Here is a 54,794-nt window from a genome sequence, read left to right on the forward strand (position 1 = left end):
TATGTGCAACTTCATTTGCACTTCTTGATAAAATGACTTTTACATAAGTCACGTCGCTCAAAATTTTCTAAAATATATATTTTGGGAGAGAGAATAATAGATAAAATCCGTCTCAATTCCAAAGAAAAAGTGAAATTTTTTACTCCCTTTGTTAACTTTCATTTCTCCATTTTTGACTTTACACGCCTCTTAAGAAATAATAAATGAAATGTATAATTTATCAATGTACTCATATTAATTGGTGCATATTTTTATTGGATTTCAAAAATGATTTAAAATGAGTATTTAATACTATGGGTAAAATAGAAAAAAAAAATTGTCTTTTCTTAAAATACTAAAAGTGACAAGTAATACTGGACAAGTAAAAGTGAACGAAGTATTAAACATAAACATTGATTACGTTTGTGCATTACCTTAAAGCTCAATCACACAAAGCAAATTTGAACTCTTTAATGCATATGAGCTCTATCTTCAGATCATTACTACCTTGACCCATATTTAAATAGAACTAACTTTTCTATTTGTCTATTTTCGATTTGCAGTTGGTGTCCAATACCACTTTAGGACCTAGCTAATCCCGAGTCCCGCTTGGAAAGCCTTACTTTGAGGATAAAGCGTTCCGTATAAAAAACGACTTCATTGTCAAGATTCGAATCAAAAACATCTGGTTAAAGATTAATTAAGAGGTACTTATCACCCCCACTATAACTTTTAACGGTCTACATACATAAAAATTATGCTACTTATACATCTAATTGTATAATGCATATATACAAGTTACGGTTACTAAGTAAGAATCTACTAAAACATGTGAAATTCTGATGAAAATTTAGCTTGTCAGAAATATTTTCGATGAATTTCCTGTTAGAAATTTCATATTTCTGATGATTTTACAATGGAAACGCCTGTCGAAAATTCGTATTTTCTTAATAATCACTCCGTATATACATATATCATATGTGTTCTCTAATTCTCTTCCCCCCCCCCCGCCCCAAGCACACCCACCACAACCATCCCCTCACCCCCACCCCCCAGCACACACACCCGGAATGATTCTTTTTGTAGGGACAGTGAAGCATATATGAATGCACCATTGCACCATCTTTTTGCCTGCATCAGTAAAGACGATAAAAGCATTTATTAAAGTTGGGACATAAAGGATGACTTATCTTAGCTAGCGTTTGGTCATAATTCCCATTTTTTTTTAAAACTTGATTTGGGTAAAGCTTTTCAAGTTTTAAAAATGTGTTTGGCCATAGTTTTTCAAAACATATTTCACTTTTTGTCATACAAAATATACATACTTGTTAATCCCAAATTATGCAGAACATGATATTTTAACAACAATTAATAATAACAGACTTACTAGCTACTACAATTCAAATCACAATACAAAGATCCATCCGTGCAGGGAAAAAAAGGAACGGTAGTAACTAGCTATTCTTTAATATAATTTTCCCACATTATACCAACAATCTTCACTTTACAGAAGAGACTGCTTTAATTGTGGAAACATGGTAGATACGACTTTAATGGAGGAACATGGTAGATAGAATTAATTAGGTCATAAATAGATAGTTTTTTTTTTTTAAATACAAAAGTTTGGCGTAGTTTTTAAAAATTTTAAAAAGGCCAAAACATAAATCTTGGTCCAAAAATAGGTTTGAGCCAGAATTTCAGAACTTGAAAATTTATTTTCAAAATTTGTCAAAATTTTGTGGCCAAATAAAGATTTGAAAACAAATCTTCAAAATATGCTCCCAAAATGTATGATCAAACGAAAGCTAATAGTCTTTAGGACCACCGCTTGCCAAAAAATCTATACCCGCTTAGTATTTACATCAAATTAATAAACATATAACGTTTATATTATCTTTATACACAATTATCACCTGATTATAATCAAATGATATATATTCTTACTTTAATTTTTAACTATTAAATTTAAATAATTTGATTTGATATATCAACCCCTCTATTATCTCAAGTACTCAACGACCACCGACCTCCCCATATGTCAATTTACTCATTTTTGTCTGTGCATTGGAGTCATTGCCAACCCCACCACTTTGCCAAACTCCCAAAAAGGTGTTTAATTAAATATTTCCACACAATTACCGAGTTGTCTTGTTCCATTTTTTTGGTTAAAGAGTTATCTTGTTCATTCATATGTATACACAGCCAAAAACAGTGAAAGTGCATTAGAAAAGGATTAAAAAAAACATAGTCTAAGTACTACAATTGTTAATTAGACGCTCCATTTCGAATGTGTACATTTACGTGAGCGGATTTAGCATGGAAAGTACGGTTCCACAAAATTTAGTAATTTTAATCCAAATTAGATATTTTGTGCTGAGAAATTTACTCAGTAAATATGTTCATACAAATTTATAATCCAAAACCTTCAAATAAAAAAAAACATAGGATTCAAATAAAAAAAACATAGGAGTAAATTTTAATTTCTAGATCCGCCTCATATTTACAAGCTAAGATTAGGATATATATCACTATATATTGTCTTGGCCTCTATTTATTTAATAATCCCTTTTGAGGCTTCTTATCTAATTCACAGAAATTGGAAGCAATTAAGCGTAACACGTGTAAGTTCATTGTTGAATACATGGCTACTAGGAATGTTTAATGTATTAAATTAATAAAGGCAAATTTCATGATGATGGTAATGAGAATTACTTTGTAAACCACTACAGCAACAACATAAAAAAACGAGACCGATCGAATATATTATTCTAATGGACTTTCATGTATTAACCTAGAGAATAGGTTAACAATTGCATTCTCATCACATGAAATTGGCACGTAGTACTTTTTGTAGCAACAAATTGATAGGTGAGTGCACATCATATATCATATATAAGACCGTACTAAAGTACATTTGTGCTGGTGGAAGGTATCGTAAGAACGGAAAGTATTAAATATTTGATGAAATAACTGAGATATGAGAATAAAGAAGACTGTATTAAGGTACAAAAAGCTATTGATCGATGATACTAGTGATTGATTTGAATATCTTATATGGCGGCATGATATGCTGGTTAATCTATGTATACCGGCTAAAAAAGTAAATAATGAATTTGGCTAGCTATTTCCGTAAAATTTCCAAACTTTGCGCATGGAAACAGACTGTTAGAGGGCGTGGTTTGCTTCATCTTGGTGTTCACTCAACAAATTGGGCCTTGATTTGGATTAGAAGTTAGAGGAAGGGGATTGTTCTTTCATTTGGGGTGGTCTTTAATTTTTGTCCTTCAAATTAGTGGTCTTTAAGTTTTGCCCTTCGCCTAATACCCCGAGGTTGTGGGTTCGAACTCCAGCTCAATAAATAAAAAATAAAAAAAACACATGGCAGAATTTTGCAAATCCGCAGCAGAATTATCCATGCAAATTCTACCTTACCTAAAGGACAAAAGTTAAAGACCACCAATTGAGGGACAAAAAAAACATAGTCTAAGTGCTACAATTGTCAATTAGACGTTGCATTTCCAATGTGTACATTTACGTGAGCGGATTTAGCATGGAAAGTACGGCTTCCACAAAATTTAGTAATTTTAATCCAAATTAGATATATTGTGCTGAGAAATTTACTCAGTAAATATGTTCATATAAATTTATAATCCAAAACCTTCAAATGAAAAAAACATAGGAGTAAATTTTGATTTCAAATCCGCCTCTACATTTACAAGCTAAGATTAGGATATATATGACTACATATGGTCTTGGCCTCTATTTTTATTTAATAATCCCTTTTGAAGCTTCTTATCTAATTCACAGAATTTGGAAGCAATTAAGCGTAACACGTGTAAGTTCATTGTTGAATACATGGCTACTAGGAATGTTTAATGTATTAAATTAATAAAGACAAATTTCATGATAATGGTAATGAGAATTACTTTGTAAACCACTACAGCAACAACATAAAAAAACGAGAACCGATCGAGTATATATATTATTCTAATGGACTTTAATGTACTAACCTCGAGAATTGGTTAACAATTGCATTCTCACCACATGAAATTGACACGTAGTACTTTTTGTAGCAACAAATTGATAGGTGAGTGCACATCATATATCGTATATAAGACCGTACTAAAGTACATTTGTGTTGGTGAAAGATATCGTACTGACGGAAAATATTAAATATTTGATGGAATAACTGAGATATGAGAATAAAGAAGATTGTATTAAGGTACAAAAAGATATTGATCGATGATATTAGAGGTTGATTCGAGTATCTTATATGGCGGCATGATATGCTGGTTAATCTATGTATACCGGCTAAAAAAAGTAAATAATGAATTTGGCTAGCTATTTCCGTAAAATTCCCAAACTTTGTGCATGGAAACAGACGGTTAGAGGGCTTGGTTTGCTCCATCTTGGTGTTCACTCAACAAATTGGGCCTTGATTTGGATCACGATTAGAAGTCAGAGGGCTTAGCTAGCTTCACGTTAGTACATTTTTTTGCGCTGAGTGACCTTCAAATGCACTGGTCTTAAATTTTTGGCCCTCAAATTGGTGGTCTTTAATTATTGGCCCTTTCGCCTAATACCATGAGGTTTGGGGTTCTAGCCCCAGCTCAGTTAAAAAAAAAAAAAAAAAGACAATTTCATAAGGCAAAGTTTTGTAGCAAAGTTAGGCCTTAAGGCAGAGTTTTGCCTTCAGGTATAAGGCCAGAGTCTTGGCATGCCTGAAGGCAAAACTTCAAACTCTGCCTGAAGGTAGCAAAACTCTACTTCAGGCAGAGAAACTCTACCCTGAAGGTAGCAAAGTTTTGTAGCAAAGTTAGGCCTTAAGGTAGAGTTTTGCCTTCAGGTATAAGGCCAGAGTCTTGGCATGCCTGAAGGCAAAACTTCAAACTCTGCCTGAAGGTAGCAAAACTCTACTTCAGGCAGAGAAACTCTACCTTGCGAATTTTTTAAAATTTTTGATTGAGCAGGGATTCGCACCCGAAACCAAGGGGTCTAGCGAAGGACAAAAATTAAATACCACCAATTTAATGGACAAAAAATAACGGCCACCCCAAAATAAGGGTATCCTGCGAATTTGCCATTCATCATATTGGACCTTATTAACCCTTTACATTGCTTATATACGCACATTATACACTTTATATGCAGTGTATAATACATTATACACACTGAGTTCACCCGCCCAAAAAGCCATATTGTCGTTGACACATCACTAGGAACCCTCACAAAAAAAAAAAAAAAAAAAAAAAGATAAGCAACAATGGCACTCGGGACCAACAGGGGGTAGTACAAGAGTATTCATCTGTTGTCTATCGATTACGCCTCTCAGCCTAAGAAGGCAGTTCAACTTGATAACCCGATAAGCTATATTGACATAATAAAACCACTCTTTCAAAGGTGGGATCAATCCCAACCTATTCCGACAAAGAAGCCAGGCTAAACACTACATTAGGACACTGCTGTTACAATCTAAATTTGCTACAATCTATAGTAGATTAAGAGAATGATTCAACTTTGCATCTTGAGCCCAACTGTAGAAAACTTTGTAGTTGAAACCATAATTCTGAAATTAAGCTATTCTAAAACATGTGAAATGATGAGTTTGCATTAAATACAAGAAGCACATAAATTTTTATTTAAAATCAGCCATGATAAAGTAATCTAGTGTACAAGTTGGTTCGGAAAGAACTTTCAAAAGCAAAGCAATCAGCTACAACCCGATTCAACGTTGATCCTAACAGAAACAGATTAGAAGATTACTTCCGTAGAGGAGATGAGAAAGCGGCTTAATTAGAGCTATAACCCTGTTATGATTTAATATCCTTTCCAGCACTTGTCTCTTCTCTTGCTTTGATGGTACAAACATCGAGGCTAATCCCGACTCTAATGCACGATTGAGCTAGTAAACATAAGGTAAGATCCTGTAAGGAACAAGTTTACGATATTCTGCCCACACGTCTTTGTACTTCTCCGCACATCTAGCTTCGTCCCTTCTCTCCCTCCATATTAGCAGAATAAGAAGATATATGGGGTAAAAGTATGGAACCACGGAGCTGCAGGCATACACGAGCGATGTGATTATTTTCACTACTAAGCAAAATGTCGTTGAAATTGAACTAGCAAGAATTCAAAATCATTACCTTATACCACAAGGCAAACTAAAAGACGACGCCAGCAACAAATCCCCAAGGTAATTACAGTGCCGTGCAATGCCCCTTCAGGAAACATAGAATGATTTAGAATTTCGAAATCTGAAGAACTGAAGAGAAATTTATGTGCCACTTTTGCTACCAATGCCATGTTATAACCAGGGTAAAAACCATCATTAATACCTGGATTGCTTGATAAAAGATCATAGGTCCTTCTCACACAAAATTTCATGCGAAATTCAGAAAACCCAATCATATGATTTCATCCTAGCACTTAGGTCTGGTTAATAGGGAAATTTTTTGAAAGCTCACTAAAACTAGTGTGACATTTATGGTATGCGCGAGGCGGTGGCTATGCAGACTAAATCTAGACCTGAAGTTGACAATATTAACAGCTTCCCTTTCACTCAATGACACTCAAACCTTTTTGCTTTACCTTTTTGGATCAATGTTTTTAGACAAAAACAAAATGTACTCCCTCGTACCGAATTTCTGAGACACAATTTGGGCTGAAGTCAAACTTTTAATATTTTGATTATGACTTTAGAATGGTAGAGTTAATATCTCGAAAACATAAGAATTAACAGCAGAATCCATTTTCACTCTTTCTAGCACCATTCGTCAAATCTTGAACTTCGAACAACAACAACATACCCAATGTAATCCCACAAGTGGGGTCTGGGGAGGGTAAGATGTACGCAGACCTTACATCTAACTTTACGGGGTAGAGATGTTGTTTACGATAGACCCTCGGCTCAAAAGAAATGTAACCGATGCAGGAAAGATCAAACTACGTTAGAAAATTGGAAGCCTTTATGATTGTTAAAATATTTATCAGTATTCTAGGGATATTATACTTAGCATTTCTTATAGTAGTAATGAACACTTATCGTCCCTGAAATAAGTTTTTCCCATCCACTATTTTACTTTTTTCTTATAGTTCTATGAGAGGATAGTAACAAGACTGAGAATGTTTTCTTTTTTTCTAATGAATAAAGGTAGTAACAAGAACGGAATGTTCGCAAATACTAAGCTATTTGTATTGAATATTGACATAGTTTATGTGCCTTTCCAACAGCGGCCACATGTTAAAAACTAAATTAACAAATACAAAGGCATTCTGTGTTCTTGAATATTAAGATGCCGAGAAGAGAGTCGAAAAAGTAAGATCAAAAGCTTACCAATAGCCAGAAGCAAGCAACTTCCCGCCAATAACTTTTGGAGGACTACCCCATATGGGTGCCTTGGGATCCTTTTTGAACATATGCTTCTGCTTGTTGGCTCCTCTGAACACCATGTACCTTTCAATCCGAAACAGGGGTCCGTGTCAAGAAACATTAGTGAAAGCAAAAAAGAAAATAGTCTGAAAGACATAACATAACAGAGCAATAATACAGATGGTGGAGAAAAATAGTATTGAGAGGGCCATTCATGCTTACCCAATAAGAAAGACAAGGCAATTGGCAATTATTGCTGCTGTTGTTAGCTCCACTTTGTTACTCAAAAGCCACCAACCCTGAAAAGGTAGAGAAATATCGTTAGATAGTAAATAGGCTAGTCTAGCTTTGCATAATATCCCACATTGAACAAGTGTAAATATCTTCAGTATAGAGTGTGTGTATAAATAGATAGAAGCGTGAGACATTGAAAACCACGCATTTCCAAACACTATTTTCCCGTGTTATATTTGTCACAAATATAATATTACCCCAAGTTGAAAGCCAGAATAAGCTTCATCTATCTCTGTTTGTTACTCTTGTATGCCATTTTCTTCAAATTACTTTGTGGCTGCCCTGAAAAGGAAAACTCCCATTCCTATATATTATTAGCCCTCTTCGCACTTCCTTGCACACACCAACGAACTTGTCTAAAATACAATCTGACACACATCAATTGTACTTGTACCCAACCACAAACTTTGTTTTTAATAATCGTTGTGTTCGGGCCAGCTTGAGCGCACCTCGGCTAATTCCCTGGGATACCTGCTTCCTCCCACCCGCAATAGGTACCGGGTAACTCTGTCCACCAAGGCTTACACGGATGGGAAGAAATCACCTAGTGTGTTTGTCTACACTGGAATTTGAACCTGAGACCTCATGGTTCTCCTTCCACTTCATTGACCACTAGGCCACACCCTTGGGTCCAAACACAAACTTATTAGATTCCTTTCCACTAACCAACCCAACCATGAAATTGACCCCATGACAATCACAATCATGCAAATTGTCACTAGACCTCATAACCTTGCTCTCATCAATTCAACCACAGAGAAGATTATATAAGATTAGACTCTGACTTCAACCTTCAAACAAGAAAAAACATACTGATAAAATAACAGAGGACAAAAACATGCCTTTTGTTCGCATAGTTCATAGTCCCTCAAAACTTTATGTTAGAAGAGAATTCAGTTACATCCTATACATTTGTGTTATTCTGACATCAAGGGGTGTCATATTTTCATTTAAGCAAGGATAGAATTGTGTGTGGCAATAAGAATTGGTTATGATTACATGCCTGAATACTGAAGGTGAACGGTATAAAGACTAGGTCACCAAAAACCAGCATGAAGCCCAACCTCTCTGCTATTATATCCCATCTGAAAAGGGAGAAACAAGATTTTACACAAGCGTATGTGCTAAAAATTTTAATGGAAGAAGCTAATAATAAGACTAAAAGAAAGAAAAAAGTAAAAGGAACAGATGAGGGCGACCACCGTCAGTATATAATAACTGGCTGACAAAACAAACATATAATTCTGCCAATTATTAGACATTTAAGGCTTAGAAAGGTCAAGCCTTGAAAATACAAATTTCGGATCAAAATTATGCTCCCAATAAACTCAGACCAACAGAGTTAATCTTACATAATGGAATTGGTACACGCTCAAGAAGCATTAAAGCCTTAACGTACAAATGAAAACCACTCACCAAAACTAAAATAGGATCATATCACAATTCAAAATCCCTATAATCGATCCTAAAATGTGAACAGTAGTAAGCCACACAGACCTTCCAGGTGTCTGTCAGTAATTTTATTGCTGTTATGGTTCAAATGTTAGCACAGCTATCAGAGGTTCTCCAGAGTCACTTCATTTAGACTAACATGTTATTGGATGTATACAAAACTCAGAGAAAATTGTTTTGGTTTTACATTAACACTTGTGGCCGGGCTATTAATCAACTACCCCCAAGACCAATGTAGAACAACCAATGCTACACTAACCCCCTTTGTTTCCACCGCTCCTGAATCTCAGACCATGACTCCAGGGACCAATCCCAGCTACCCTCCGAGGCTCTAATTCCATTTACTAGCCATTCTCTTCCAAATTAACTACCTAACCCAACTACAAGCCCGAGGCACAAATAAACCTCACAATCCTATAATTATACAACTTCCAGCATTACCTTGTTAAACCACAAAAGTGACCAACAACCATATTATCCTATTTAAGCTAATGCTTCTCATGACTAAACAACTAAACCCTCCCTTGTGCAACCATTTTCTTAGGCTGCAGGCCCTCTGCCACTTGAAGCCCGTAATTTCCTTCTCCTACTCTCTTCTACTGTTGTTGCATATTTCAAATTTTAAATCAAAGCATAATAACCACACAATAAATAAAGATGAAGAGATTGGGAGTGAAAGGAAGATGAAAATCTGGAGGGCTGACCTAAATTAATGAAGGGGAAAGAAGAAAGAAAAAGTAGTTTTTTTGTTCCACAGCAACTTTGCTATCTTGAAAAGGTAAAGGGAGAAGAAAGCTGCCAACTTACGTGGAGGTCATGAACTCTTCATAGAAGAAGTAGTCAAGGATGTACAGCTGCAATTAAATGCATAGAAAAGAAGTTACAAATATCACAAGCATATACTTAAAGCCCAAACGTGGAAGTGAACAACCAGTAACTTACCCCACAAAATAGCTGGTAGAGAATCATGGATTGGCTTAATTTGGCCTCTAGAATACATTTTGCAAGAACTGAGAGATTGATAAGTAACCATCCCATCATACCAGCTCTAACAAAGAAAAATCTACAGCAGAAAGTTCATCATTAAGCAGAGAAGTCAAAAGAATAACCAAATAGTCTTGCTAATGAAGCTGACAGTCATTAATAAAAAATTTGGCCTTTCTCAGAATTTCTTTGACTAAGAATTTAGCTATGATTGAAGGTTCCTGGAATGGAGTCCCGGCTCATCAGAAAAATCCAAGTTTTTCATGTCAAGAAATTATTATACTTAGGTAAAAAGCAAATTACTACACCTTAATCCCAAATGGTTGGGAGTCGGCCATATGAATCATTAATATCCATTTCAATTTCAATCCATTTAACCCATTTCACTCCAAAGTCTAAACAAATTAAATTCTGTAAAACAAGGTTCTCTATATCGTCTTCCACTCAGGTCGCAAGGAAAAAATCGTTTTTAGTGCTAAATTAAGTAAGGTATATAAAACTCACTATTTGCTGACATGACACCTTATGGACTGGTCATCAACATGGAAAGGATTATACAAAGTTACTAGCGGATGTATCCAACAAAAATAAACTAAATAATCAAATTATAACATCATGACAACTTTTAATTCTCGATTTAATAACTTGTCACAATGGGGAAAACAAGGTCTGAGGTATGAGCACATACTTGAGATCAATGCCCATGAATTCAGGATTTAGTTGTATCCCAAACCACCTAGTCAAGGAAATAGGATACAAGAAATATCAGGAGAGTATTCATTACAATGAAATTAAAAGAATCTCAACATAGAGCACAACATAAATATCTTGCTCCAATCTGGTGGCAAACCACAAGATAAGTAATTGATCCACTTCACTAAGAAAGGTCATATTTAGCTCAGAACCAATTATAGACATTGCAAATTTTTCCTTTTAAGTTCTCACAAGCATGGTTGGTATGACTAATTATTACCATTTCACAGGTGTTTCATTGCTCAACATTAACAAAAGTAATTGCTGATAAAAGAAGCCCAACAACAACAAACCGAGTGAAATCCCACATTGGGGTCTGGGGAAGGTAAAGTGTACACAGACCTTACCCCTACCTTGGAAGGTAGGAAGGCCGTTTCCGAAAGACCCTTGGATAAAAGAAGGCCAAGGAGAATAAAAGAGCATTACACAAAGAAACAGAAAAATTTTATATCAGATCATACGCTTTCTTGGGTACAAAGGCTGAAATACGGCACTAAATGCCTTTGAAATTAAAATTATTCACTCCCGCTCTTACTATTTTATATCAAAAAAAATCTGTAACTTGATAACAATTCAGAAACTCTCTTAAAAATACACAAGATAGATCAAAGGATGGATGGCTTTTCATCTAATAAAAAAAAAAAAAATCAAAGGATGGATGAGAAGATTAGTTCAATGAAGAATGATATTACCGTTTTATTAATGTTAAGAACTTTTTGGAATATAAACTACAGCATAGAGTCGATTGTATTACCAGTCATGGATTAGATTTCCTGAGACATGAGGTTTCAGTGATGAACTCTTTGCACGTGAGTTGCATCCAACCAAATAAAGCATGAATGTCACCTAAATATTGTTCAGCCATAGCATAAAATTAATATGTCAGAATGAAATTTGACAGGAATTTTTTGCAGAACAAGAAAGTTTGTGTCAATAAAAGCACAATCAAGAAGAAATAACTTTCTTATGGTATGACAATCTTCACTTACATAAACACTAAAGATAAATGTTGTGGACAAAAGCTCAAGTCCTCTGTCTGCTATTGCCTGCAATGCATTATGAATAAGTGATTTCATCTCTTTATGAGTAATACCAAAAACAGAAAACTTGAGAAATGCATTCCAGTAGTCCAAACATACAACACTCTGGATCTTTTCATGTTTTCAGCAACATTTGGAGATGTATCATGCGGGAGCACTTTTTTGGAGCCAAATAAAGTGCTATTTAATGGATCAATTTGCGCAATCACATCAAAAGCAGAATATACTTAACCAAGTAATTCTCTACAGTAATGAAGGTAAGTCAGATTGACAACTTCTTTTTGTACTTGACCAACTAAATCTCCAGGGATACTGAAAAAAAAAAAAACAGATTGACAACACTAGAAGATAACCAAAAAAAAAAAAAAAAGCAAAAGAAAAGTAACAATTTCAAAAAAAAGTAGGAGCAAAAACAAAAGATAGGTTTACAGCAGTTGGAGTCATAACCGTAATACTGTTGAACATATGATGTCACAAATATTTCTTATTCACTGAAATTACAAAACCAGTTCCTAAACTTAATGTTATTACAGGGAATGATGAATTCAAGGGAAAATAAATTGTTGTTCAATCTCTCAAGCTCATACGTGCTAACAACAACAACATACCCAGTATAATCCCACCAGGTGGGGTCTGGGGAGGGTAGAGTGTACGCAGACCTCACCTCTACCTTGTAAAGATAGAGAGGTTGTTTCCGGTAGACCCTCGGCTCAAGCAAAGATGAAAAGGCATCAGTACGAAAAGACAGTAAAAGCAGCGAGATAATAAGATAAACAGAATGCAAATAAACAAGCACATAACCCTAGAGATCTAAGAATAACCGGACGTAAAAAAGCTACTAGTACTCCTGGCACGGAAAAATGATCCACGCGGTAACCTTCTAATCCTCCACCCTGATACTCGACCTCCATACCCGCCTATCAAGGGTCATGTCCTCTGTAAGCTCATACGTGCTGGGAAAAGAAAATTACAATAGAATGTTTGTTCCACCTGAGTTGAGATTCTTGGGAACAATGATCATAAATCCTCACTCTCATTAATACTACACAAAGTATAGCTAGAAACTGTTCCTCACTCATCCACATCAGAAGCTTTCGCAAATGATATTTGGGTAAACAAAATTAAAACAGGGATGCAAATGAACCCAATAGCAACTAGTACAATTACACCATCTGACTAAAATGTACATCCGTTGCTACAAAAAGAAACATTTCACACTCACAGTAGGTGAAACAAGATTCGTCTGAGACCCAACTCCAAGAAGCAAAACCAACAACAGAAGTGATAACAAGCCTGAAATAGAAACAATAAAACTAACAATCTGAGCTTGACCCAGATAGAGAAACATGAAAATATACAAGGCCAGAGGTACAGTATTAAGTACGGGTTCGGACCAACCCAGTAATCTTTTGCATAGACCCTATATTTGTTTGTTTTAGGAAATCCATTAAATACGCATAAAGATTTAACTGTAAACTCATTAACTAAAACAAGCTATAGATTCGTTGGCAAGTTCATAATCCATAAACTTCAAATCCTACCACAACATATGAAAATATATGGGGGTAGAACTACAATATTAAGTAGGAGTTCAGACTAACTTTATCCCATGTTTGGTTTGGGGTATTAGCTAATCCGGCGATTATTTTATCCCACCATTTGTACCAAAATGGTGGGATTATTATTCCATATAGAAGGTGGGATAAAATAACCCCGCATATCAAGGGATCGTTTGGTTGGTGGGATAAGGGATAACAATCCCGAGATAAAAATAAAATACGAGATTATTTTATCCCGCATTTGGTTACGGGTATTAATTAGTCCCACGAACCAATTTGTACTAAAATGGTGGGATTAGTTATCCCATATAGAAGGTGGGATAGCTAATCCCGTGAGATATCCTTGTCTATCCCATCCTGGTAACCAGACTACTCCTTAGGGGTCGTTTGGTTTAAGGTATAACATGGGTTATGCCGGTACTAATTTTTATACCACGTTTGGTATAAGGTATAGATTTATCCCGGGATTATTTTATACCTTGTACCAAACGTGGTATAAAAATTAGTGCTGGAATAACTCAACTCATACCTTCTTAACCCACTTATACTGGGATTATTTTATACCATCTTTCAGATGGTATAAAATAATACCAACAGATGGTATAAATTAGTCCCGGGATTGTAATCCCGGGACTATTTTGACCTCAAACCAAACGACCACTATAGTATTAGGAAATCCATTAAATAATCATAAATACTGAATTGTGAACCCAATATCTAAAACAAGCTAGTAGATTCAATGACAAGTTTCAGAACCCATAAACTTCAAATTTTGGTTCTGCCCCTCAAATTATACAACATAATTATCTAGAAAAAAAAAAGACATGGGGTTACCATTAAATAAGCATAGATATCTAATTGTGAACCTAATAACTAAAACAAGCTACTAATAGATTAGGTGGCAAGTTCAGAACTCATAAACTTCAAATCCTGATACCGCCCATCAAAATATACACAAATGCACATTATATAGATAGAAAAAACAAAGACATATAGTTTACCATTTCAACAATAATGGAGTCGAGTTCCATCAGATAAAGTTACCCCATGAACAAGTATTAATTAGTCTCAAGAACCATTTTGTACTAAAATGGTGGGATTAGCTAATCTTCTGTGATATCCTTGTCTATCCCATCCCACTAACCAAACGATCCCTGATAGTATTAGGAAATCCACTAAACAAGCATAAAATATAAATAACTAAAATAAGCTTCTACTCCCTCCGTCCCATAATAAGTGTCACCTTAGCCAAAAAAAATTGTCCCATAATAAGTGTCACCTTATGAAACCAAGACATAAATTGACTAGTTTTTTTCAATTCTAGCCTTAGACAATGAAGTAACATCTAAATGATGATTGGAAAGAGCCGCATAGTAACTTGGCACTGTTGGATTCCCAAGTCAAAAGGTTTACTTCTTGTGCATGCTCTAATCAAAAGGTAAAAGTAATTTATTTTTATTATATAGTGGTAATTTGGTAAACTTCACATTGCATTATTAGCTTCTAATATGCGTAGTTTTAGCTAAGGTGACACTTATTATGGGACGGATGGAGTAATACATTTGGTCACAAGTTCAGAACCCATAAATTTCAAATCCTGGCTCCGCCTATAAAAATATACACCAATGCACATTATATAGGAAAAACAAAGACAAGGGGTTACCATTGCAACGATAATGAAGACGAGTTCCATCAGATAAAGTCACACCAGGAACAAGTTTTCCAGGTAGAATAGATCCAACGGTTGCTAAATAAAGAAAAAAAGATAGCAACATAGCAGCCTATATTCACCAAGAAGAACAAAATCAGCAAAAAAAAAAAAAAACTGATTGTATTGTATAGATATATTCAAGAATGAAGAAAAAAAATGCTGACCGAAGTCCATGATGGAGAGAGTGAATTGAAAAGATGATTGAGATCCATATTGTTGGTCAGATAGTGAAGTCCAATTTAGTTCAATCCACTTCAGTATGTTTAGGTGGAGATATCCGCCTACTATTTATAGTATTTAATTATGCAAAGCTAATGGGTGGAAATTCACAAATTGTGACTTGAAGGACCATGACAGAAAAATTAACAAAATATTTTAAGTTTTAGTAGGTGTTTGGCCATAGATTTCAAATGTTTTTTTTCACTTTATTTGAAATTTATGGAGTTATCGAAAACAGCCTCACTACCTAGGGTTGGGCATAAAATGCCGAAACCCGAATTACCAAACCGAACACCGAATCGAAAGTTTTGGTAATTCGGTATTTGGGAGCAATGTTTCAAAATTACGGTATTCGAGTTCGGATTCGGTATGAGATATTAATACCTTTTGGTATTCGGTAAATACCGAATTAGCTACTGAATAAAGGCGCAACCCTAGTTATAACCCATATATCTAACAAGTCCATCAATAGTCAACCAAAAGAATCCTTAGTCTCTATGAGTTATGACCGGTCGTACGACTATGAATATTTGAGTGATTCAACACAGAGTAGCAAAATAGGGGCATGTAACTAGTGCTACTGCTATGGACAGTGCTTGAATAATCCATTTAGTAGTTGGATTCTAATTTAATTTCCTAGATGTTTTTTAGTTGTGTCAATTTTTCTTGGTGTCTTTTTAGTTGTTGATCTTTCATTTTATCGTGTTTCTATTTTGAAAAACAAAAATAATTGGGGGAATTATTAATTAAATTTATAATATAGTCGACTCCAACATTAATGTTTAACCACCACCCCTACATCTTTCATCTGTATAGGAAATTCATTTCGACCAACGCGAGAGTAATTTGTTGTAGGAAGCGAAGAAAATCATTTCGTTTCCCCCAATCTCCCGTATAAGTCTCTTCTTTGTTCAATTTTTGTGACTAATTTCCTATAGCTTTACTAATTGTTGTTGCTTCTTAGACTCGAGAGTAGCAGTAATAATATAATTTTATCGAACTAATGTGATGATCATCTATTATATATGTAAATGATAAAATATGAGCGACGTATATTAGTCATCACATTCCTCGTGAATATACGACGAAGAAGAAAGGAATCGAGTGGGGTTTGTGCGCACAGGGTGGGTTGGGCGGGGGGTTAATAATTAGAAATATGGATTGGGTCGCATCAATATATATGAGTTGAGTAATTTAATTCACATTGAATTAATATCTGGACCAATCCATATTTCTAATTGTAGGGACATTTTTAAGCCATGTGACTTTTTTTTTATACAGCCCCATCTAGTCAACTATTCAACCGTGAGTTGTAGGGACATTTTTAAGCCAAAAGATAACGGTAAGAAAATTTTTAATCCAAATAAGTAGTCAGAGGGGCATTAGAATATCAAAGCCCAAACCCAAGTCTCCCGCTTATAAACCCACAAAACACAAACATACCCTAATCTCTCTCTTCCTCCATTTCCTCTCTCTCAAAACCCTAATTTCCTCACTAAAACCCTAATAGCAGCTATGGAATTTTGGGGTAAACTCTCTTATTCACACACACATTCTGTTTGATATTTCTGTCTTTGATCATTTCAATTTCAATTGCTCTTTTTTTTTTTTTTTTTTTAAATACTATGTTTGTTTTGCTGTTAATGTTTACTACTTGTGAAATCTTATTACTACTTTATCAAATAAAATTTGTGTGATTTTGTTAGCAGCAATGTTGAGGCTAGTGCAGACACATGCATTTTGTGTTTTTTTATCTCTGATTGTTCTGGTTTCACTTGCTCTTTCGTGTATTTTATGTTTGTTTTAGAGCCCGTTTGGATTGGCTTATAAGTTGCTTATAAGCTGTTTTCAGCTTTTTTGAGTGCTTGACTGACCAGCTTAAAGTCATTTTGTGCTTAAAATAAGCTCAAAAAAATAATTGGGCCCATTTGACAGCTTATAAGCCAAAAAAAAAATAAGTTAGACTACCCAACTTATTTTTTTTTGGCTTATAAGCTCTTTGCAGCTTATAGGCATAAGCCCATCCAAACAGGCTCTTAGTGTTAATGTTTTGTGTGATTTTGGTAGAAGAAATGTTGAGGTTGGTACATATATATATATACAGTGGCGGAGCCAGGATTTTCACGAAGGGGTTCAAAATATGAAAAAGTAATCATACGAAGAAGCAAAAGGGGGTTCAAATAATGATTTTAACCATGTATAAACAATGTTTTTTTCCGAACCCCCTCAGCCCTATGTAGCTCCGCCCCTATATATATATATATGCATGTTTAAGGTCTGCGTACACTCTACCCTCTCCAAACCCCACCTGTGCGATTAGACTGGTTATGTTGTTGTTGTGAGACACAGTGGCGGAGCCACACTATGCCGAGGGTGTTCATCCGAACCCCCTAGGCGGAAAAAAACACTGTTTTTACAAGGTTAAAATTATATTTGATGTATATATAGTAGACGTTGAACCCCCTTAGTCTTCTTCATATGTTTACTTTTTTATATTTTGAACCCCTTCGGCGGAAATCCTAGCTCCGCCACTGGTGAGACATATAATAACAAGATAACAAAATAAGTAGTATAAACAGTTCCTATTTAACAAATAAAAAACGATGGCTAATAATTTGTTTTTTCTTCTAGTTCCTTGCTCATTATGTATGAGTTGTTATTTCTGAACATGATATCATATACTTTCTCTTACATAACTATTTAAATATATATATGCATGTTTGTTCCTCTGCTTGCTCAATTGCTTGTGACCAATTTTACATTTGTTTTTGCTTTTTGTGATTATGTTTGTCTTATGGTTCTTTGATTTTCACCTATTACTTTGATTATATGAAATGATCGGTGTTAAAAGTGAACTCTTGATGTTGTAAAACAAAGTTTGGTACAATGAAATGAAAACCTAAGATTCAAAATTGGTGTTTCGGAGAAAGGGGTTGGCCGAGGGTGCATCGGAAACAGCCTTTCTACCTTTACAAGGTAGGGGTAAGGTCTACGTACACTTTACCCTCCCCAGACCCCACCTGGTGGGATTATACTAGGTATGTTGTTGTTTCGGAGAAAGGGGTTGTTTTATGTAGTCCACAATGGGTGGATGCATGATGATGCCAAGTTATGGTGCTGTTTTTTATTCCATCTGCAATAAGTTGGGCACGGTGTATTATTAGACTTGTTGTTTGAGCAGAGACTATTTGTTTCTTGGTACTGTAGATGCGCTTTATGAAATGTTTTTTGGATTTAAACAATTTTACACTCCTGATGTAATTGAACATGTTGTAGCAGCCTAGCAGGCTACTTCACCGTGTTTTGCAGTTACTGATGTTGTGGAAATATTTTTATATTATCAGTGTATAGTGTATTCAAGTTAAATTCTTCACCATAAGCCTCAGTTAGCATCTTTGATCCTTAACACAAAATGAGTTGTCTTTGTTTTTGGGAAGCACAGTTGAGGTATAGCCTAGTGGTAACGAAGCCTTGGTTGGGGTGAGGGCAGAGTGGAAAAGCGGTTGTGCTCTTGGTGGTGGGCTTTAAGTTTGGTTTTAGGGGGGTTGGGTGGGGTGTACCATACAATGAAAAAGTTTGTTTCCCGGGAATTCTGTTTTGGTTATATGGAGTTTTAACTATAAATCAAAATTCAATTTCCTCTTATTTGTGCGAGCATGTTCAATTTATTAGCTGTTTTGCAATTCCAGAACTTTCAGTTTCTGATTGTAATTTCTACCTGTGTTTAGGTGCTGAGGTGAAAAGTGGTGAGCCTTTAACTGTACAGCCTGGAGATGGGATGGTTTTGCATCTTTCACAGGTTTCATAATTTGCTACAACTTGATAAGCTTAGTTATTTTTAGTTGTCATTATCTTATTTTCATTGCATGCTTTTTATCTGCAGGCATCTCTAGGTGAGTTGAAGAAGGCAGAAAGTGCCTGCTTGTCCGTGAGTATTGATGGCAAGAAACTTGTTCTTGGGACACTCAACTCAGAGAAGGTGCCTCAACAGCAGTTTGACCTGGTTTTTGATAGAGACTTTGAATTATCTCACAACTTGAAAAGTGGAAGTGTCTACTTTTTTGGTTACAAGGCCACTAACCCGTTTGAGGAATATCCTTTTCATTTGTCTGTTAACTCTCTTTGTTTTATACATTTACTTTTCTTCCAATGTAAATTTTTCTGTGTATTTTGTTTCCTTGACCTAACTTCTTTGGTTCACGGAAGAGGATGATGAAGATGACGAAGATGGTAAATGCACATTTTCTTTTGTTTGGACACCTTAATTGTTCTGTTATTAGATTTTAACTGACTGATGTTCTTAACTTCTTATGTGCTCAGAGTCTGATGAGGACATCCCCCTCACTCTTGCAAACAATGGTATGGAGAATAGTGCTATTTTCCTAGATAATATGTCATTTTAATAAATGAGATTTTAATTGGCTAATATTATTGTCTGCATGGTTCACTGGCTCAGGAAAGCCTGAGGATAAGGTTAAGGAGGCAGGGAAATCAGGAAAGGCTTCTGCTTCAGGGAAGCAAAAGGTGAAGATTGTGGAACCTAGTAAAGATGATGAAGACGAGAGTTCTGATGATGAAATGTCTGAGGATGAAGATGATTCTGAGGTACAATTGTTGTTATATGTTCACGGTGTTTAAATTACTGTCATTGTCTTTTGTAGTACTACCTCCGTACCAATTTATGTGACACTTTCTTTTTTAGTAAGTCCCTATAAGAATTACACGTTTCTATATTTAGAGTAACAATTTAACTTTCAACTTCCCATTTTACTCTTAATGGGATGATTTATAGCCACACAAATATCTATTGCTTATTTTAGACCACAAGTTTCAAAAGTCTTCCTTTCATAATGAACTCTGTGGTCCGATAACTTTTAAGGTTCTTTTTCTAACATTACTTGATCAACTCTGGTGCTGTGTGGAATGGGCTGGATTTTCTAAAAGTGCTTTAATAGTGTTGAATTATATTGAATGACCGAACAGTTTTATCTCTTTATGCCCCGAAGCATACTCTGGTAAATGATGCATTGCAAAATTGAAATGCTAAACAGTTTCTTTTATCTAGTTTTCTGGCTGTGCTTTTCTATTGTTTAGGTGTAATTTATTGAATGGGACTTATGAGGATCTTATTGTGTATACATTCTTCAGACCTCTTTAAAACAGCCATCATCTATAGCATGTCATTATAACGGCCAAATTCTTTTGGAACCAATTTTTTATGTGATGTTTATATGTTCTCTATAGCAACATTTCACTCTAGCTGCCAAAGAATATCTGAACAAACGAGCCGTAATAGAGAAGTTTGATTGTATTTTCTTTGTATCTTCAGGGTGACGACGAGGATGATGATTCTGATGAGAGTGAGGAGGAAACTCCAAAGAAGGTAGCTTATAGTTTTGATCTTCCTTTCTATTTTCTGAATTTTTTGGGGAGGATGATTTACTGTCATTATTTGGTTTCATCTCTTTGTTTTAGGCTGAGCCTGCAAAAAAGAGGAAGGCAGATTCGGCTACAAAGACACCTGTCACAGATAAAAAGGCAAAATTGACAACTCCTCAAAAAACTGGTTCGTCTTGTCCTTATATTTTTTGTTAAGTACTTTTGAGAAGGTGCTAATTCTCCTTTTCGATCGGGATAACTTGACCTCTGTATTTGTAACCAAAAATAAGTAATATGCTACTTGTTATCAAATGGCTTAGTTTTGTAGCATAACTAGTAAAGTACATAGAAGTGTAGGTGCTAATCTCCTTTTCGATCGGGATAACTTGACCTCTGTATCTGTGACCAAAAATAAGTAATTTGCTAACTTGTTATCAAATGGCTCAGTTTTGTAGCATAACTAGTAAAGTACATAGAAGTGTAGGCTATCCTTTTTGACCACTACTTTTGGCTGATTGGTGCAATTTTGTGGCATAACTAGTAATCTTTATATGGGGGAGGATCATGTTTTTGACTGTTTCCTATTGGGTGATTTAGATGGCAAAAAAGGTGCTGTCCATGTAGCAACACCTCACCCCTCAAAACAAGCCAGTAAGACTCCAAAATCAGCTGGATCTCATCACTGCAAGCCTTGCAACAGGTAGTTTTAACACACCAAAAGTTGTTAGATTTGTTACAAGTGCATTTGGATTTTGGTGCATTCATGTATTGGTTTTCCTTGCAGGAGTTTTGGTTCTGAAAGTGCTCTGGAATCTCACTCAAAAGCTAAGCACAGTGCTGGAAAGTAAATAGACAAGGAGACACATGTGGGTAGACCGACCAGTCTTGTTTGGTTGTCAACCATGATCAGAAGAGAGTTTCTTAGTTTTGTTTTTTTCATATGATGTAAAGGCAAGAGTTAGGTTCGTTCAGCTACATCATATTTTGCTATGGTGAACTATTTCTGGGGTATTAGTTTAGGTCAAACGTCTATTTTGATGTTGTTAGACTGTTATGTTCGATGACATTTGGATTGATTCATAGAATGTTATTTGCCTATTGGTGTAATGCTGTATGTTCCTCAGCTTCCTTTTTATCTATTCCAGTTCCTATAATAACATCCTGTTCTCTCATGCTCTCGTTGGGAACATCTTGTATTGGTCCAGGGGCATAAGCTTTTGTTTTCACAAAAAGTTGAAAATGTTGAAGGTTACCCACAAATGATAGCACTAGCAGATTTGAGTATAGTGAGTCTTCCATATGCTCATGTTGCAGTGCACCTATATCTGAAACACTAGCGCATTGTTTTGGAAAGTGAAGCTGAATTAGCTATACCTTGAATTTTTAGGGGGACACTTGTGGGGTTGCACACTACTGGTCTAAGATAACCTCTTTTTAAGTGGTGGTTAGCTAAAGCTTCTAACAAATTTCAATCCTTTATACTACAATGTCTTTCAAGTGTTATTTGTTGGGAAATCTGAAAAAAAAAAGACGTTCTAACAGATTGATAAAGCCAAATCCAAATTAATATGATTACACTTATCATCATCCAATTCCCTTCAATGCCTAACCTATCCTGTCTAACTGGAAAGTGGAATCAAATCTGTTTTGTGGTGGAGAAGATCAAACTTCCCCTTTAAAGGATAAGAAACCATAGAGTTCATCTAAATATTATATTCGTTAAAATAATACAATACAATATATTATGAAACTATATGTAACAAGTAACAACCATCCAAGCAAGCTGTAAAATTAAGCAACAGAACAATACATCTTCAAATTGAATTGTTTGGAAATAAGGGTAGAACAATACATTCTTTTGTGAAGTCTATGGTTCATATATGATGTAAAGGCAACAGTTAGGTTCGTTCAGCTACATCATATTTTGCTATGGTGAACTATGTCTGAACTTAGGCCTAATGTCTATTTTGATGTTAGACTGTTATATTCTGTGAGGTTCAAATTTGATTTAAAGAAAGTTATTGGTATCTTGTGGTTATGTTCCTCAGCCTTTCTTTTTCATTTTTTTGCGCGGATTGTCCTTCACAGGTGTTGGTCTTTAGAAAGAAGATTTTTTGTCTCACAGTATATAATTACGTACTGTGCTCTCCTACTCTCGTTGGTGAAACATCTCGTATTGGTTCATGGATAGGCTTTTGTTTTCCCAAAGTGTTGAAAATTTTGATTTTTTTAGTTTGGGTCTTTTTTTTTTCTTTTTTTTTTAAAACCTATGATTGTTTTTTGTTCGGGTTTTTTTAAAAACTTTTTTTTAAAACCTAGATACCTTATTTATCAATAATCATATTTTTCTTTTTATCCCATCTTTTTATTTTATTTTTATTAATAACTGTACCTCGTATTATACTTTTTCTTTGTAATATTATAAGCCCGTTTTCCAGATTATTGGTGTGTGAAAATTATGAAACGATGGGAAACAAATTTATCTCAAACATCATATCCATCAAAACAAGATAGTAAAATATGATAAATTATGAAACGATAGAGTAATAATTGTCCAAACACGATGTAAAGCAACAACACAACACATCTTTACATTGAATTGTCGAAATTAATGGTAGAATTTTCAAGAGTAGAAAATAATTGGATCATAAGCACTATATTTGAAGAAGAGTAAAATTTTAACAATACAATTGCAGTGTTATTTCATATCTTTTGTTTTTTCTCACAAGTGCAATGGAATCACACTAGAAAAACGCCAAGGGGTCGTTTGGTTGGAAACAAGTTATCTCATGATAACTTATTCCGGAATTTGTTATTCCAGGATTAGTTATTTCATTCTCCCACAAGGATAAAATAACACTACAATCTCGGGATAACTAATCACGGGATTAGTTATACTGTCATTTTATCCCAACCAAACAAGGGATAAACTCATCAAAAAAAAATAATCCCGGTATTATTTATCCTTATCCCTTGTACCAAACGAGCCCTACGGGTAGAGTTGAATCTTGCTCAATTGAAGAACCCATTCAAAATAATTGACAGTGCAACTCCTCACAGAGAATTCCAAATTCTTCATGTCTCGGAATATGATGTTTTCTTGAAATACATGGATGAATTCCTCAAAAAATGAAGAAGACAAATATTCTTTTGGAACCTTGAATTTACACCCCTTTTGGCTCACGTACGCAATAAAAAATGCATTCTTGCATTTGTTTTGTAACTTCTTGGCACTTATAATCTTCTTCTTGTTCTCATTCATCAACGTCTCCTTAGACCTTTTGCGAAAACCAAAAATTGCCATTGATAAAGTAATCTTTTAACTAGTACGAAAAAAAATAAAAATAGAAGAGACTTTGTGAGTATTTGTGAAACTTTGTTAGAGAACACACAAGGTATATATAGTTTTTAATAAAAATCCTGATCATGGGAAAGTAGGATTCATAATCCTAATATAAGTAGGATTAAGTAGAGCTTATTTCCGTTATTTCCGTTAAGTCGGCTGGCAAAACCTGCTTTCCATATTTGATGTCTTCCCAAATTGCTTTTGATTGGGTTTTGACTTTTGTTAGTCTTTTTTAAAATTTAATTTATTTTTGTTTTCGCTTTTCCCATTTTAACATGGAAACAGAGTTTATTTTTGTGCACAATTATCATTTTGTAATCAAAGATGCAACTAAATCTTTGTGAAATTGATTAGGATCTGAAATGGTATGTAAGACTCAACTAGGATATGTACGTACCACATATTATAGGTATGTGTACGTCGTACAAATATCCATCTGTATAATATGTGTATATGCATATACACGTATAATATGCGTGTGTGTGAAATCCTATGTATATGCATATACTCCGCTAGTCTGCTTATACGCTAAAACCTACTTCAACTAAGTGTTGCCACTTAGAGTCGAAGTCAGGATTTCATATAGTTCTTGCTTTTAGAAAGGTGACTTCAAGTGCTAATAATTAGGTTCTAAATTTGATGTGTACATATTTAACAAATTTCTTAATACAAATTCATTAATTGAGCGGAAGTTATTGGATTCGGCCGAAAAGCTCCATTTTAGACCCATTAATAACTAAGGGTGTAATCTACAAAACATTTAAAGGAGGTTGAAAAATGAAAATGGACCCTATTAAACATGTGCTCACATGTACGGTACCTAAACTTCCAAGGTCCAAAACACGTAAAACTGATACAGGTTGATTTGAAATTCAACGGGTCGAAATGTATTGAATTAAATGAGTAAGCCATTGACTCGTTCAAAGGTTACTTGGAATGGAATGAAATGAATGGATACAATTGGTAAATAATTAACCACCTTTAAACCTGAGTTATCAATGCCAATTTAATTTTCAGCCGTAGCGGTATAGTCAAATAGTTGAGTTACACGAGGGGATAATGGTTGCACTATTAAAAAAGTAATAAATGGAAATTTTATATATAGCGCTACATTAATTTCATATGGTCTTATTCAACATAATATAAATTCCGAATCAAATCTGTTTAAAAAAAATATTTTGTCTCATGAGTATATATAATCACTCCCGAAACAAAAAGAGGAGAACAAAAAGGCATTAATAATGGCTCGTGATGAAGAAAAGAAATTAAAACCTTGTTTAGAAGGTTGTTAACTTGTCGCCTATTAAATTTTTAAATCCATCCATTTTATATGATCGCTTTGGTGTGATCATAGAAAGAAAGAATTTGTGAGTATTGAAACTTTGGAGTGCATATGATATATATACATATATAATCCTTAAGTCGGCTAGCAAGACCTACTTTCCATATTTGGTGTCTTCCCAAATCGCTTTTGACTGGATTTAGGTTTTTTCTTTTCAATCTTATTTTTAATTTTCCGTTTTAGCATGGGATAGAGGGTTCATTTTTGTGCACAATTATCATTTTGGAATAAAAGATGCAACTAAATAGCCACGTTTAAAATAGGAGTTGCAAACAATTGTATTTGGCACCACATAATTATAATAGGAATTGATAAAACTTACCACTGTGCATATAGCTTCTTTAATTTAAATCTTGACAAACAATAATATTCTTCTGTGCCACTATGTTAGCTGGGTGGTTGCTATCACTCTATCCTTAACGAACGACTTCGAGTTCGAACTCTGAGAATAAAATCGTTTTTAACATGAAACAATCGCTTTACACCGGGCCAAGCGTGGATTGTCCTGGTGTAAATTCAAATTAATCGGGTTCTAAAGCTGATACCAAACACCAACAAAAAAAAGAAGAAGATAATAATGTAGCAGAGGTAAATAATAATCAATTCACAATCAAGTTACCAGGTCAAGGGAGCTAAATTTACAAGAATTGTAATCTATTAATTAACCAGGTGAAATTTTATTCTTGATTGGTCGATGAGATTTCGATTAATTGAAAGAGTGATATTACCTATCAGTATCTTGCTATATGTTACTCATCTTTTTATGAGTTTCTACATCACCTTACTGAGTGAAGTGTTGTGTAGCTTATCTGTGGTGCTTGTTTCTTGCCTTACAATCAAATAGTTGAGTTAGACGGGGATAATAAGGTTCGACTATCAAAGAGGTGATAAATTGAAATTTTGTATCGCCATGTCAATCCCCATGGTCTAAATATTCAATATTAATTATATTAGTTCCGAATCAAATCTCTTTGGGAATAATATCTTTTGTAAATGGTATATATTTACGTTGTATTTCTCTTGCTCTCGTTGGTGAGCATCTTGTATTGGTTCAACAATCAATAGGCTATTGATTTCATAAAATGTTGAAAAAATTGAAATTTTTCTTCAGGTTGCCGGATCTTTTCAACCAAACACTATCTCATCTTGCGCTTACTTATTATTGAATAATTTTATTATACTCTTTATCCAACCTTTTTGTTATATTAACTTCACCTTGCACCCTATTTTTTCTTTGTAGTATTGTAAGTTTATTCTTCAAATTATTGGTGCGCGACAATAAGAAATGACAGAAAAATGTACAATCTACATCAAGCGTTATATTCATCGAAACAATGCGATAAAATACAAAGTGATATGTCATAATCATCCAAAAAAGCAGTAAAGCAACAAAACAACACATCTTTACGTTGAATTGTTGGAATTAACGGCAGAATGTGAAGACTAGAAAGTAATTGGACGTTAGCACAATATTTGAAGCATAAAATTTTAACAATACAATCTACTGTTCACAACTATTTCTATTTCGTATCATGCGCCAAATTTAAAAAAAAAAAAAATCTAAATACACTAGTCAAACTCTAACGACAGAGTTGAATCTTGCTGAATTGAAGAACATATTCAAACTCATAGACACTACAGCTCCTCACAAAAAATTCCAAATTCTTCATGTCTATAATTTCAACATCTTCTTGAAAACCATTGACGAATCGCTTGAAAAAAGAAGAAGACAAATATTTTTTTGGGACCTCGTATTTTAACTTCTTTTCGCTCACGTATACAATAAAAAATGCATTTTTGCATTTCTTTTGTAACTTTTTGGCACTTATAATCTTTTTCTTTTTCTTATTTATCAGCATCTCCTGAATCCTTTTGCAAATATCAAAAATACCCATTGATGAATTAACCTTTTAATTTTTAGTGAAAACACAGAGAAGAGAAAGACTTGGTGAGTGTTTTTAAAACTTTGGAGTGTACATAAGGTATATATTGTTTTTTCTTAAATTCCTAATTGGGATAAAAGTAGGACTTCTTATCGTGACAAAACTAGGATAACTCAAATTACTTTTGATTGGGTTTTGACTTTTGTGAGTGTTTTTTTAATTTTATTTTAATTTTCGCTTTTCCGTTTTAGCATGGGAAACAGTTTTTTATTTTCATTTTTGGGCACAATTATCATTTGGGAATCAACGATGCAACTAAATCTTTGAGAAATTGATTACGATCTAAAATGGTAACCCCCCCCCCCCCCCCCCCCCCGGTCCCCGTTCCACTTTAACGGTAGTTTTAGCTCAAAAAAATTATTCCAAAATATTTATCACTTTAGGAATTCAAGACTGAAGTCAACAATTGTTTTCAACTATACCTTTAACATTAAAGAAGAATGCACAATATTTAAGAAAAAAAATTAGTCTACCTTTAATAAACAAGGGTAACTTTCTTGATGGGCATGTGAAAGAGGTAAAGCGACGCTGAAAATGGGACGGAGAGAGTATATAATACCGAACTAGGGATATGTACACCACAAACTATAGTCTATAGGGATATGAACATATACGTATTGGAAGAGGCGAATTTAGGTATAATTTTTGAGTCACGTGAACACATGGTCACTCGACTAAACTTGATATATTATGTGTATAATTCTGAAAATATATCTAATATTAATTGAAGGAACACATAGTCAAATCAGGCTGAGCGGAGCACTGGTTAGGGGCTATGTCTATTTCCACAAGGTCTCAAGATTGAACCCAAGCTCTATACGTTTTATGCTCTTTTTTTTTTCTAAAGCAGCCTTTTAACTTTCCTTTTTATATTATTCTAAATCCTTTTTCTTCTATAATTCTAATTACCCAAAAGTAGAAAACGTGTTTCTTTTATTATATTACATCTAATGATGTTTTTGTTCCTTTATTTCTAATTACCCAAGTCCCAAAAGGCAAAAGAAATAAATAAAAAAAACCATAGGCGCTAAGCCGTAGCTAATAGTTAACCCATCCTCTTGAAATCTTGGATTCGCCTCTGCGTATTGGTGAAATATATATCCATCTGTACATTATATATGTGTACGTATATACACATATATGCATAGCATGGGTGTGTATATATGTGTAGAGAGAGAGGGGGTCTTGCTTTCTCACTCCGCTAGTCAGATTATACGCTAAAACCTACTCTACTTAGAGGTGGAGCCATGATTTTAACTTTATGGGTTCTTGATTTTAGAATGACAATTTTAAATATACATATTTATTAAATTTCTTGAAATAAATACATTGTCTGAGTAAAAGTTATTGGATTCGGCTCACTTCGATCGGAGAGACTTTCTCCTTAGAGGCAAGTCTCAAACAACACAAAACGACTGGTTCGCCGGTTATAAGGCTTGACAAGGACCTAGCACCAGCATGAAATGTCTAATTGTTTTGTCAGAATATACATAGTGATATACTGGCCCCTTCATACTCACAATAAATTATATTCGTTCAATTCACTATTATCAATATAAATATTAATATTGAAATACTCACTCTGTCCCATATTATTTGGCCACATTACTAAAAATATATGTTCCAAATTACTTGTTCAGTTACAAAATCAAAATAAAATTAATTAAATCTTTTTCATCTTATCCTTAATATTAAATGTTCTTGAAAATGATCAATATTGATTAGAATGTATTTATTGGAGAGGGTTTCTTAAGAAGCGTGCAAAAGGGAAAGTGGTCAAGTAATATGGGACGAAGGGAGTACAGATTTCAGTTAAGGCTTTCTTTCAAAATCATGACAACAACTAAGAATAATTTAACAATCAATCACCTATACCTCATTCCAGCTAATGGGGTCAATCATATGGATCATCAATTCCACATATATGAACTTAACTCCATGAGTCAAATAGCCAAACCCAAGTCCGGTATTAAGGAAAAAAAAATGAAGGTCCTAGTATATTGACGGACAGTGTAAAAATAGTCATGGACAAATAACACACCATTAGAAATATAATTAAGCATCACAACGATATAGTGATGTAGAAATAGATGGGATAGGAGCTAGCAATAGTAATATGTTCATATTGGTGACGTTATTCCTAATGTGATCAAAGAAGCAACAAAAAACATAGGGGTATCAATGGTTTTGTAAAAACCGACTTAACTGACCGAATCGAACCATTCTATTGACACTCCTAAATTGAAACATGCCCCTAAATCAAGATTAGTCAAAGCTCTAAAGAACTCGAACATGACAACTGAATAATAATACAAAACTCAAACGTGATAGCAGAATGATAATACAACATGATGACAATGCTTAAGTTGTTATTGATAAAAAGAGAATTTAAATTTTTATGCGATCACCCGAGAATTATATTTTAATAAAATAATTTCTTGAGGTCCTGAGCTATTATAAAATGAAATCGTTATTTGTTCCGAGGTATTAAAAAGTAATAGAATAATTATTAGATTGCATCTTACGCATATGCATCTTTAAGAAATCAAATCATATCATATTCATAAATATATAAGTAAAAATGAAAACATTACCAAAACGTAATATATTCATTTTGTGTGACTCGATGAACATACGAGCTGGTTTGCCCGAGAGGTTAAGGGGGAAGACTTAAGATCTTCTGCACATAAGTGCGCATGGGTTCGAACCCCATAGCCAGCATGTCTTTTATTTGTTTTATTTTTTTATTTTAGTTTTCAGTCTAATCCTTGTTTTTTTTTTTTTTTTTGTTTATAATCTGATATTTCCCTCTATCTTCTATTTCAATTTTCATATTTCCATTCTTCACCTGTCTTTTTTATTTACTCTTCAAACTATAACCTTTTCTATTAGTTATTGTTTCTCTTTTTATTTAAATTTTCATAGAGGTAGGTCCACAAATGGAAAGACAAACCTCGGTCTTCGCATCTGCTTTGGAACCTGACTAATTTTCATGTAACATAAGGTAAAGCATTCCACACCCCGGAAAAAACAAAAAGAGAGAGAGAGAAAGACGTATGGCCAGATTTACTGAGAGTTGAAAATATGTTTAAATGGTTGAAGTAGTAAGTAATGAAGGCAAATGACTACCTCAGCACTAGGCATATGTCCTAATGTCCACTTCTTGTTTTTAGTTAAAATATCCTATCAATGCAAGCAATTGATAACATCTTAAAGTAGGTAGAAAAAAGATGTGATGTTGATTGTACCATCCGGTATTTGCTATTCATTGCAATCCATCTGAAGTTGAAGAATTTTTTTCTAATAGTCATCTCTGATCACTTTCGATCTCAATCTTTGGGGTTACTTTTTTCAGTAATCGTTATTTATATTTCAATATATTATTTGTACTGGTTCTGAAATATAAATTATTTGTACTAGCAATGGTTCATGGATGAATCTCTGAAGAGTACTTGGTCTAATCCCGAATCTACCAGCTTATGACTTTGTTTCCCATGACATACAGGGGCGGAGCCAAGTGGTGGTCAGGGTGTTCACCCGAACCCCCTTCGGCAAAAAATTACCATGTATACACAAGGTTAAAATTATTTTTTATGTATAAATAATATATGTTGAACCCTCTTGGCTTCTTCGTTTGTTACTCTTTTATATTTTTGAACCCCCTTAGTGAAAATTCTGGCTCCGCCGTTGGCTTGTCCTGTTGCCAAGTGACATGATCATCTACTGTCCCAAATCTGTGTACTATTACATTTTTAGTTTTACTCCTTGCTCTTAATTACTATAATTATTGTTGTTGGCATTGTCATTGTTGTTGTTGTTGGAGGAAGGGCCAAGGGAACCCCCTTCGGTGGAAAATTACACTATTTATGCATGGTTTAAATTATTTTTTATGTATATATAGTAGACGTTAAACTCTCTTTGGCTTCTCCGTGTGTTTACTTTTTCATATTTTGAACCCCCTTAGTAAAAATCTTGACTTCGCCACTGATGACATATATAAAACCGAAACTTTCTACACCAAACATATTCGCATTTTGAATGACAGCTCAAGAATCTCCAAAAGTCCGATTAAAAAAACGGAAAAGTCCATACCTTAAGATCTTTTATTACAAGTATAAATACTTTACACTTCTACATATTTACAAGACAAGACATGAAGATTGCGGAATAACGGAGTAGGGCCAATTTAAGTGCCTTTGTCCATCTATGAACCGGTTTATTACTAACCTTTAGTTACAACTTTGGAAACACAAACACAACAAAGAAAAAACGCTACTGACTTCGGTAATCATACCTACTCGGCTAGTGTGGTGGGACACATTTGATCTTTATATAATAATTTTATACAATGATGGATCATGTAAAACTTAATTCAAGAGAAAAATGATCAGATGTAAAAATACAGTCTCACATTAATCGCTAAAAAAATTATATATAAAGTATAGTGAAACTCTTAATGGCGTAATGCCTAACAGAAACCAACCGACTTGATCTAAGACAAACTATTTGTACAAGAAGTATCTTTGAGTTGTTTCTCTCATTAAGTATACGTATTTCGTTTATTTTAATTACTAGGTACTTTTTATACCCAGTTCATTAAAGCGTAAAATGAATAGGAACTAGCGCCTTATAATTTTCACCCACTTTCCTCCACTAGATCAAACTCTTTGAAGACCTTTCTCTGTTTCTTCTTTTAGAAAACTATGGAGTCAAATTCTATGGGTCTTTCCTTCCCAAACCTCACACTTTGAAGAGGTTCATGTGCATTTCCTGTTTACTTTTGACTTCTTTCTTTCAAATAGGTTCAGTACTTTATCTGTTTTGTGCTCTTTGATTCTCTTAATACTTTTAGTCGTAGCATAAACATTTCTCTTCTAAATAATTTCTTTAGGGTAGGATGAGGGCTGGGATAGTGAAAAGTAATATTTTTTCAAGTCAAAAAATAAACACTTTTGTCAAATTCACCAAATTCATCTCACCACGATCACAAGAACTTAGAAATTGATATCAATCAAGTTTGCTATTCAATTGGCACTTATGCACAAGAGTTAGCTACAAATTACTAGAATGTCACACTTAAGATTTGAACTTGTGATCTAATCAAGCAATATCTGAACCTGCTTTATTACAAAATTTAATCTTCGTTACGTCAAGGAGGTCAACAAAATCCAACAATCTATGTATGTACGCATTCTGTCAGATACCACAATCATATAATACAAAGTATAGTGTCACACTTACGAATACAAAATCAAGAAACAGGGTACAAGAAAATATAAAGCAAGCTCTCTAGGATAGACTACTCTTTGAACAAAGGGTTCAATTCATTCTTTTTTTTTTTTTATTAGCCTGTATCCAACAAGAGCTTGGAGGAGCCATAATAAAGCATTTTGAATAATTAATTAATCACCATCGACCCCTTCTTCTTCCACAGAGGTAACAAATAATGGCTAGTATGATCAATCCCAATATAGCCAAAGGCAACGATATCACTAGTACATGCATCTTCTAATTCTACAATTCTCTCTGCCTCCTGCATTGACACAAAAATAAAATTAATAAACAATTCTTTTTAATTAATAAACCAATCAATTGTAAGATAGAGCTCAAAAACTAAAGTGGAGTCTGAATGATTGAAATATTACAACAATTAGCAAGTAGCAATTCAAACTCGGATTTATTTTCACTTAATAGAGGTCTAAATGGTTTCTCGTTTTGTTTTCACTTGATAAGAATTTAAATTCTAATCATTCAAATCTTTGATCCATTAAATACATTTACTTCTAATTTGTTCGATCATATATTCGCGTTGAATAGATCAAATTCATTCAAATTACTAGTATTCAAAACATTATGTTTGTCTACTTAACAATTCTTACTAAAGTGACATTTTATCACAACTATCACCCAGCCTCTACAACCAATTACTTTCATTGTCAGCCAACATCGCCAGCTGGCGCAAACCACTGTGGCTAACAATTAGCACTAACTACAACCACAAGTGACTAGCCATCACCATCAATCACCTCCAATATCATAGCCACCACCACTAACTAATAACCTCTACTATTGATTGTCACTACCATTAAACACATGTACCACCAACCACTACCATCAATCGCTCTCACCAACTTAAATCGTGCAATTACCATCTCCAGCCTCCAACCACTACAACATTTTTTAGTCTCAATAAAAAATTTGTGCCATAAAACATGATTTTCTCATCTCATTCCCACAAACCAGCTCACTGGGACAATGAACCAGCTCATCGGGAAAATGCATGAAAAGCGGATTCTCATTTAAACATTGAGAAACTTGATAATTTTTTGTGTGAAAAATTACTATTTAGATTTTTCCTACCGACAGGGAATAGACACTAGACATTTTTTAGTGAAACATTGAAAAATTTTAAAAATTTCCTACCGACATTCAATGGGGAATAGGCACGAACATTTTTCAGTGGGAAAATAGTGAATTTTTTTTAGTAGTGAACCGTCACTGATAGTCACCTTTACTACCGCCCCAACATCACCTCTTAGCCCACCCATGCACAACTACAAACAGCTACCACTTATAAACATCATCACTAAGTACTATCCAGCTATATCACTGATTTATGTATTTCATCCAACAAATAATTATTAAAAAATCATGAATCAATATTTTCACAACTAATTCAGGACCATAATATAAATTATTCTTCTATCTAAATCACATATTCATTAATTTTCAAATAAAATTAATGTAAAGGCTAAAAATAATATTCTTAAATCATGAGATCTTAGAAACGAGATATAATTAAGGGACCATCTAAATTTGATCCGTTTTACAAATGAAATGTTATTCATTCACAAAACATCAATATTTGTTTAACCTTTTTTTGTCAAATAAAATAAAAATCCAAACACAACTTCACTTCTAACACCATTTTTCAACTTCAACTTTTTCAAATATCGTTCATGTGACCTACTAATAATCAAAATATTTGTTCAAATTCATGTATCATATTTTATTTTATTTTAAGTTGCAAAACTCCTCCCATCCATCCCCAAACGCCAAACCCAAGTCCAAATATCCGAGGTCAAGACACCTTTAAAAAAAACTTTTAATAGTAAAAGAGAAAAGGATTAGAATTCTAAGAAAAGAGAGAGTTTAATTTTCCATAGACAAAAGAAAATAGGAATGCATACCTTGTCTACCTAAAACTACTTTGAGTTGTGTTTTTCTTGTTGAATTTTTTTCCGACAGAAATAAATTCCTAAACTCACATAAACATGAAAGGGGAAATAAGAGTTTGAGAAGCTTTGAAGAAATAAAGGAGCGGTGGAGAGTCATAACAATATATAATGAATTTAAGAATAATAAAGAAAGAAAAAGATAGGACTCCATGAAGTGACATGCAAACAAACACACGATGCTCTCAACTTTCTACGTGTATGCTCTTAAAGGAGGCTCCTTCTTTGTCACGACAACACCTAAACACCACATTACACTTCTTTTTCTTTTGTTTTAACTTTTAAATATTCGTCGACATACAATATTCGAGGGTAATTATAACTTGCCTTGGATCATTTGGAATTGAATAGAAACTAAAGTCACAAGATAGCAGAGGATATCATTCGAATACTATATAGCAACTCTGATCAATGATTCTAATGGAAGAGCAGAGAACATGCAGTTCAATAACCGCAAAAAAATCGGGGCAACACAGGTTGTACTCTATGAAAACAATTAAAAATTCAAATTGAAGTATGATACTTTTCTGATATCTGATAATTCTCTATCATGAACATATATAAATAATATATATCCGTCTAACAATTTCTCTTGGAGGTTTACATATACTCATAATTATTGTTATAATTAATAATTTTATATCTTAGGAAGCAATAATAATTTAGAACTTTAAAACTATCGAATCATAATACATACTATAGATAGCTTTCCATAAGAAATGAAAATAGTAAACTTAAAAATGAAACTCAAGATAGAAAAAGTTAGAGATCCTCCAAGGAAAGGAGCTCATTTGAAATTGACAGTACATGAGACGATGCAGCGCATATAAGTCCTAAATTCAACGAATAGTTAAGCTCTTTGTTGATTGAATTCATCAAATATAATGTCAGGTGCGTGTCAAATCCATTAAAAGTAGTGCACTCCGAGAAAATCCGAAGGGGGCAATATTTTTTAAAGTCGTCGGACCAACATAGGTTTTCCAAACAGAGCAGAATTTGCTCGTTCATGATATACTATGAGCCCGTTTGGATTGGCTTATAAGCTGTTTTCAGCTTTTTTGAATGTTTGACTGACTAACTTAAAGCCATTTTGTGCTTAAAATAAATTCAAAAAAATAATTGAACTCATTTAACTTAACTTATCTAAAGCAGCTTATAAGCTGAAAAAAATAAATTAGACTACACCAGCTTATTTTTTTTTGACTTATAAGCTATTTTCGGCTTATAGGCATAAGCCCATCCAAACAGGCTCTATGTATAGCAAAGAAAGCTTGAGGTTAAAGAAAGAAAACCAAAACCATCAAAATATTTAATCAGAAAATACGAAAAACTGCATATCAAAGTTTTACAGAACCAGCAGTCAAAAACGAGACATGCTCACAAGCCTTTAAAAAAGAACTCTTACACAGTTCAGAACCTAATAAAACCTCACAAAACAAAAACGGTTTCGAGTCTGCTATTATTTTAGAAAGGGTCATATACTATCCTAAAATGACCCACCCAATCCTACAAAGGGATTTATTTGGCAGAACAAGCACCTTCCACATCTCCACATTTTAACACTTGAGATTTTAGTAGGGCTCGACGGGCATGCGGAAGCTTGCTCCTGCGTATACGGCCTCTGATCCAAGTTCCTCTTCGATCCTCAAGAGCTGCATTGAATGAATAAAAATCAGTAACCGTAAACAGACTAAAAAGAGTGCTGGAGAATGTAAAATATTGAAAGAGGAGAGCAGTTTTTGTTGCGGGGATAAAAGTTTATGGCAAAAAACTTTAAGGATAACTAATTACCTGGTTGTACTTGGCGAGACGCTCTGACCTGCAAGGAGCTCCAGTCTTGATTTGTCCCTGAAAATTTCAAGGAAAATAATCGTTAATGCCTAAAAATTAATGAGTAAAATCCACATTTTACCATAATCTAGAGTGCTAATTACCGTTGACAAACCGACAGCAAGATCAGCAATGAAGGTATCTTCGGTTTCTCCACTGCACCAATTAATCAAAAGATCGTTAGAAAATAGTTTTATGAAATAACATAGACATGACTCAATAGGATTTTTGTTCTTTACCTGCGGTGACTGGTCATTACACCCCAACCTGCCTTCTTAGACATTTTCACAGCTTCAATACTCTCGGTCACACTGCCAATTTGGTTAACCTGACACACATTTGAGTATGAAATGATTAATCCAGTCCCAAAGAGGAAACTTACAGTATCAGGCCCAAATTATGTGAACTTATTAGCTGGCTGATCAAATAATGATACCTTGAGAAGAAGTGCATTGCAAGACTTCTCTGCAATTGCCTTGGCAACCCTCTGCACACAAAATAAACAATTACACACGGTGAGATAAGAAAACCTATAGAAATTGCTCAGGAACTAAGATACGTGTAATGTTTACTATTTCTTTTCGGTGACGATACAAACTTTAATAAGCGATAAATGTTGTTAATGTTTCAACATTACCTTAGGGTTGGTGACAAGGAGATCATCTCCAACAATCTGTACTTGTTCTCCCATCTCAGTAGTCATCTTAGCATAGTGCTCCCAGTCATCTTGGTCAAATGGATCTTCGATTGAAACAATAGGGTACTCAGACACAAATGACTTGTATAAATCCTTGAGTTGGTCACCTGAAATCTTTGCTTTGCCATCATTGTTCTGCAAAGAAGAATAAATTCAAGCAAATCTCAGTAACATAACGACAATTCAACCACAAGACTGCCTCGGAAAAAAACCCAAGAGTGAAAGAAAGCAATGCAAGCACTCCGGTTTCAGATTTGCCTTTATAGTCACACAACTAAAAAAAAAAAAAAAAAAAATTGACGACGGGCAAAATTTGTAGCTAAGCAGCAAAATCTGTTGCCAATCTTTTTAAGCAACAGATCATAAAAACTTTGTTAGCTAAGAGAGACAGATCAGTGAAGAAGATCGTAGCTAATTCCAATAATTTTTTGTGGTGTCAGCAGTCAATACTTGCCTCTTCTTTGAAGTTCAGGTCATAAGATTTGTCCTTCAGGTAGAATTCAGATGCAGCAACATCCATTCCAATGACCACCTTAAATGGTAATCATGTCAGCCTTTTAGATTATCTTAACAACAACTATGAAAACAAAGTATGGTGTGAGTAAAAGAGTAATGGAGATAGCTCACCTTTCCGGTATAACCGGCTTTCTCAATGGCTGTCTTGAGCAATTCAAGACCTTCCTTGTTCTCCTGAATTTTTAATACCATAATCATGTGAATACAATAGGGCAAACATTCAATAGAAGGTCATACATCAGCATAAGAATATACTTCACCTGGATATTAGGAGCAAAACCACCCTCATCACCGACATTTGTGGCATCCTGACCATATTTCTTCTTAATCACAGCCTGCAATAACACAGTATAATTATTATCAGAACAAACGAGATAAAGAGACGTCGAAGAACAAATGTGAAAAAATTCAAACTAAATTGTGAGCCTAAACATAGCCAAAGAAACCAATTGTTCCTCTAAATTTGAAGGCATATATAATTGCTTGGTCACATAAAATAATGTTTAGAGGCAGGTGTGGCAAACCGTATTTAATATAGATATCCCATATTATCCATCTGGATATCCATATTTTAGTAGATCATATCCATATTAGATCCACATGGTTAGTTGTTTTTTTAAATAACTTTGCCAGCCCTGTGTAGAGGTTATAGAAGCGGTTTTAAACCTTCAAATGATGATAGATTTCAGAGCCCATCTTCATGGCCTCCTTGAAATTAGCAGCTCCAACAGGCAAGATCATGAATTCCTGCAAAATAAATACTAATGAGAAATTTTCATCTCAACAGGACTAATATCATAGTGGAGGCAGACAAAATGTGTCTTACCTGCATTGCCAGTTTGTTTCCAGCATGAGATCCACCGTTAATCACATTGAAGGCGGGAACTGGCAATACCAACTTTTTGTTACCAGCCAGGTCAGCAATGTGCTGCAAATAGAAGAGGCAGTTAAGATAAGTAAACACATGATCGCATATTAATACAATTGCAAATAGAACCTCAAATTGTCCTAATAGCCCATAATTAATGAAGAGGATAAAAACTTTCTACTTTGTATTTTTTTGGGGGGGAAATCAACATAAATATCCGCCCACCAAAATAATAGCCAGCCAATGTAATTTTTTTTATATATTAATGTATAATATACATTTTTTATACAAAATAGTGTGTATTATTTTCGATACACGATAGTGCATATTTGGCTAGCGAATATAATTATTTTTTAAAGACTTGCCAAATGTGAAACTTGCCCTTCTCTCTCCTTTTTTTTTTTGGGGGGGCAGGTGAGCCTAACATATGGATGCACAATAAGATCAAAGTTATGACTCCATCAATTAGAGTACATTCAAACAATCAATGGTTACCCAAACATGAGAAGATTAAAGCTGCAGAAGGTCACTTGAAAAACTACTTAACAAAAAAGTCACCATCAAAAACTAACCAAACAATGTTTTGAAATACATTATGACAAAAAGGAAAAAGTATTCTTGTCTAAACAGTTAAATGTGCATTAGACTTCATGAAAGACAATTCTTCAGTATACCTTGTAAAGTGGAACATTCCTGACAGCAGCACCAGCTTTACACACAGCAAGTGACACAGCAAGGATAGCATTTGCACCAAGCTGAAGAAAAGCCAAATACAGTTAAACTCATGAATGGTGAACTTCTGATAATAGAAGAGTGTACTTGATACTTATCATAAATAGGCATACCTTTTGTTTGCACCAACCCCACTCGTTTTGAGTTCCATCTAACTCATGAACCATGAAGTTATCAAGAGCAGTTTGATCAGTTGGGTTCTGCAAAATAATAATCCATGCATTTCAGTATAGGATAATCCATCAAACAATGGAGAATTATGGTAATTTTTTCACCTAAGAAATGAACAATAGAAGCAACTAAACAAGGAAACAGTTATTAAACAAAAAATATTAAATGGGGGAAAACAACAAACCTTTCCGATGAGAGCAGGGCCAATAATTGAGTTGACATTGTTAACAGCCTACAAGGTTAAAAAAGTTAATCAGCACTGAAGAGTATAATCATCAAAACTCAAGCTTTGGAATGAAAAACCAACCTTTGAAACACCCTTTCCGAGGTAGTCAGATCCTCCATCCCTCAATTCAAGGGCTTCATAGACTCCTATTATTAAAAAATGGAGAGGATAAATCCAATGTCGCCAGACAAAGGTGGCAATAACAAAAGAAGGCGCAGTTACCAAGAATATTAACAGTGTTTAAGACAGAACTGAAAGGAGTCAAGATTCAAATTTCCACCCAAACTGAACTACACAGAATTCATGGATCAGATGACCCTCGAGAAGGTTAATTATCTCTATCTAATAGATTCTACAACCATACGAGTCGTTTTACTTCCTGGAAGTATCAATGAGAGTACTGATACTAAAAAATGTGTAAAAGTATCAATAGCTGAACATAATCTCCTAACAAAAAGGGTAAAATCAAATCAAAAGTATCAATAGCTGAACATAAACTCCTAACAAAAAAAGGGTAAATTCAAATCCATATATGGATAAGAAACTCTGATTTCAATTACACTAGTAACACAACGAACCGATTACACATAGATACACATTCTCATGAATCTACATAAAAAGAGTCACTATACACAATAGATAAGTAGATCTTTTACCTGTGGATGCACCACTAGGAACAGCAGCTCTAGCAAATACACCATTTGAGCAAGATACATCAACCTGCATATATACAAAAAACTAAAATCAATACATCTGGAAAACAACAATCTCTACAAACAGATACTACAAAACTTTATCTACATCAACAACCAACAATGCAACATAAATCATCCTTAAAAACAACATCCTTTCATAAATCCAAATAAAACCCACAAAAACTGAAGTAGTAACAAACAGTTTTAACACAACTTATCTTCATCAACAACCAATATAACATAACAAGTCATTCTTTAAAATAAAAAAAAACTCCTTTCAAAAATCCAAACGAAACCCATAATAGCAACAAACAATTTCAGCTAAATCATCACATGGGTTAGCATAAAAATCATGAATCTTGAAACTCTTTATCAAAAACCAACCTAACATAACAAGTCATTCTTTAAATAATGATTAAAAGAACTCCTTTCAAAAATCCAAACAAAACCCATAGTAGCAACAAACAATTTAAGCTAAATCATCACATGGGTAAGCATAAAAATATGAATCTTCAAACAGATATGCATCAGCCAATCTAACATAACAAGTCATTCTTTAAAAAAAAAAAGTCCTTTCATAAATCCAAACAAACCCCATAATAGTTACAAACAATTTAAACTAAATCATCACATGTGTAAGCATAAAAAAACATAAAAATATGAATCTTGAGATAGATATAACACAACATATATGCATCAACAACCAATCATTCTTTAAAAAAATAAAACTCCTTTAAAAAATCCAAACAAAACCCATAATAGCAACAAACAATATAAGCTAAATCATCACATGGGTCAGCATAAAAACGCATAAAAAAACATAAAAATCAAATCTTGAAACAGATCAAAAAAAAAAAGATTTTAAAACATAGGAACCATCAAAAAATTCTGAAAAAATAATAATAGAGATCTAGACGAACCTCGACCGTTGGATTACCACGACTGTCAAAGATCTGACGGGCCTTAACGGATGTGATAGTTGCCATTTAGATCTGTTAATATGAATGAAGAGAGAAATAATAGTAGTGAAAGAGTGAAGAGAAAAAGTTGGTTTTGTTTTTGACAATGACAATGAGAAGGGATACCACGTATATGTAGAGAAAAACTTGGGTTAATTACAACCGTTGATTTGGTTTTATAATCTTGATTAGTGTTTTTTGTATAGTAGTAGTGTTGATATTTTTTTATTATTATTATTAAATAGGAATAATTGCACTTTTGATCCTTAATTTAACGATAAATTCTTTTTGTGTCCTTGTAAAATATAACTCAACATTTTTAGTAGGGTTTTGGCCGTAGAAGTAAAAAACTTTTTCATTTTTTTTTGGAATTTCAGAGTTGGAGTTGGAGTTGGGTTTGGCCGTAATTTTTGCAACTAGTATTTTTTTTTAAAAATGTACTTGTTTTTAGTTGTGGAATTTTCATGGCCAAACACTAATTTTTTTAAAAAGTGAATAATTTTTATGGCCAGACGGGTCCGTAGTAGGTGTTTGACCATGAAAATCAAATATTTTTTGCTTTATTTGGATTTTTGAAGTTGGAGTTAAAGATGGAGTTGTGTTTGGTTATAGTTTTTGCAAAGAATATTTTGTTGTTTGAATGTAATGAAAATGAAAATAAATGAAAATAGTGAAAACTGGGTTTTTGGCGAATTTCCATGGCCAAACATTGCTTTTCAAATTCTTATGGTCAAACGGGTCCTTAGCATTTGATTACCTAAAATGTGTCTGTGTGTGTGTTTTTTTATCCTTTCATGCATAAGCTTGTTAAAATTATCCATATATAAGAGTATATTACTATCAAATATGAAGTAATTGTAAAAACTTTATTGTATGTTATAACACATGAATAATTAAGTAGTGGAACTATAAATAATTATGGTGAATATTGATAAGTGAATGAACTAAAAGTGCACAATTCAAAAAATTAAAGATTAAATGTGATTGATCTGATATTATAAGGACTATAAAAACATAACCAATAACTAAGAGATCAAAAATGTTATTAATCCTTTTTAAATTAATTGAGCAAATTTTATATATTCCAAATCTATGTGCTTTAGAAAGCCACCCTCGAGTGTGTCGAAATGTTGTTACTTCTAGATCTAGGGGTGGGTTCCAATGGAAAAAAGCTGTTATAGTAGTTTTTGTCTTTTTCAAATATACAAGAATTAATTTAAATTTGTTATAACCAGCTTGTAGATATTGTCCGTTTTGACGCACCTCACGGCTTTAAAACGCGTCTACAAGTAAAGGCTTCAGGCCCTGCTTATAAGCACGCACACAATCCCGTGTGCGAGCGATGTGGGAACTTCAAGTTCACAACAAAATTCAAGTAGTAGTTATTATTTGGTAAAGTGATGTATTAATACTTACTTGTTATGTAAGAAAGATTATAATGTTAGTGATAGTTTTGGAGAAACTGTATGCAATTAATGAATAACAATAATTAGATACAATTTGAGATTTTGCTATTGCCTTGTGTATAATAGAAGGTTTTTTCCACAAATTATTTGACAAAACATCTTAATAGTTAGAACTTGATTGACAAGTTAAGTGAAATAAATACTTGCATTGTTAATTTTGCGTGAAGCTCACGCAAATGACATTCATAAAGTTACCATAAATATTTTTGTTATTACGATTCTCTCAAACTCTCTTCAAATATTTGAATTATTAACTATATTAATTTATAAGCTTTTCATGTAATTTTCAAGTACATCAATTTTATTTTTAGGAAAATGAAGAATATGTGACCAAATACAGATGAGAAAGTATTATAATTATTATTCCACTCATCTATTTTTTTTATGTAATGGAAATCACATTATAAATCATCAGATGTAGAAATTAGCACATATGACGACACTTGTGCTCTCATATAATATTTTCCTCAGATATTTGTTTTTAAAACATCTTTATATAAGGAGGAGATGATTTTTGTCTTTGAAAAAACTATCGCATAAAGAAAGACTATAATTAAGAATAGGGTAACAAAAAAAAACTATTTTATTTATTAGCTTATGCAAATCTAATAAATTAATGATGTAAAATTTTACCGTATTTTTTCAAACATAATAATAATAATAATAATAATAATAATAATAATAATAATAATAATAATAATAATAATAACAACAAGCATAAGGGCTTGCATGTCTTTTTCTTTTGCTTTCGAAACTCACTGATTCGCGCCGTGTAAGATTAATTAAAATAAAAGTACTTCCTAATAAGCATAGGAGAATCCACATACTTTTTTTTTTAAATTCGGAATACTAATCCAATTAATTCAAATTCACGCTATGTAGGATCGATTAAAGTGGGAAGCATTTCCTATAGAGGTATAGCCAGGATTTTAAGCTTATATGCTCAAAATTTTAGTTCTTTTAAGTTACTGGGCTCGAAACTAATAAATCACACTTATTCAATATATTCTTAAGAAAAATAAATGGTTTGGCCAAAATAATTGGGTTCGGTAGAACCTGTAAGGTATATTCTAGTTCCGTTCTTGAATTCTTATTTAAAAAAAAATCATTCTCGCAACTCAAACTTAATATCTTTAATTAAGAATGAGAGATCTTATTTATTCTAACACGATTGTTGGGCGGTGAGAACTCTGCATTTCATTATAGTGCAATGTGGTCAAAAAGAAGGAAATTTGATTCTTGGGCAACAAGAAGAACACAAGTAGAGATTTGTGAAACTGCTATGTCAAAATCACGAGAATATTCCTTTTAATGGTGCTATTTTTGTACCATTTGTCTTACTTTGTGGGGTCACGAGAAAAATATAAGGGGCTTGGAGAATTTCAAGTTTGGCACACGAGATATTTACACTCTTTTACTTTTTTGAGAATTTTACGTTACATCTTGAATAAGGCATTATAAAGCAGGACCAAGGGAAAAAAGTAAGTTCTTGCAATAAAAATGTGACCTTTATAAGGCTTCATTTGATCTTCTACGAAGCGGAAATAACGACAAGAAAAGCATAAAAAAGAAACAGCCTATACATTAACACGAGAAATGCACAATAAAAACTTACTTGTATTGTATATTTAGATGGTTAAATTATATCAACTTAATCAATTAGGTGAGAATATATACACACACACTAATCGATCATAGTTATGTAAGAAAAGTCTACATGCAAACACAACAACAACAAAGACATAACCCAGGTAATTTCACAAGTGGAGTTTGAGGAGGGTGATGTGTACGCAACCTTTGTCCTACCTTGTGAAGGAAGAGATATTATTTCCGATAGACCCACGGCTCAAGTAAAGCATAACAAAATTAAGTATGGAAAAGAAAATACACTAGCGAAGAAAACATGCAAAAAAATGAAGGAGAAGAGAACAGTAACAATAAAACATGATACCGTAATCGAAGCAAATGATACAATATGTACTAATAAAAACAAAGAGTTGTAGGAGAATATAAGGAAATTAGACAACGCTTGACTACCTACGCATCTTCTACCGAATTAATCTTCGGCTTTCATATCCTCCTATCTACGTGCAAACACATGTCAAGCATTATTTTTATTAATTTGGTGTACGGATATTAGTTTTTACCGGAAATTGAAATGCTAGTTTCTTTTTCTTTTCTCTAAAAGGTTGGTTTTTGCCATGTAGACTTTATCGACTATATGTCTCTTTTTTTTTTTTTCTTTTTTTTCAAGATGAACAACTTTTGACTTCCCATAAAAAAAATATAAAACTTCCCTTTACAAAAAAAAAAGTTCCAGAGGAGAATATATAAACGCAATAGTTGAAAAACAATTATTTAATCAAGGGAAATTGTTTTTGTAGCAAAGTAAGCAATAATGCATATAAATTATACTGATCTATAGGCGTGGTTTGGCTCGTCATACTTTATAATAGCAATTTTATTATATCTCCACAAAAGAAAGCCATGAAATTAATCACTTTTCAAATACATGCACCTTTAGTCCAACTCAAAAGTGAAGGCCATTTTCGCACACCTTTTATTCCACCTAACCTCGGACACGACACTTTTGTAACCCAAAAAAAAAATTTGGAACCAAACTAATCCCTTAAAAAAAAAAATCAAACTAGGCTTCACGTACAGATTCTGTGCGTGAAAGGGTCAAAGTGTACATTTACATTCTGGCCCTTTCACGCACAGAAACCCTTCCGTAAAAACCCCCGACCCAACCTTTATTCATTCTCTTCTCTTTGAAAATCAAGCTAAAAAATTAAGGTTTTTTGCGTACTTTGACCGAAGATTAGTCACGTTTCAAAACACCGGAATATAAATATTTTATATAGAACTTAATATTTATTTAGTGTACAATAATATCAGCTCATTACATCAAGTATACATATACATTTGGATCGTCGTTTTAGGGGTTGTAAAGTGTTCCGAAGTATGTTTGAAAACTTGCTATATTTAGGTTTAAGTGCCATATTTTATAGGATTTTGATTAATCTCTTTTGTTGTACTCCCAAAACTATGAAAGTACTTTTTTGGTTCAAGAAAGATAGAAAAGAAAAAATTACTCTGTTTGTATTAGGTTTTTTTTTCTTTTGTCTTTTTTATTTTGTTATTGTATTGTGTAATCCGCACTTTTTGAATGTGCAAAAATAAATATAATATTTAAAAATAATTCATCAAATACGAGAGGTTCATAATAATTGAAAAATATTTCATTCCATTAGCAACGAAATACATCATTAAATTACAATAGACTTAAAAAAAAATCAAGTTTTAGACACTCTTCTACTTCCAGATGTGCTGCCACCACGGGAGTTTTGCCCACATGAACGCTTATCATGCCCAAATTGCTTACATGTCGAGCACTTGCGAGAGTAAGTCTTTTCGCTAACATCCATTTGATTGTGATAACGGGTTAGCTTGTTTTTTCCCAATTTACAGATATGGTTCTTGTTCGCAATCATAGAAAACGGCGCGGTTGGCCAATAAGCGTGATCACCAAGGGGACAGAATTGGCCGGAATATGCTTTAAGGTATTTTACGACCTTATATTCCTCCGCCACATAATCAGTTACATTTCTGGCCATTCTCTCAAAGCACTTGACTGCATGAGAACATGGCATGTGGTACGTTTGCCACTTACCACAAGTACATGATTGTGTACGCTCAGTAACGATATGTTTGTTTCCTCTTTTACCATCGCAACAACCCGTTCTAACTTCATACACCCGTTGAACGTCGTCATACTTGGTCATTTGGTGACCCTCTGCCTTTCTTCTATGGTGCTCCATTTTTTTGTAGGGCTTTGGCATCCATGTTCCCTTGTCGGCTAATATAGCTATAGCCTGCCTTGTCCTATCCGCAAATCGCTCCACGACCTGCCTGAAAGTTAGTCTTACCATTGCGGTGATAGGTAGTCCTCGAGTAGATTTGAGGAGTCCATTGAAAGACTCCGAGCTGTTCGTTGTGAGCATGCCCCCCCCCCCCCCCCCCCCATCTCATTCCTCCATCAGCATAAAGAGTCCATTTTTCAACTTCTAATTTCATCAACCAAACATATGCCTCTTCACTCACTTCACTTAGCAGCTCCATTTTTGCAGCCCATTTTCTTTGTTGATGCTGCATCGCAGCCCCCCCACATCAATTTGTTTACAGTGCCATTTCCAAACTTTGTTTGCAAATTAGCCTTTAAGTGCCTTAAGCAATATCGATTGTAAGTATGTGGAGGCTGCCACCCTTCCAGAGTACGCATATTGTGCAATATGCCTTTATGACCATCCGATAGGACACATATGCCCTGACAACCCTTAATAACATGAGTTTGTAGATAAGTCAAGAACATCCCCCATGTCTCGTTGATATCGTTGGCGGCAATTGCGAAAGCAATAGGGAACATTGACCCATTGGCATCCATACCTACTGCAATTAGGAGCTTAATGTCATATCGTCCATACACATGGGTCCCATCTATCGATATCACATTCCGGCAGTGAGCAAAACCATCAATACTTGGTTTGAATGCCTAAAAGACGAAGTCGAAAATTCTGCCCTCTAAAAGCCGCCACTGTACAACAGTGCCAGGATTAGCATGTTGTAGAGCCGCCATATACCCCGGCAACACCTGAAAAGAGGATTCCCAAGTTCCAAAGATCATTTCAAAAGCACGTCGACGCCCGAGAAATCCCTTTCTCTTGCTTATGATTTTACCATATTTTGAGTGGACCATACTAATACAAGTTTTGATAGGCATCCTGCATAAGTTTAAACAAACAACATTTAACAATGATATTTTAATTGCTATAAGATATATAATGTAAACGGTAAGATAAATTACCTTGGAGTTTCCTCAATGTGTTTAAGTAACACATGATCAATCATGTTTATATCTAGATTTAAATGATCTGCTCTACTTTGTCCCATATCACAAGTGTGCTGCGAGTGGAATTTTGTGATTTCCCACAGACCATCCGGCTTAGCAATTCCCCGAAGCAACCACCGACAACCTTGAGTATGTTGCTTACAAATCAGCCTCCATACCGATCTGTTTGAGTCATCAACCTTAAACTCCCTCATACCCTTTACACAATACATTCTGACAGCCCATTGCAACATTTTTTTTTATGTGAACTGCATCCCCTTTGTAATGATGCATTCCTCAGTCATGGGATTTTTTGGTTCAATCCACTTTTTTTGGTGACTTTGATAATCATCTCTTGTGAAGACAAATGCATCATCACGACCTTGGAGACTGTCAAGATATGAAATATAGTCAGAATGCCATTGCATTGAGCTGTCAGGAATTGGGTTTTCGGCCATCGGAGGTGGTACGTGGTGGTGAGTTGGTTCTGGTTGGTTTTGGGGACTACAATGCGTATCTTCTTCATCCCCTTCACTATCTTCATCATCGGTTACCTCTGTATTATTAGCTGGTTCATCGCCATCACTTTCTGATGTATCCACATAACTTAGACAATCAGCGCCATCTAAGAAAGGCCTCCTACACGATAAAAAGGATATGTTAAATTCCAAATTTATATATATATATATATATATATATATATATATATATTAATTATTTAGCATCTAGGTGATGAACTTACACATATTGATTATGAGCATGAGAGGACTGCCTTTCATCCACAGTTGGTACCACTGGCGAGTTTTGATAATAATCAGCTCCACTGAACTGAGAATTATTGTAATAATCAGCTCCACTGAACTGAGAGTTCTCATAATAATGAGTTGCTCTACCAAATTGAGATGACTGCCCAATATTACTCGTATCAGGTCTATAACCCCTACAAAGATTTAAAAATGGTTATTTACCAATGCATACAATAAACACGTGTTACTGCACAAAATAATAATATAAGAATGCATATTTACCATGTTTGATTTAATTGTTGGGTAAGATTTTCCAGCGGCACCTGGCCACTCAAAATACCCCCGTAAGAACTAAAATCTCCATACGTGTTAGCTTGACTGGGCTGTTCTTGCGGGACCTCTCTAGGTGTCTTTTCAACATACATCTCCAGAACATTAAGGGCGACTAAATGTTTTAATTCTTCTGGCGCATTCAAATAATCCCTTAAAGAATCATCATCATTGATATAATGCCTACCATAAAGCACTATACCATTGGAAACTGATTGTGGATATCTGCCTGTTATAGAGATTTCATACTCATCTGGACTAACCTTCATTTTTCCATATATGTAAGTGACTAGTGATTCATAAGACATTTCAAGTGGACATTTAACATGAACGTTTGGTCTTTTATTGTAACGAACTGTACTATTGTCATCAAGGATAATACCATCCCAATGTATTGAAACCTTAACTGGTGGAATATCTTGAGCCATTTTTTATATGACTTAAGATAGGTTTTTTTGAATGACTTAAGAGACTTAAACTTATGAAATGGATGAGTTTTTACCTCGTCCAATATTCTTCTTAAATAAATTCATATTCACCCCTATTGCACACAAGAACATTGCGTAATATGAATTTAATTCAAATAAACGGTCAAAAATGCAGCATTGTGTTGTCCAATCGGTCCTTTAGGCATCATAAAAAAGCTGAAATTGGCATGCATGATGTGTTGTCAAATCATGTCCTATTGCGCACAAGAACATTGTGTAATATGAATTCAATTCAAATAAACGGTAAAGTGTTGTCCAATCGGTCCTTTAGGTGTCATAAAAAATCTGAAATTGGCATGCATGATGTGTTGTCAAATCATGTCCTATTGCGCACAAGAACATTGCGTAATATGAATTTAATTCAAATAAACGATCAAAAAATGCAGTACTATATATAACATGATTGACAAACAACTAGTATTCACTTTAAAACGAGTTATCATGACATTCTACAACCAATTTGGAAATCTTGATTGTATTACATGTTTTACCCTAGCAAAAATATTTGAAGCAATGGGTAGTACATGGGAACTAGATGATGATGATTTTCATTACTCAAATAACCCTAACAAAAGATTCAATCAAGAATACAATAAAACAATGAGAGAGGAGTGGAATTGGCGTGTTAGGGAGGCTGAAGCACTGGATCAAAAGTTAGCTTCAATAGGGCTTAAACGCCAAAAAAAAACGTGTTATGTCTGTTACATCCCGTATTTTGAACCTCGGAGTATCTGCTGGGGTGGGGCCCACACACCGAGATTTTTTTGGAACATCTGAAAAGTTATATGAATCACATATGTAAAGTTAAATACAACTCATGAAGTACCCTTGGGCCAAATCAAAGTGGAAGCCCTCCAAACGAATATTTTTAAGAAAACGTTTTCGGATGACCTGACTTGGAGGGGCAAAAACGGTATTATAAGTTTGGAATTTGGAAAACTACCAAGAAATAGAAGTTGTAGATAACTGAATTATCTTTCCATCCATAGGTCGTGGGTTCCAAGTTGACGTCGGTACAAGGAGATATGGACGTTTTAAGGTCGAAAGGTCAGTGGGCTAGGCCAACTCGGGACCAACCGAGTTGGCCCAAAAAAATGAAAAGAAAAATTTAGGCCCAAGGTGAGAGGGTGGCCGGCCATACCTGGTCCAAGCCCACCAAATTAATTAATTTCCATGTGGCAAATTAATTATAAAGGGATCATTATCCCTTAGATGATTCAAGAAACTTAGAAGGAGAAAGAACAAACAAAACAAGAGCAAAAAAAAAGGACCATTTCGGGTTTGGCCATAGAAAATTCAACCCTCCAAATCTTGCTTCAAAAATTATTTTCTTGTGGTATTCTTACTAATTTAAGAGTCCTTTACAACTTGGTGTAATTGTTTTGGAAGAAGGAGGACTTATTTCTTCAAGTTGACAACTTGTTCAAGTGAAGGAGTTTGTAGAAAAAGGTAAGAATCAATTCCTTTTCTTATGTTATGAAGGTTTGTTTATGTTGTGGTATGTGGAAATGAGTAGAAATTATGAAAATAAGGAAGTTTGCAAAGTGGGTATGTATATATATATGTAGCCATGAGTGTATATATGTTGTATACATATATGAGTTGAATTTCATGTTGTATTCTAGTTGTGGTTATGGTGAAAATTATATTGGGAATGAAAGTTGAATGAATTTTGGTTGAAGTTGGAATGTAGAAGATTATGTCACTTTAGAATGATTTTGTGATATTATGGAAATGAAGTTGTTAAGATGTGAATTATGATTATGGTTGATGAAATTGGAAGATGGAAATATGTTATGGATATGTAGGTTGAATATTAGAAGTTTTGGATGAATTATGACTTTGGTGGAAAGTTTGTATATTTTGTATATTTTGTGAATATTTTGTGGAAATGATATGAAATGCTTCCGAATTGTGTTGTAATGATCTTGATTAGTGATGAATACGAGAATGTTGATATTGATTTGGAAAATATGAAGTTGGAATGAAGGTTATGACATTATGTTGGAAAGATGACTAGTTATGTTATATTGTGTTATAGTGATTATTGTTGTTGTTGGTGTTGTTGTTGGGTTGTTGTTGATTGTTTTGGCCGAGTTGAATTCGCGGGGATGCTATATGTATAGGGGAAATGCTGCCCAAATTTTTGTAGAAAAGTGTTGATTCAAGATTTAAGTCCTAAAGTCTTATGGCTAACATTTGGTAAATGTGACCATTTATAGATTTTGGGCGAAACGGGAATTGAATTTGGAAAGGCGTAAAGAGCATATAAGGTATGTAAAGCTATCCCGATTCTTCTTTTGGCATGCCCTAGGTGTACTAGGATCGGATTTGAGCCTCGGAAAGCGTTCTGCTCATCGGAATCCGCATTTGAAAATACCCCTTTTTCATTCAATGGAATTGAACCTTATAAGTATGCTTTATTGAAAGAATTGTGCAAACTTCCGCAAATTGTCTAGAAAATTTTGGAATGTCCCCAGAACCTCGGTAGGTGACTTTATAAGCTTAAAATACGTAATTTGAGCCCACCGCTTCGTTTGTCCCGAGGTGGGCCCACTATTTCTGATTTTACCCTTTTGTGTTTATGACTTGTCTTCGAGCATTTTTTTAAAGAAATATTCTAACTACTCTTTTAACTACTAAATAAAAATTGTTTTAATATTTCATTAAGCCTTATGAATTGTTTTGAAACTTGGGAACGATCTCAGAAAGATTATGCTTCCGTAACCCATTTTGACATTCGAATTTCACTTACTATGACTCCGTTCGATTTCATTGATTTGATCTGTCATTCGATATGCTTCATTGAGTCTCTGGAAATATATATGGTATTTTTATTGCATTTAGTTTCTCACTACTCCATTCGTGGATGCCTCAATGTTTCCCACACTGAGCCCGGGCCAGGATATGTTGTCAAGCGTATTTCACTGCATTGTTCGCCGTGCCTCGATGTGAGGGGGCAGGTATATATGTACATGGGTTGTGGAGTATGCTGTGCCATGTACACACATTCTGATATGATATGATCTGATATGGCCATCTGATATGATATGTTATGTTACGGGGTTATCCCCTATTCTGCTCCTTATGTGTTGTGGCACCAGCGTCGGGGGGTGGCCACGTTCTGTTTGCCGAGTCCCTTGGCAGGGGTCGGGTATGATATGGTATATGTTTCTGTACACACTCCTCATGTTTTGAAAATATGCATTTGATACTTCGGACGTTACACTCACTTCTCTGTAAGTTCTGTTTCGGTTATGATCTTGTTCCGTAATGGGACCAGGTACGACATATGTTTTCAGCGAATACTATTTATGCTATATGATCAGCATTTTGCTAATCTAGATATTCAGTCCATTTTCTGTATCTTCTGCTTCGATTATGACTTTGTTTACTACGTTCCGTGCTTTACATACTCAGTACATATTTCGTACTGACCCCCTTTCTTCGGGGGCTGCGTTTTCATGCCGCGCAGGTACAGACTACAGATTTGCTGACCCACCTGCCTAGGACACCTATTCTGCTATTCTGGAGCGCTCTTTTGTCCAGAGCCTATACTCTGGTACAATCTGCTGCTGTTGTATATATGTACGCTATTCAGGGGTACGACGGGGCCCTGTCCCGTCTTATGATTCTGTTATGTTCTGTAGAGGTCTGTAGACATACATGTGGGTTCTGTATGTGTTTTGGGTTGCTATGATTTGTGATAGCCTTATTGGCTTCCATGTGCTATATATGTTCCTCTGTGACACTAGTAACGTCGACTGACTTTTATATTTATATAATCTGCTAGTCTGCTGGTTTGGGTTATTGGGTACGTTTGGGTGTCCAGCATGGACACTAGTCACGGCCTACGGGGTTGGGTCGTGACAATGTCAATGCCTCGCGGAACTCCACAAGAGTTTAATTTTGCTCTTAATCGTTTTCGGCTTTTCGCAAAGAGAACAATCGGATGCAAATACGTTACCATAGGGTAGAATATGGTATACATGGTAGCACAAGATTTAGATCCAAGTGGAATTCGGACTGTGAAATGTCCGATGAAGATTAATATTTTTCTTATAATAAGGTAAGTAGGTAGGGTCATAAAGACCCTCCCCTCCCCCCTCCCCCCTCCCCCCGAGGGTACTTGGGGGTTTGCAACTATATAAGTAGCCCTTTCTTTTGTTATTAGACTACACCATATTCAATGTCGAGTAGTAGAAACTCAGCTTGGTCTTTACTCCTTCCAAAAGAACCAAATAGCAGTGATGATGAGAGTTCAAATCATAGCAGTTTTTCGAGTGATACCAGTGATTTCAAAGTAGACGAGCTAAATCCGCACCTTCTTGTAAAGCGTAATGATGATTTCTGCAGTGTGAAATATTCAGATCCGCGAGAATATTATTGCGGTTTACGCCGAGAATGGTCACATCGGATTGCCGAATCAGAACGTGTTGTTCGTGACTTGGAAAATCTCAACGCTCCAATCCCAATAAGGTACTCAATAACGATGCCTCAAGTAGGTTCAGAAACTTGCGAGCTTGCCGTACAAAGGATTAGAAAATAAAACAACAGAATGCTGGCAAGACGTTGTAGATTTTACATGCTAAAGTTGGCCGAAGAACAAGCATCATCAACCGGTAGAGAACTAACATCTCCTGAAAAAAGATGTGTGTTAAGAGACCGCCAATATCGTTCTGAGGACGATATTGAGGACTTCTATTCTGATGACGATTAGGGTCTATTTAGGCTCACTGTCTTAGATTATGGGTGTTTCGGACTAAGGCTGTTAATTTGTAGTTTTATTTTATGATGAAGTCATCAATTTGAATTAGTTTGGCATGTTTTTAATTTGCTTTTATTGTTAAAGTCTATTATTAATTGACAATTTAACAAAGAAACACAAATAAATTAGTACATAAAGGGTGCGGATTACATTATAGGGGAAAAGGTATAACTAGTAAAAAACATAATCCATAGAAATATTAAAATTAATAAACAAAATACATATAAATAATGAACAACAACAAGATAGCACAAATAATCTTCCACAATTTAAGTTTTTCTTTCAAAGCTATTTTCTCGCGTTGAGCCTCTCTAAGTTTAGCCTTCAGCAAATTTCGTTTTTTTTTCGGAATCGGTGCGCAACACCTCCAAACCTTCAATTTTTTCTTCAGCTTCCACAAGCTTAAATTCCGAGTCCAACTTAGCGATATCTCTAGAGATACGTGAAGTCGCGGTATTTCTATCCAAAATTGAATTTTTAAACTTCGCCGCCACCGTTTTATCCACGCGAATGCTATCTTCCCACCAAAAGTATTTGCAACCACCCATGTCCTATAAACATTACAAGAAAATCAGTTTTTTCAAGTAAAATATATGGATAACGTGAAAAAAAACACTAAAAAATGTAAAAACACTTACTTCGGGCACTTTATAACGCCAAAAACGGCAACCTGGATTATCTTGGGTCTTTGATCCTTTTAGTTTACAGTAATAACTGCATTCGCAAATATCGGGTTGTATAGCAAACATTGAAGTTTCAAAACTTTGAGACATGTTTTTGGAAGTGCAAAAGTGTGTTGAAAGGGTGAA

At 34.4% G+C, this 54,794-nt stretch overlaps 3 protein-coding genes and 1 non-coding gene across 5 annotated transcripts; 2 read left to right on the top strand and 2 right to left on the bottom strand.

Moving 5' to 3' along the window:
• Positions 1-5,569: 5,569 nt before the first annotated feature.
• LOC132629912 (delta(14)-sterol reductase) lies at positions 5,570-15,450 on the bottom strand. Its single transcript, XM_060345329.1, has 13 exons — positions 15,306-15,450; positions 15,094-15,211; positions 13,094-13,164; positions 11,821-11,877; positions 11,586-11,677; positions 10,767-10,814; positions 10,037-10,157; positions 9,902-9,948; positions 8,646-8,727; positions 7,571-7,647; positions 7,313-7,432; positions 6,123-6,197; positions 5,570-6,035 (listed from the first exon to the last, which is right to left on the bottom strand). Exons 1-13 carry the CDS (start codon positions 15,351-15,353, stop codon positions 5,882-5,884), a joined length of 1,110 nt encoding a protein of 369 aa, XP_060201312.1. The 5' UTR covers positions 15,354-15,450; the 3' UTR covers positions 5,570-5,881.
• A 1,283-nt stretch (positions 15,451-16,733) lies between these two features.
• LOC132629913 (histone deacetylase HDT1) lies at positions 16,734-21,846 on the top strand. 2 transcript variants are annotated; one of them, XM_060345330.1, is made up of 10 exons: positions 16,734-16,888; positions 19,089-19,159; positions 19,244-19,452; positions 19,562-19,590; positions 19,681-19,719; positions 19,817-19,965; positions 20,690-20,743; positions 20,836-20,926; positions 21,337-21,439; positions 21,524-21,846. In XM_060345330.1, the coding sequence occupies exons 1-10, from the start codon at positions 16,876-16,878 to the stop codon at positions 21,585-21,587; spliced, it is 822 nt and encodes a 273-aa protein (XP_060201313.1). In that variant the 5' UTR covers positions 16,734-16,875; the 3' UTR covers positions 21,588-21,846. The 2 variants fall into 2 exon arrangements, with proteins under 2 accessions (XP_060201313.1, XP_060201314.1); XM_060345331.1 differs by having other exon boundaries at positions 19,562-19,580; positions 19,680-19,719.
• Positions 21,847-30,008: 8,162 nt separating this feature from the next.
• TRNAL-UAA (transfer RNA leucine (anticodon UAA)) lies at positions 30,009-30,091 on the top strand. The gene has a single exon. It is a non-coding gene; the product is annotated as a tRNA-Leu (tRNA).
• Positions 30,092-35,891: 5,800 nt separating this feature from the next.
• Positions 35,892-41,417, bottom strand: LOC132629914 (enolase-like). Its single transcript, XM_060345332.1, has 17 exons — positions 41,261-41,417; positions 40,302-40,365; positions 39,727-39,791; positions 39,604-39,651; positions 39,362-39,448; positions 39,191-39,271; positions 38,475-38,576; positions 38,315-38,395; positions 37,909-37,983; positions 37,760-37,822; positions 37,587-37,664; positions 37,073-37,267; positions 36,872-36,922; positions 36,675-36,763; positions 36,540-36,591; positions 36,397-36,453; positions 35,892-36,257 (listed from the first exon to the last, which is right to left on the bottom strand). The coding sequence occupies exons 1-17, from the start codon at positions 41,324-41,326 to the stop codon at positions 36,177-36,179; spliced, it is 1,335 nt and encodes a 444-aa protein (XP_060201315.1). The 5' UTR covers positions 41,327-41,417; the 3' UTR covers positions 35,892-36,176.
• Between the last annotated feature and the right edge of the window lie 13,377 nt (positions 41,418-54,794).

This window comes from Lycium barbarum, chromosome 3 (genome assembly GCF_019175385.1).
Source record: "Lycium barbarum isolate Lr01 chromosome 3, ASM1917538v2, whole genome shotgun sequence".
Classification (NCBI taxonomy): domain Eukaryota; kingdom Viridiplantae; phylum Streptophyta; class Magnoliopsida; order Solanales; family Solanaceae; genus Lycium; species Lycium barbarum.

Coding starts and splice junctions, on each gene's coding strand:
- LOC132629912 (XM_060345329.1), bottom strand. CDS start 15,353: ATGGATCTCAATCATCTTTTCAATTCACTCTCTCCATCATGGACTTCG. Junction 13,165..15,093: donor TCTTCATTATCGTTGCAATG/GTAACCCCTTGT, acceptor TTTCTATTTCAG/GCTTGTTATCACTTCTGTTG. Junction 11,678..11,820: donor CATTTATCTTTAGTGTTTAT/GTAAGTGAAGAT, acceptor AACAATATTTAG/GTGACATTCATGCTTTATTT.
- LOC132629913 (XM_060345330.1), top strand. Junction 19,453..19,561: donor GCCACTAACCCGTTTGAGGA/ATATCCTTTTCA, acceptor TCTTTGGTTCAC/GGAAGAGGATGATGAAGATG. Junction 21,440..21,523: donor CACTGCAAGCCTTGCAACAG/GTAGTTTTAACA, acceptor TTTTCCTTGCAG/GAGTTTTGGTTCTGAAAGTG.
- LOC132629914 (XM_060345332.1), bottom strand. CDS start 41,326: ATGGCAACTATCACATCCGTTAAGGCCCGTCAGATCTTTGACAGTCGT. Junction 37,823..37,908: donor GTTTTGCTCCTAATATCCAG/GTGAAGTATATT, acceptor TTAAAAATTCAG/GAGAACAAGGAAGGTCTTGA. Junction 36,923..37,072: donor TCCTTGTCACCAACCCTAAG/GTAATGTTGAAA, acceptor TTTTGTGTGCAG/AGGGTTGCCAAGGCAATTGC.